General features: G+C 32.8%; 8 protein-coding genes across 9 annotated transcripts in view; 3 read left to right on the top strand and 5 right to left on the bottom strand.

The window, feature by feature from the left end:
- Positions 1 to 323, bottom strand: part of LOC106356703 (late embryogenesis abundant protein M17-like) — a 1,016-nt gene extending 693 nt beyond the window's left edge. The window contains exons 1-2 of the mRNA XM_013796435.3: positions 158 to 323; positions 1 to 21 (exon numbers count right to left, since the gene is read on the bottom strand). The exon at positions 1 to 21 is cut by the window's left edge and continues 693 nt beyond it. Coding sequence (XP_013651889.1) covers positions 1 to 21; positions 158 to 251 — 115 coding nt within the window. The 5' untranslated portion in view covers positions 252 to 323. The remainder of the gene's footprint in view (positions 22 to 157) is intronic.
- Positions 324 to 16,104: 15,781 nt separating this feature from the next.
- LOC106356702 (protein ORGAN SIZE RELATED 1-like) lies at positions 16,105 to 16,748 on the top strand. Its single transcript, XM_013796434.3, has one exon. It carries the CDS (start codon positions 16,272 to 16,274, stop codon positions 16,545 to 16,547), a length of 276 nt encoding a protein of 91 aa, XP_013651888.1. The 5' UTR covers positions 16,105 to 16,271; the 3' UTR covers positions 16,548 to 16,748.
- Positions 16,749 to 27,159: 10,411 nt separating this feature from the next.
- On the bottom strand, positions 27,160 to 37,973 carry LOC106352787 (ferredoxin-dependent glutamate synthase 2, chloroplastic). Of its 2 annotated transcripts, none has more exons than XM_013792415.3 (33): positions 37,456 to 37,973; positions 36,933 to 37,245; positions 36,370 to 36,812; positions 36,156 to 36,287; positions 35,822 to 35,920; positions 35,676 to 35,746; positions 35,253 to 35,349; positions 34,723 to 34,815; positions 34,509 to 34,654; positions 34,064 to 34,223; positions 33,813 to 33,923; positions 33,508 to 33,723; positions 32,952 to 33,109; positions 32,572 to 32,701; positions 32,353 to 32,411; positions 32,113 to 32,218; positions 31,574 to 31,670; positions 31,179 to 31,294; positions 30,897 to 31,094; positions 30,692 to 30,802; positions 30,320 to 30,559; positions 30,145 to 30,243; positions 29,720 to 29,815; positions 29,411 to 29,608; positions 29,247 to 29,321; positions 29,044 to 29,169; positions 28,847 to 28,945; positions 28,512 to 28,654; positions 28,327 to 28,420; positions 28,011 to 28,249; positions 27,836 to 27,914; positions 27,674 to 27,757; positions 27,160 to 27,574 (listed from the first exon to the last, which is right to left on the bottom strand). In XM_013792415.3, the coding sequence occupies exons 1-33, from the start codon at positions 37,699 to 37,701 to the stop codon at positions 27,398 to 27,400; spliced, it is 4,851 nt and encodes a 1,616-aa protein (XP_013647869.2). In that variant the 5' UTR covers positions 37,702 to 37,973; the 3' UTR covers positions 27,160 to 27,397. The 2 variants fall into 2 exon arrangements, with proteins under 2 accessions (XP_013647869.2, XP_022554851.2); XM_022699130.2 differs by lacking the exon at positions 37,456 to 37,973 and having other exon boundaries at positions 36,370 to 36,631; positions 36,697 to 36,812; positions 36,933 to 37,228.
- A 645-nt stretch (positions 37,974 to 38,618) lies between these two features.
- LOC106356701 (phosphatidylinositol 4-phosphate 5-kinase 5) lies at positions 38,619 to 42,570 on the bottom strand. The gene is made up of 7 exons (XM_013796432.3): positions 41,387 to 42,570; positions 41,103 to 41,270; positions 40,862 to 41,027; positions 40,659 to 40,775; positions 40,377 to 40,570; positions 40,093 to 40,296; positions 38,619 to 39,716 (listed from the first exon to the last, which is right to left on the bottom strand). Exons 1-7 carry the CDS (start codon positions 42,565 to 42,567, stop codon positions 39,425 to 39,427), a joined length of 2,322 nt encoding a protein of 773 aa, XP_013651886.1. The 5' UTR covers positions 42,568 to 42,570; the 3' UTR covers positions 38,619 to 39,424.
- A 772-nt stretch (positions 42,571 to 43,342) lies between these two features.
- BNAC03G23200D lies at positions 43,343 to 54,500 on the bottom strand. The gene is made up of 9 exons (XM_048756741.1): positions 54,241 to 54,500; positions 54,018 to 54,153; positions 53,789 to 53,898; positions 47,283 to 47,423; positions 47,007 to 47,121; positions 44,559 to 44,786; positions 44,291 to 44,429; positions 44,133 to 44,205; positions 43,343 to 43,714 (listed from the first exon to the last, which is right to left on the bottom strand). The coding sequence occupies exons 6-9, from the start codon at positions 44,578 to 44,580 to the stop codon at positions 43,463 to 43,465; spliced, it is 486 nt and encodes a 161-aa protein (XP_048612698.1). The 5' UTR covers positions 44,581 to 44,786; positions 47,007 to 47,121; positions 47,283 to 47,423; positions 53,789 to 53,898; positions 54,018 to 54,153; positions 54,241 to 54,500; the 3' UTR covers positions 43,343 to 43,462.
- Positions 48,546 to 53,337, top strand: LOC125586898. The gene is made up of 6 exons (XM_048756742.1): positions 48,546 to 48,931; positions 49,012 to 49,955; positions 50,054 to 50,651; positions 50,685 to 51,385; positions 51,492 to 52,568; positions 52,652 to 53,337. Exons 1-6 carry the CDS (start codon positions 48,546 to 48,548, stop codon positions 53,224 to 53,226), a joined length of 4,281 nt encoding a protein of 1,426 aa, XP_048612699.1. The 3' UTR covers positions 53,227 to 53,337.
- Positions 54,501 to 56,673: 2,173 nt separating the features above from the next.
- Positions 56,674 to 60,174, top strand: LOC106352785 (amino acid transporter AVT1A). The gene is made up of 11 exons (XM_013792412.3): positions 56,674 to 57,108; positions 57,206 to 57,453; positions 57,847 to 58,061; positions 58,430 to 58,453; positions 58,534 to 58,714; positions 58,795 to 59,014; positions 59,090 to 59,225; positions 59,338 to 59,503; positions 59,608 to 59,651; positions 59,785 to 59,847; positions 59,959 to 60,174. Exons 1-11 carry the CDS (start codon positions 56,936 to 56,938, stop codon positions 60,049 to 60,051), a joined length of 1,563 nt encoding a protein of 520 aa, XP_013647866.1. The 5' UTR covers positions 56,674 to 56,935; the 3' UTR covers positions 60,052 to 60,174.
- A 3,594-nt stretch (positions 60,175 to 63,768) lies between these two features.
- Positions 63,769 to 64,717, bottom strand: LOC106356700 (sigma factor binding protein 2, chloroplastic-like). Its single transcript, XM_013796431.3, has one exon. It carries the CDS (start codon positions 64,370 to 64,372, stop codon positions 63,947 to 63,949), a length of 426 nt encoding a protein of 141 aa, XP_013651885.2. The 5' UTR covers positions 64,373 to 64,717; the 3' UTR covers positions 63,769 to 63,946.
- Positions 64,718 to 71,338: the final 6,621 nt, after the last annotated feature.

Here is a 71,338-nt window from a genome sequence, read left to right as displayed (position 1 = left end):
TTGGCTTTACTTCATCATTGGCTACACGTGTGTGATATATATGTTATTTACGTCAGGCCATGTATTAAACATTCGATCATCTTTAGACCAAAAAAAACATTCGATCATCACTTATGTGAAATTATAAAAGGAATATTATAAATATAGAGTTCTATACCATGTGTAGCGGAATCGTTGGATGTCTCGGCAAAGACACCGAGAGAGAAGGAGAGAAGCAAAGCCAAGAGAGTGAGAGACTTGAGGCTTCCCATGTTTTGTTTTCGTTACTTTAGCTTGTTCGGTTTGTTGTGAGGGAAGATGTTTTCTGGTAGTGAAGAGTGTCTAACCATAGCACATCTATTTATTGTTGGGCGGCAAAACATGGCGACAAGAGACCGGTCAATTATGTCGAGTTAGGGAAGATAATGACATATTTTATGGAGGAAAACAATGTAATTTTTTGGTATAAATAATAAGCTACATTCGTTCTGATTGATTCCCTTCGGTTAATATTTGGTCATATCTTCTGCTTCAGTACACGAGCATAGAGTCAATTTAGTCGAAACATTGTTTTCATTTTTTGATTCGTTCATCCTTTATTCCTTTACCATATGATGTAAAAAAGGTTTCAATTGAATAATTTAACATTCAGTTTTAAAAAATAGTCTCAGCAGACGTAACCATATTTCAAAATCATCTACAGCTAGTAATTAGACATGTGTGGGGAAGAATCGTAGAAACTGATTGACAAATTGTAAGAAGTTTTTGATGCGTTTTCTACGGTTAATTTATTCGCCTAATTGTATTTTAGCTTTATATGATGGCTCTAGCGATGTTTTTTTTTTTTTTTGTATTTTCCATCAACTTGATATTCAGAACACAACACCGTGGCTCTAAATAAAATATTAAAGATCAGTCATTGTTTTGTAAATAATAAATCAGACTTTGCGGATAAATTGATATGTAAATTTTTCTTTATCTTACAACTAATACATAAACTAATATTAAAAATCTACTAAAGAACTGTCTGTGTTTTCCGAAACGACTTCCAAAAGAAAGATTTCAAGATTTAAGAGATTACACAATAAGATATTAATACTAACAAACCACGTGCTAGTGGTCGGATGGTAGCATGGCGTTTCAGCGTCGCTAAATGAGCTGAGTTCGAATCCGACTACATTCAGATATCCCTAACACGCGGTCACCGGTGATTTAACATTCTCTCGTCAGAGAACGGTATACTAACATGGTATCTGCACATATAAATCGTGCCACGCATACAGTGGAAAAAATCTACAGTACGTGCAAATGTAATTATCATCTATCTCTTGGTCACTAAACTGTACACACCAGTTATCAATTATACAATGAATTTTTTTGATATTTACGAGGAGTTTCCTGGTCTCCACTTTGTGGGTCCAGACTAGCCTTTGGCGACCGCTTTGGATTATGCCACGTGTTGGTCTCCTTGATCGGGCCGAAGAACCCATGTGAAAACCTCGGTGACCAATGTGAATCGAACCCGGAGCCGTACTTGCAGCCGCAAACCGGATATTTTCTTCTCAAGTAGCAGTTCTTTAGCTAGATACAGGATATGTTACACTTGTAAAAGTAAACACTTATATACATATATATTGTATTTTTAATATAAATAAAAGATATTAAATATTCACTCTCCACAGTAACTTCTCAAATGTATTTCATAATATACTTTAATACTATAAATCAGTAATAATTAAGTCACATAAATTAATACGTATATTTAATAATTTTTATAGTAAAATATGCAAGAACTAAAATATTTTAATTGTTAAACAACATTAAATCGAATATGATCACACTTAATGACCAAAATGAGGATAAAAGGCAATCATGGATTTGTTTCTCCTTTAATTGAAATAAGGTTAATCCAATCAGTTAGATTAAAATCTGAGTAAAACCTATTGAACCAGAATCTAATTAAAAGTATACTAGATGATTATATGTGCGCATGCGCGGGTGAGTTTTTATAATAATATTTGTTTATTAAATAGTTTTAACATTTTGTAACACTATAATCTTTATCTATTATAAAATAACGAATATACATGTTGGTCTCTTAAATATATCATCGTTGTTGAATAGTTAACATATTACATTTCATTTTAACTATTTTTAAAACTTCATATGCACAAAAGAAAATTAAGTTTTGAGGCTGACCAAATCACTAAAACCAAATAGGCAACATCGATTGTATAATGATGAAGGGGGATTAGGTTTTCTGCTCTCGATTTGTCACTCTCTATAAGTGAGTTCATTTTCTACCTCTATAAAAATGTGCTTTTATTCTCGTCTTTGTTTTATTGATATGAGTTAAGTTTCTTTTTTTAACTTCTTCTATGAATTCAGTGAATTAAATTAGTGTCAATTTTTTAAAAAAAGACATCTGTAAAAATTAGTTTCACTCCAGATACATATCTAAGAATCAAAATTTTGAAAAAAATCACCGGCAAACTATATTAACAGATTAGTGTTCAAATCCAATATATCAAGCTGTTATAGAATATATAAGTGCAGACTTGAAATATAAATGTCTGTCTAGTATATATTCACCAGCTCGGTCTAAATATCATCTAATCCTAGAACAGCAAAACAAATTACTTATTTCACCAGTTCAGGTAATATTTGAATCCAAACGGGTAATATCGAACCCGAATGGATATCCGAAGATAACCAAACATAAGTATACTTAGCCCTATATTTCTATTTTACTTCTCTCATTTTATTCAAAATATTTATATTAATGATGCTTATTGGTAGAAATTAGACAATATACATACAATTATGGACACAATTATTTGCTGCTCACTTAAAATATATATCAAGCTCTTGGTTCTTGTATTAACAAAAGTTGCATCTAAAATTTCAAAACAACAACTAAATTAGTGTCTTTTTATTTTTAAAGTTTTATCTCATAACCTATTAATAGTTTAATTTTTTTTAAAATTAGAAAACCAGTTAAAATATATTTTAAATACAAAAAAACTTAAACAATGATTCATTTATTTATTTTTTCTTCACAATTTAAATATCCAAACTCGGTCCAAAATATCCAAACCCGAACATAAAATACCCGAACCCGTCTCGAAGTGTAGAAATATCCGAACGAGTTTTATATTTTTATATTGAAATACCTGATACGAACCCGAACGTGTATCCGAATGTCTACCCCTATGATATGTGATCATCATTTGTATCTTGCTTGAACAAAAAAAAAAGTTAAACCGATGATCACAAAATTTTCAATGTATGACTTTTACCATTTTTAGTAATTTATAGTCGTTTTTAAAAATTCAAAATATAACATATAAGAAAAAATCTAATTTTTTTTGTTATATGCTTAATATGATTGTTTAATTTCTTTTAATAGTATAAAATTAAAAAAAAAAGGTTAGAAAAATTGTTATCAAATATGTATTATTCATAATCATTAATTGTCATATATATGTTAGCCATATTAGGTAATTTCGTAGCTTTTATTTTAGGAAAGAAAAAATATTCTTTTGTACACTATTAATTAATTTGATAGTTAGTTTAATAAAAATCATAGTATATGTTTATATGGACCAACTTATTTTTCTAACAATTTTAAGAATCATTTTCGTGATGACACGTGCCTACGAAAATATGTTGTAATGTTCTAGGATATAATATACAGGGGATTATAAAACTATGTAGCTATCAAATACCCGCCCTTGCTTCTGGCCAAAAACCCATAATATAAGTTGAACGTTGAACGTAGAAAGCCATTACATGCATCAAAACTCAAAAAGGCATGACAGGTAAACTATTCTATGTGGTTCCATGTGTAAAAATGCCATGCTCTATGCATGACATGTGGTGTTTACACGTATCAAGATAGTTGTTACAAAGTCTAACTGTTGGACTTGAAACCCCACCGTTCGAAAGGATAATGTCCACCTATACATTCCAAAGCAGTGATAGAATCCCAATTCGAACTCTTCCTCTGTTGGTAAAATCATTAGAGTTTGCTATAAATGAAGAAAAATTAAGTGTGAAACGGGATAAAATGAATCATTTTAGTGCAATGTGGTTAAATAACTCGTGATCATTTAGAATTCAGATATTTACTCTATGATTTCAATCGTAGTTAGCTTAGCTATTAGTTTAACTCGTAAACTAGTTTAAACTTGGAAGCCACCGTTTATATATAAAAACTGACTGGGCTTTCGCCCGATCCAAGTGCAATTCAAGTATTTGTTTAGAATTCAGCATATGAAAACCAAAACCAGCCAATCAATTGACTAATAAAGACACGTCAATCCCTTATATATTAAAAGAGAAGCATTGTAATAAATGCATTTACATCACAATAGACACGTGACATTCTCACAATGATTTGATAATAAGTATGTTAACGCGTTCACACTATATTCCTAAATGTGTTCACACTATGTATTTTGCGTTTTTTTAATATAAAATTCACATACATGGTTCCAATAAAACTCTGGATTTTTCGGTTCGAATAAAAATAGATAAACTATATATATATTATTTTTATTGTTTATGGATAAAGTTGAGCAAAATATTCATAAATTTTGATTCGATTCGTTATCCATTTTGATTTGAACCAAAAAATCTGGATATCCGTAACTCTACGAAACAAATCAAATACAAAAATACAATATCCAAAAAAGAAACAAATCACAAATACCAATATTTTTAGGAACATATATCTAATTCGATCTGTTATATGCATATAAATACATATATGTAAAGAATTATATATATATATATATATATATATGTGTGTTATATATATTATGCTTTATATTTGTTTTACAATATTTTTATGAATTAAATTTATTATATTAGGTACTCGAATTTAAAAATTTACATAATGTTTTATTTTTGTAATAAAATGTTATTATTAAAATTTTCAATTATTTTTAAAATTTTATTTTATTTACGGATCAAATTGGATATTCTTTAAAATTCTAAAACATTTCAGATATCTGAGTCACCGAATATCTAGGTGGCTAAAGATCGAATCGACACGAATGCTTCCAAATACCCAGATATTCGATTTGTACTCACCCCTATTTACGCATACTATTTTATTTTCTTTATATGAAAAAATGACTAATGTCATGGTCTTTTTAAAAAAATTAATTTTAATTTTATCTTTCATGTATTATTTTGAACAAAAATGTTATTTAATATTAATTAACAATATCTTTATATATTTGTCAACTATTTTTATATACTTTTCACATACACATACATGTGCACCTTGATGTGAGCACCTTGTAACTAAGTATTCACCACAACTGAACTATCTAATTTTTTTGAAAGTTGAAATATTTTTTCTTAATGCTTCTTTCACTACCGACCAAATTGTAGTGAAATGATTTGTCTTAATAATTTTCTTGTCTTTTTCTTTAACTATTATCTGTTTAGAAACTCTAATATGAAACTATTGGTTCGACATGACGACTATCTAAAATTCATAACATGAAAATAAAAAAATAATATTAATTTTTGGTTTTTACCCAAAAAACAAAAAAATCAAACATTTTAACCGAATAAACGAAAATAAATATTAATTTAAAATAATAGTTATATTTTAGAAGATTAAAAACCAAAAAAAAAAACTTAAAACCAAACCAATATCCAGATTAAACAGATTTAAAGTCTTTTTATTAAAAACAACAAAACTAATAATCACATTCCGCGCAAAGCGCGGATTATTACCTAGTATTCGATTATAAGCGTTACTATGTTATAGATAGTTAGCTAAATGATCCATCAGGTCCCAAGAGATGTAAACAAAGAAGAGCTGGAACTTAACGTATTTGTGCCTTAATTATTTATTTTCAGATAACCAAATCGTTTTGGCCTAGTGGTAAAGAGGTTCCAGCAAAAACTTTTGTCATCGGCTTGATTCGTTTTGGCCACCTAACTGTGCCATTTAGATGGATTAGTTGAGTACCTGGATGTAAGGCCTCGTGAAATTAGTTTTTGGACCTAAAACGCATTTGATACCCCTACGGTTATAAAAAGTATATTTATTTTCAGATTCAGATGATCATTAATGTCATTCCAATATTAACCTTATAGCCATCTAAATTTAGAAATATATAAAGTAACTAATTTAATTTTGATATGCGAGTTTGTCTTCCTGTTCCATACTAAAAATTTCTTCCAGAAAGTTTTTTCTGGAAGCATATGATTATTCATTCATTTTTTTCACGTTTATGTATTGAGAAATATCCACAAAGGTATTTAGGGAATCAGTATTTTCATTTGATTTGATACATGTAGTATTTCTATTCAAGATAGAGAGGATTCTATCCGTTGGAAAATGCCACCAAGTAAGAAGGAAGTTGTGGTTTCATCTTACACCAACAAAAGAAAAATTGTGGTTTCATCGTCACAGGCTGAAAAGTGTTCGTTTGAGAATGTATTGAGAGGGTAGAAGAAAATTGATTGGTTCTTGTTGATGCTTCATCTTCAAAGAATCAAAGTCTCAAGAGAGAGTCTCTTTTACCCTACACTTATTCAGATGGATGTCTAAGTGATAGGTAGTTGTACTTGTACGAAAAATGTGGAAATTTAAATTACTGATGTGATTTTCTCTATATCTCTTTAAAACTTGAATTTAGGAATAATATGGATCTTCTGCCTACCCAAGAAGTTTTGTTTTTGTATAATAATGTTTTGTTTGTCAATATAAAGGCTCGTCACTGAGTTCAAGAGTTTATTGTCGTTTGTCAATATAAAGACTTGTCACTGATAAGATCGTCATGATATTGTTAATGTGTTATTAAAGACTATCACTGGTATTTTCATTGTGGAAAAGACCATTAGCTTTCTTTTTGTACTTCATGTATGGAGTTTTTTTCTATGATATAATGGTCTCAAACCGATATTAATAAAATAAAGTGTTAAAAAAGGAGTCTTATTTTGGGTAGCATTTGTATAGGGTTTTATACAGTAATAGTATATTTTGGTCATAACTTTTGGAGATCTAACGATACTAAAAGGGAGATATGCTCAAAGGAGAGGCTTGCCACCTCAGATCAAAAAATCAGCCAATCATATTGTGACATGTCATAAACAATAGCCGCATCATTTCTCAAAAAAAAATCTCAACATAACTCCGACGGTCACCTTTTCGTTTCCTCTATTTTTCGTTTAGGTCATCATCATACATCAGTTTCAACTCTCCGGTGTCTCCACATCCGATGAGATAACTCCTGCATTCAACAAGGCAATCACTCCATGTCCACCAACTCTTCAGCTTCTCTTGCAACTCTCTATATATAAGAATATAGGATGCTCAACACAAACAATTGATCCAATGAAAAACTGAAAAATAATCAATTCAATCACAGGTTTATCTTCCCGTGATGCTAAGAACAGTGTTTCGCGTTTATTCTTCAGTTTCCATTTCTTTTTGATCATGTGCGTAGCAATACTCAACTTTATAACAAGATTTCAAACTCGAAAGCACTCATCTTTCCATGGAGGTTCAAGCCGAAACGCAACCTAGCTCATCCATTAGGTACTCTTCCTCTGAATCTTCTTCTTTTGTACATCCAACTTCGTTAATACTTCATGGGTTCGATCTGCCAAGTGTTTGGGATTAAGTTTGATCGATTTAGGACATAGGAACACTAATTTATTGGCTCTTATGATTCGACTGCTTCCTGAAGTAATGAAATTTAAAAAAATGGTGATTGTGTAGATTTTGATTTCCAAATTCACAGAGAATTAAACCTATACAGAGAGGAACTTAATCCCACCTGTTTCATATGGCATTGGTCTTTATCAACAAAGCCGTGATTACGCAGTATCCACACTCGACAACTCTTCTAACCCTTTCATGTATTTGATGATCATTAACTATTAAAATTATCTCCTTTCGTCAAACTAAATTTACTCACTTCCCCCCGAAATACTGATTATGAATTGGTCCTGCTTTCGTTTTTCTTTGGACTGTGTTAGCAACTGGCTAATTCATTGCTTATAGACAAATGGGATACACTAGATCCAAATGAATCGATTTGGCTAGTGCCAAAAGGCTTCTCCCGGTTTCCAACTTCTACAATGCTAACGTTGCATTTGCTCTTGCAAGATTGTAAAAAGTCAATATTTCTCTTTATATTGCCATTAAGAGACTCACCTCTTCTCGCTGTTTTGATTGCCAGTTATCTCTGTTTGGTAAAGGCAATCCAGCAATTCAGGTATATAATATGTTTGGAAGTAGGGTTGATCTATCTATTTTAAAATTTTATCATGTTTAAAGCGCTGAATATCTTGATCAAATTTCAGGTAGCTCTAATTGTAACTACTGGCAGCTGCTGGTTGTGTAACTGCAGCTTTTGAAAAAAATTCTTTTGATCTTTTTGGGTATGGTTTTGGCTTCAACATCTGTCCTTTTCCAGGTTGGTTTCATCTTTCTTTATACTTCTCTTGCATCTATCTTCCCAGTAAACCATATGATAAATGAAAAAAAAATGTTTAGCAGATTATGTACTTTGTGATGGTTGAGAAGTCTGGTGCAGAAGACGACTTTCCTTGGTCGACATAATGGTGTATAACAGCTGCCTTTCCCTACCATTTTTGCACCATTGTGAACTCAACAACCATCTTTAGTTTTTTGCTTTGATCTGACATCTTGACCGGATGAGATTATGGAACACGTGCTGGGATCGAGCTATGTGTCTGCAGAGATTCTTGCAATAGTTCCAGATCCAGGTGCAATGGTTGCAACAAGACCCGTGAAGGAGCAGTATTAGCACTCATCATGATCGGCCGGAGTAGCTTCTTCTTTTGTTACTTGGGACCTGGGAATCTGGTGAGGGCTGCTGTTGAAACTATTGGCTTCCGCTGCGTGTATATTTATAATTTTCTTGACTCTGTGAGTGCTCTCCGTTTAAGCAATTTTTAGAAAGACAACAGTAGGTACACTTGAACTATTCTTAAAAAAATGCTTCATCATCCCTTCTCATTAGCATTTTTCCCTTAAAAACTCAGATTTGGATACATTTTCTTGAACACCCCTTTCTTTTTGTAATAACTATGTATAAAGAAGTTACCCAAAGATGATTAATTACAGTTACACTAATCTCTGCTTTGTCTCAGCTCTGTTTTTCCTTCTCCAAACAAGCTTTTCTTTTCATGTTCTTCCTACTTTTCTTTTTTTCTTTATAGGTTATAACTTTTACATATGTCTTATATACAGAGGAAGATGAGAATCTGAAATAATTACAACTACAATTGACTAGCACGATTACACGAATTTGATTTTATTTGAATGTAGCTCTCACATATTTGATAGTCATCATGACATATTCTGATATGAGCAGGATAATAGGCAATTTTACTGTTGCAGAGATGGTCAAAACTTAAACTATATCTTAAATCACCATGAAAAATTAAACGTAAAATCATCTGTTTTAGCGGCACTGTCTCTTATAAGAAAATAGGTAATTCTGCAAATACTATTCTAATATCAAATCATAGCATGGTTATTACAATGCCGTTTTAAAAGTTAATTATTATAAATCTTAGCTTCAAACTTCTTTTTGTACAGTTAGAGAAGGAAGATAAAATATGAGTCTGTGAATATGGAACTTGAAATCTCCATTAAATTCTCCAACCCCTATGACCATGGCACACCCATTACAATGACTGAAAAAATAGATCTTATTGTAGGATCTACTGTAGATCTATTGTGTATATATTATCAATTGAAAGATCATCTACATTCACATGGTGACAATACACTTTATATATTAAATCAATGTGATGTACACGATTAACATACATAATTCCCATAGATTACAATAACATGACATTCTTTTCAATTGAAAAAGAGTTAGAGCATCTCTAAAAAGTATATTTCATCACCATAAGAAATTGTTGTAAAATGATTAAACACTAGAACACTCTGAGAAACCCAGACTGTGTATACATTATCGCCGACCAAGTGCCCATGCACTTCTAAACATATTTCCCACTCTTTTGTCGACAACTTGAAATCCTTCCTAGTTTCTGCTCACTCATAAACATCAATTATTATCCACTCAGTTCAGTATTCGTCTTACTTCAAATCTATACATCTTCGAATCAAACATACATATATTACATCATGCTCACCTTAAAAAATGGATATACACAAAATCGCTGTCTCAGTCTCACTCTTAGCCACATTGACAACATTAACCCGAAACTGGCATTGTGTTCGTCATCACAAATAAAAATCTTGAATAATGTAACCAATATATCAAAATTTACATCTACCACTTTCTTTTTAACGCTAAAACTATCTCCCCCAACATTTGTTAGAAAAACTTGATCCATACCAAGTCATATATAACCGAAATGTCTACATTTTTATAGTTCTTATACTAAATAAGATCAAATGTCAATGATTGCCAATGGCTAGAAAAAAAAACTATTTCCCTCATCATTACTGTGTCCGTTGTGTGATTTTTGGTTTTATGATTTGTCAACATATTCTATACTAACCGGAACTTGGTCTTACAAAGACTAAAGATAATTTCCCCATTAATTTCCCAAAATGAAACAGGAAATAAACCATTTTGTTCAAACTTATAAAATATTTATAATCTTTATAAGTTGAAAAAATCATATAAAATAAAATTTTAAAATATAAAAATTTAAAATACATAATCCGCGCGAAGCGCGGAAAAATACTCTAGTATATGTAATATGTGAAAATTTGCAAATAAAATGCTCCCATTGCACTCAATATAAGTCGGTCCTGATGGTTGATGAGTACGAATCATTAAAGTACATGCTATATGTAATCCTTGATTATCCATAGATCTTGTAGTTTATTATATATCATCAAATGAGACTTCAATCATCGGCACTATAACTTTATACTTTAAAAAAAAAAATTCCGAAGTAATTTTGGCAACTTTTTTAGTGTTCAACATTTCCTATTTATTTGAGGAACAACACAAATTATCGAGGATGAAATAGTGTAACTAAGAAAGCCATTAGACTCTTTTACTAGTAGTTCAGGACTAAGATTAGATGAAGGATCAATTTGAGCCTCGATTGGAAACAAAATATGGGCACATTTTGTTTGGTAAATAGTTAAGGTGAGAAGTCAAAGTTGTTTTATGGTAGCAAAGAGGTTTCTTACGAGGCATGATTACAAATGACTCGTACGTCACTTAACGAATAGAAAACTTTGTACAAATGTAGATTTAATTTATTTAGGTATACTGTTTGTAAATTATTTGTACTGCCTTAAGACTATAATATGATATGGTCAAATATATTTCCGAATGTACAATCCGTTGTTAAAAAGGACAAAAGGATTGTGGAAATGATTAAACATTATGTCTATGTTTAATGTATCTCACGATCAAGGAACTAGAGCGGTTGGCAAAACAGACGGAGACGAGAAAAGATTAATTAGCTCGCCTCGAGTTCGCCCTAACACCTAGTCCTCCGTTTGTGGCCGCCGCTGATCCACTCCGGTGGCTCCTACAGCACTGGAGTCGGGTCTCTTGCATTTTAATTTCTTTAGATCTGTTTGTTTGCTCTTGTCTTATATGTAGTTTCCGTTCGATCTAGGAAGGGCTAGGAATCCGCCGTGAAGGTGAACAGAGGAGTGTGGAGAGTGATTTTTAAGCCAGAGGTTATGGGTTTTCAGATCTTACGGTCAATATGCTTCGTAGTTTTCCTCTCTCTTTAGATTGGGGTTTTTTCAGATCTGTCTTTCTATACTTTTGGTCCTGTTCTTCAGTCGTGGTCATGAATCTCTCAGCTCTGGATGTTCTCCTTTGTGGCGCTCTTAGCTTTGGGTTAATGATAGTTAATCGTCTTGTGTGGCTGGGGTTGTGGCTTGTCTTCCTTTGAAGTTTAGTGGTGTGGAAGTGCCTTCTCAACGGGTTAGGATATGGGGAGGCTATATGTTCCGGACTTGGTGTCTTTAAGCCGATCTTCTTTCTTTGGTCGTAGCTTTTGATCAGGTGTGCTCCAGCTTCTCTTCGTTCTCGTGAGTTGTTGGTAATCTGTGTTTTTCACGGTCTCTTTTGTTGGGTTCGTCTATTGGATGGTACGTTGGCATCTACTTGCTTCCTCTGTATGGTGTGAGGTATCAAGACGAAGCAATGGGTTCGATCTTCCGCTCTTCTCTCTTGCGAGGATGTGACCACTCGCGTGCAAGAGCTGCTGATCCTTTTAGACGTTTTCCCCGCTTGGAGTTTCAAGGTTCAACCTTGTGTCTTTCCTCTCTTGGGTTGCGTGTGGTCTTATTGCAGACGTGTTAGTGGTTGTTATTGGCTCCGTTTGCGCTTCAGTTTTTGATTGTTTCCGCCGGTGTTTTTTCTCGTGAGGTTGTGGTTGTGACCTGTGATGGATTGTGGTCTTCTCAAGTCTTTGTTTCTGAGTTCAACTCATGCGTCTTCAGGTTCTTGGTTATGATTGGCGACCTGGTGTTGCTATGGATTTCGGTTTGAGTTCCTTTGATCATTAAGTATTTCAAGTCATTATCATTTGCTTGTGGTAGTCTCTAAAGTAATAGTTCTATTTATGTTTTTAAATTTGGGTCTCTAGGATGTTCGATCTGTGAACTCTCCGGCTTTGGTCTTCGAAAGAGTTGCGACTTGTCGACTTTTGGCTTGTAATGATGGTACTTCCGTTTAAGTTAAATGAAATTCAAAGATGACAAAAAAATGTTTCTCACGATTGACTTATTGTTTTTGTTGTAACAAAAAACTGCGAAAGGGAATATAACTTTTCTGGGTCGATCAACGAAGCTGTAAAGCCTGCAAAGTTGGGAACAAGGTGACCATAAAAGGAAGCTACTTGAAATAGAAAAGAAGTTGAAAACAACCTGTCGTCAAATCCCACACGGTCGTGGTCGAGTGGTATGTTGATTCCGGAAAAGTGTTGAGCGTTTCGAGTTCGAAACCTACTTTTCGTATTTGTCACACACATGGAAATAAGGTTTTCACCGACTTCTAAAATTAGTTGGGTGTTCGAATCATATCACCTAAGTTATCAAAAAAAAATAGTGGTCAAATGATAATAACAAAGAAAGTAAATGCCAAATCCCCAAGGAAAACATTTAAAATAGTGCAGTTAGGTGCAATGCATTCTTCAAATTCAAAATGTATATTAGAAATGGAATTTTCAATTTTTTTACCTGCATGATCCAACTTGCTTTATATTTGAAAACACATCATTGTGTTGTTCTCATGACGTTTTCGGCTATCGTTCAGATCAAATATCCCGTACTTACAAAAAGAAATTGTGTTAACTATGTTTATGCTCGTTCTTTTTCATTTGGGCTAATGGTTATATACTCATATGTCCACTTTCAAAGTCCCACCATGGAAAGCAGTCAAGCTGAGAATTACATAAAAGATATGAAACTAGTAGACCATCAACTTTTGTCATGTTTGTGTTTCTATGTGATAGTAAAACACATAGGGACGCATAAACTATTTGCTAGTGTAGTATATAATATATTATCTTGTAAACTTTAGTATAATACTATATGATGTTATATTATGTATGTGATAGATTGATAGGATTTTCAATGAAACCACCCCCCCCCCCCCCCCCCCCCCAAATTAAGTTTCTTTGGGATAGAAATCCTAAATTAAAAATTCAATAACAAAACCCCCAACCTAACTTATCTTAAAAACCGAAAACCCCTAAATAATATCTGAAAAAACTGATCCAAATGTCCAAATAAGTATATAATATATGTATTTGTACATAAATATGTAACTTCTGATATTCAATTTCATATTTATTATGATGTGATATCTAAAATTAAGTGTTTTAAATTTCCAATAAATATCTTAAATACCTAATTCTATATAAATAAGTATATATTTTATGTTTTGTTTTTAAAATTTAGATTTTATTTCTGTTTATCTAAATCTGAACGATATATGATAACTTTATGGGTTTTAGGCTGTGATACAAAGTCGATCCAAAATCGATGTGTTTATCCGAACCTGACTCATACATACAAATTTACTTGAATGGAATCTAGGGTATAATATACAAATTAGAACTGAAATCCGAAATACCCGATCTGAATCTCAACGGATACCTGAATTTCCAGGTCCAATTGTGGTTGGAGAAATGAGAATATGAAGTTTGTATTGTTTTACTAAATACAGAGATATTATTGTACTGTTATACGTAGTAGGCATGGGCGTTCGGTTTCGGTCCGGGTGATTCGGATTTTCTGATTTTCGGTGTTATGCTCATAAGTACCATTTGGTTTTTACTAATTATCGGATCGGGTTCGGTTTAGTTTTTTCTGGGTTCGGTTCAGATCGGATTTAACCAATGTTTAAAATCGTACAAAAATATTTTTTAAAAAACCTCGAAAATTGACCAAAAAATTTTCAAAATATATAAATTATTTACAAATCTAATTAAAAATTAGTTAAACTATCTACATTAACTAAAAAATATTCAAAATAACAAATAAAACAAACTACAAAAATATTTTGAATACTCTAAAATATCTAAATCACCTTAATATATATAAAAACATTAACATATTTAACTAATTTCAGATATCTTCGGATCATAATTCGGATTTCGGTTCGGTTTGAGTTATAACCAAAATTCAAAGTAGTAAGCTCATTAGTCCCATTCGAATATTTTTGTTAAACAGTTCGGATTCGGTTTCGGTTTTTCTGGTTCGGGTTAAGATCGGTACTTCGGGTTGAGTTAAAAACGTTCAGGCCTAATATGTAGTTTGTGATTTTCTCAAGAAGGAGAATTAAGACAAAGAACCTCCTTGGGAACTACGAAAACTATGTACAGAAAAGTGCATCAGCCTCCGGTCACCGTCAACTTACCTATAATATCTACCTAAAGCTTTTGGGGATGTTCATGCATCTACCTATTCTCGTTGCCTCGTTAAAATATTTGCTTAGCTTTTATTCTTCTAGAAATTTCGATGCAAAGAATAGCCATGTCACTAAATTAAATATTTTTTTGTTGGGTCAAAATAGAAAAGAATTTTATCCGTTACAGAATGCTTATTTCAATTAACACATACAAGCAAACATATTGTAATATTTAGCAAACAATTTACTTTTGTTTTTAACAACATCATACGATTTACTTATACCACAATTATGGTTGAAGCAACAAACGAGGCAGGAGAGTGAAATTGGTTGATTACTTGAATCAGGACATATCAGTGATACCACAGCTGTGGCATGAAACCGGTACTTTGGAATTACTCTTTTTGCACATTTCTTGACATGCATTTATATCCCCCCTAATGCAAAATAATAAATTTCGTAACTAATTAGTCTGACTTTTTCTGTGGGTTATAAGTATAACCTATAAAATATTTATTAGTATACTGCATATTGGAACTTGGTCATCGGAAATCCCTTTTTATTTAATTGGACAGGATCAATTTATTAACGCTAGAAAATGGCTATTACAGTGTATCTATTCTATTAAAACAGCAACGTAGCATATCGATATAGGTATGGTCCAACTATTTTAATATAATTATTAAAAAATTATTAATCATTTAACAGAAATATGACTAAAAACATAAATAAAAAAATTAAATTTCTAAAAAAAATTGTAAAACAAAAAATATACATGTTCTTTTAACACTCTTTTAAGGATAGATCAAAATCTAGTTACATATACATAAAATCAACGATAAAAGTTAAAAGCGTAATATTGCAACACGTCAAAAACAAATCACAACTCCCTCTATTGCAATCTATAAATTATTTTAATTAAAAATAAACATATCATTTTTTATATTTTATTAAAAAACAGCACTTTGTCTTTCGTATTTGATTAAAGAACAAAAAGAGTCAATAATAATCATGTTTCAAGTTTTTACTTTAATTTTTTAAAAAATAAATATTAATTAGTTAATTAATTTTTAAAGCAGATTTTGAAAACAAATTACATTAGGAAAATAAAAAATCTTCAAAATCTTAATATTGAAATAGAGAAAATAATAATATGTATCAACAAATCATGTATACCAAAACTGTTTGATATACTCATAAAATAAAATTAAAAAAATTAGTAGCAATGTGTTACTACTAAATATGGAAAAATATTTACATTTTTGGGGGTAAAATAAACCGGATATACATACGTATACACACATATTATAAACAGATATTCCAACTTTGCCAATTGCCCACTATATAATTAGAGGCAGGCACAAAGGCAAAAGGATCAAAGTCATTAAAAAATTGCTTTGATAAACATACTAATGGATAATGAGGGTACATAATCACCGGCTGAGATTCGAAGTCACACCCAAGCCAACAATGAGTTTGCCCGGAATTTCTTTTATCACGGCGAGATCCGTCGCAGTTATTCTCTTTCTCTGTCTGTTCCTTCTGATTTTGCCACCGTTCCTACCGCCGCTTCCACCGCCTCCATCGACGCTCCTCCTTCTCCCTCTTCTGCTCATGATTCTCCTCATTTTCTTGGCTTTTTCTCCTTCTAATGAGCCTAGCCTCACCGTGGAAGTAGAACCTCTCGACCCCTGATGAGTGATGTTCGCCGACTTCAGCACCGACCGTACATTTATATATGCATTAAACAATTATGTATAAGTGTGTCTATATATGCATGTGTAAGAAGCAGATTAAGAGCTTTTAGTTTCGTGCAAGTAAGATCATCTCATGTGACTGATAGATCTCCGAGTTTATTTTGAATGATTTCGTATAAATTTAGTTACCTTTCTTTGATTTTTTTCTTTCCTTCTTTTGTTTTATTTTTTATTACTTCTTATAAGCGCGACAACACGACTTGTATAAGATTTTTTTTTAAATTAAATAGAAGCCATTTGAAGTTTTTTTGCTTTCCAAATAGAAACTTCAAATTTAATTCTTAAATATTTTTTCGTTTATCGTTTTAATCCTTAAAAGATTTGTATCTCATAAATATTTTAATTTTTTTTTAAAAATTTAATTTTTACGCATAAAATTAAATAAAATTTTAAAATAAGATTTAAACTAGACAACAACAATATAAAAAAGAAACCTAGCACAAAGACTTTTAAAAATTACATGAAAACATAACTATTTCACAAATTTAAATATCAACAACACTAATAGTCACGTAAATTTGGTCCGGAACCTCCAAAATCTCCAAAATATTGTCCAAACAAATTTTATGTAACCGAAGATAGTTGTTGTTGTTTTTAATGTATTTTCGCACAGTTCTTTCTTGTTTAGATCGAATGTATTCACGAATATTGATATCATCGATAGAAGTTAAGTATCTTAGCAATATTTTCTTTTCCTCTTTTACTTTCTTTTTCAGATCTAATGTATTTACAAGTTTTAATATCACCTGATTTCAACAATTTTTAGCTCTTAATCTATAAATTTAAAATAAAAAGAGTCATTTTAACTTCGAAATGCACTAGATGATCGTATATGCTTTACAAAAATAATTTTATGAAATCTTATGGTATTTTTCTTGAAGTTTAACATTAATTATATTATTTCTATTTAAAGTTTTATATTTTAATACAATATTTTACTAATTAATATTGTTGTAATAATTTATATATGTGTTACTAAAAGTTTTATGAATTTAAATTAGTTATGACAAATATAAGGACCATAATATAAAATACAAATAATTTTGAAGTTAAGTTTGAAGTTTTGCTTTTGGAGAACAACATCTTTAAACTTTAAATATAGTGTTTTAGAAACTTCAAAATAGAGTGTTTTTTGGAGATGCTCTTATAGTATGTATGTAATTTTTCTTCTTAACCTATACTGAAGATTTTCTCCGCAAATTAAAATATTGACATTTTAGACGACATAACGGTATATTTTAAATCAAAAATTAACCAAACCAAAATTGGTGAATCATTGCCGTTAAAAGTACCATTTTAGTTATAAAAATATTTTTATTGTATTTTTCTGTTTTGTTTGTTGCTCAAAATAAAATAAAATAAAACTAGGTGGTGAATACGAACTGAAATTGAACTTAAGAGTATAGAATAGTATGATGAATGAAGAAGAAAAGGTAAATACGATTATTCAATTTTTAAACAAATTTAGTTTGAAATTTAAAATAAAAGAATGTTAGAGAAAAAAACTACTCGGTAAGAAAATTTAAAATATAAAATGAAATGAAGTTGAAACTGTTTTAAAAACCATAAGATGCCTAAGAAAGAACCCAAGAGGTTAAATGCTAGACTTGATATTGGATCTGAACCAATGTATGATAATACTAAGACCATCTCCATTATACTCTATTTTTTCCTCCGAATAGAGTAACTCTATAATAGAGTTGAATGTTGCTCTAATGGTACTCTATTTTAGAGTGAAAAATAGAATGATGAACAAAAAAATAAAAAATTACACTATGTATAGAGTAAAAAATAAGTTTACACTATTATAGAGTAAAAAATAAAATACCATTAGAACATTTTTACTCTAAACTCTATTTTAAAAGGGAAAATAGAGTGGAATTGGAGATGCTAATACTGATGAAAATATAGGTAGTCCAGATCAATGCAACACCGCAATTTGGTACCAAAAACATTCATAATGAAAACTATTTATTATTATTATTATACTTGTTTATTATTGATACATTTACCATCTCTATCTGCTTGTTTATCTAATAATTTTTGTTTGTAAAACAATATTCCTTCAATTTTTTAATATAAGTCGTTTTAAAAAATTTGTTATGTTCCAAATTATATGCCGTTTTTCGGTTTTTTTTATGTAAAATTTATTAACACTTAATGTTATATGACTAATGATAATATATCTTTCTATTTTATTATTGGTTGATTTGTGGTTAGATAAATAATTAATGATGTTTTTATTTAAAAATATAAAAAATTAATGATTTTTTAATCTATGTGCATAATGTTAAAACGACTTATATTAAAAGACGGATGGAGTAATTATTTTTACGTGGGTTTAGTGTGGAGTGGAGCCCACATATGTTAATCACAATTATCACGCACTGGAAAACTAGGGAATCGTCCTTTGATGTCCGGGAGACAGAGTCAAACGACGGATGTGCCATCTATTCATTAGTCCTTGACACACAATTAGATTCTTAGAATATGGTCAAAATTGATTTCGGATTTTAATTTGTAACACGCAAGCTCTTCCTCTTGTTTTAACAAATTGGTTTATTTAGTTGATCAGACTATCTCCAATAGTCCCTCATTCTGAGGGACATCAGAAAATGGGGAAAATATTTTCCAATAGTAAATTATTTTGTGTTTAGCCTTTTAATTTATAAATTAGTCTTTAAATTTTTATATAATTTTGTTTTATATCTTAAAAACTCAAGATTTGTTTTATAGTTTAAAAAAATTATTAATACTTTCATAATATAATTATAAGTTTAAATAAACACTTGTATCTTTTTTAGAATTTGTAGTAAAATTTGTAGTAAAGATTTTGGGTAAAATTTGTAAGTTATATAAAATAATAACCATTATTTAGAATTAGTAATAAATAGTAAAAACATAATATATTTGAAATTTTTTTAGGAGAAAAAAGAAGAGAACCATTGGAGTAAAATGTAAACTTATTTTGAATTTATCTCATTTTGAGGAAAAAATGAAGGTAACCATTAGAGATGACATTAGTGCTTTGATTTCTTTCATGAAAAATGTCTCTTTCTTTTTTCATTTTCTCACAAATAATATTTGTATTTACAATGCAAATGTTTAAACCAAATTACAGATTTAGCTCTACTAGTTTAGCTTATTACTTTTGACAGATAACATATGGTAAAATCTTATTTGAGTGATAGTTTTGATTGTGTTAGAAGAGGATGGGAGAATTCAAACCTTTTTTTTTTTTAATATTACGAGGTTTTGGATCAAAACCCGTAAATCCTCTAAAATTGAATACCATAAGTTTTAATTTTATCTCAAATTTTATACAATTTTCAAATTTATTTTTATAACATAATTATAAGTTTAAATAACCCTTTTTTAAATTTATTTTTATAACATAATTATAAGTTTAAATAACCCTTTTTTATCTTTTTTTAGAATTTGTAGTAAAGATTTGGGGTAAAATTTGTAAGTTATATAAAATAATAACCATTATTTAGAATTAATAATAAATAGTAAAAACATAAAAAAAATGAAATTATACTTTTTGAGGATAAAAATGAGGACAACCGTTAGAGAAAAATGTAAATTTATTTTGAATTTATCTCATTTTGAGAAAAAAAAAATGATGGTAACAATTAGAGATGACATTAATGCTTCGATTTCTTTCATGACAAATGTCTCGTTTCTTTTTTCATTTTCTCACAAATAATATTTATATTTACAATGCAAATGTTTAAACCAAATTACAGATTTAACTCTACTAGTTTAGCTTATTACTTTTGACATATAACATACGGTAAAATCTTATTTGAATGATAGTTTTGACTGTGTCAGAAGAGGACGGGAGAATTCAAACCTTTTTTTTAATATTACAAGGTTCTGGATCAAAATCCGTAATTCCTCTAAAATCGAATACCTTAAATTTTAATTTTATCTCAAATTTTATACTATTTTCAAATTTATTTATAAATAATAATCATTTTCATAAATATTTTAAATTTATTATAGAGAATTTTTTTTATAAATAATTTATATTTTCAAATTATCCACCTCCTAAATACTAAACTCTAAACAATAATCACAAAACCTAAACCCTAAACAATAATCACTAAACCTAAAAAATTAGTTAAGGGGGTGATTGGTAGTGTATTTAGAAGCTGTGGACATCTTTTTTAATTTCTAGAGCCATCTTTTAAAGCAATCATGCTTTTATTTTAGAAGTTGTAGACAGACTTTTAATTTCTGCATCCATTTTTAAAAGCAATCGTGCTTTTATTTTTAAAATTGAATCCAAATCCAAAACATTAAAATAGAAAATATGTTAGCTTTAGAAAACACTTTCTCTAGAGCTTTTTATTTAGTGCTCTGAAAAAAATTCTACAGCAAAATAAATTAAAGTCAAAGCTAAAAATTTAAAGCCTAAATCTTAGAGCAAAAAATAGAAAGTTACAGCTTCAACCAATCACACCCTAAATGTATTTTTGAAAATAGTATCTAACTTAGTGTATTTTAAAAAATTTCTTAAAAATGATATCAGAGAAACTATATTTTTATAATTTTTGAAAAATTATAAAACAATAATTGGTCAAGTAGTATACTGCTTTAGATAATATTTTCTTTGAAGATCAATGTTCTAAAAATTGTTTCATAAGAAATATTCTATGTATTTTATTAAACATTAGTGGTAAATTATAAATTTATAACACTAATTGTGTTTATTAAATTTTGGATTAATATAATAAAAATTGGTATACCAAAAATATTATATTTATAATCAAATTTAATATTTTTAGTATATGCAGAAACACCAAAATATACATCTTCTTAAATAGAGTAAATAATGCTATTGATATATTAAATTTAAAAATAGTTTAGGATAAGACATTAGGAACGAGACGATACAAATCCTTACACATATTATTTTTTTTTTAAATGATTAAACAAACATCTATAACCATATACAAAAAAAAATGTTATTTAGAAAAGAAAATTAAATGTTATACATTGGTAAGAATGGATGAATGCATCTATGAGAAAAGCGATGGACAACAAATAAACGAGCCAAGCTAACAATGTTATTTTTTGCCGGCTAAAATATATGTATTTATCAGGGATAACAAAGCGTTTTAAAAAGTTATGATAACAATAAAACAAGTTCAGTTAAGTTTGAGTTGTGATTAAATTCCTAGCTAGAACATCAACACAAGTGTTAATTGAACGGATCATATGAAAAAGAAAATACTAGATTGCCATTTCGTAATAATTTTAATGATTGAGTTGTTTTCTTAGTGTTGAATAGGCCACTAACTATTTTATTATTTTCTTCAAAACCTTTATTTGTAACCCAAAGATAAACATAACTGCATTATCCACATCAAAAACAAACATTTTGATTGTTCCAAATAATGTAGTCTTTCTATTTAAAAGCATTACTAGACTATTATCCGCGCTAAACGCGGGTTTATTTTTATTTGATTTTAAAAAATATTTAACCTTAATATTTTATAAACATGTATTTGTTTATTGTTTTCTTCACCAAAGTCTCACATTATCCGTATAACAAATTTGGTTATATAATCTAATATCGTGATAAAATATTGATGTTTTTAGAAAAAATCTTAATTTTTGGAAATTTTGTTACTAAATTTTCTAAAAAATTCGAGTTTTTAAATATTCTACTTTTATTATTATTTGATTTATTGTTTAGATTTTGCATAAGGAAGTTTTGAATTTTTTTGAAAAAGGATAAGTAAGTTTTGATTTATTAAATATATTGCCGGATTTGGAAGTCAGATTTGTTTAAATATATGTGATAAATATTTTAAACTTCTTCATAATTTGATTTATTGTTTAGATTTTGTATAATTTTTTATTTATTAAATATGTTCAATATCACTCTCATGAGAAGTTGATTGTATCTAAAGTAACATTCTTTGGTTAGTATATGTTTACTGTCATTGCCATCACGAGAATGGTTCCGTTTGAACCATCACCTATTTTTGATTTTGAATTATAGTGCTGATTTAGTATCAGTTTAGACCAACATTAAACAGTTAATGGGTTATGCACCATTGTGCAAGAAACATGGTAGAGAAATGATAATTTGCTTCCGGTATGTATTCTCTCAACAAAAGTCACGTATGTTTAGAATTTAACGTTTCTGTTTATCCTACACATATGTATTGTTGTACCAAAGAATAATATAAGGCGTCCAAAACTTAAATGTCTAATGAAATTTGAATAGGTCCAAAATTTAAATGACAACTATTTTATGTAGATAAAAAGTAGGACTCTAAATTAATAGATTAGATATCACATTTTAACCATTCATTTAGTACACAAACTACAATATTAAAGTATGGTACTATTTTCTTGAATTTTATTGAGAATTTGCATCCATTTGTTGAACCTTTAAGACCCTTTTTTATATAAATTTCAAAATTATCTTGTTTTTATTGGTTCATGTTTTGTTCAAACCAAAGCGCCAAACTGAGAAACATAAGTAATCATCAAACAATATTATTCGATTAAAAAGTAGCTTCATAAATTAGTTCAATGCTAAAATTTTAGAAGAAAATAGTTTTTTTTTCTCAAAAAACTTTAAATCATATATATGTAAATAAAAGAGAGTAAAATATATATTACCGAGTGTTGGAGAAAACTGATATTATGCCTAAGACAGAGAAAATATACTTTTTAACCTATGAATAAACATAACTATGAAAAATATAAAACGATGTACTATAATTCTATAAACTACTTTTCCACTCAAATATTTAATAAATTTTGACGTAAAAAGCCTCAGCTTGTTGGTAATTAGGTTAATACTTGATTTGTGTATCAAGATATGTCAATCTAAAGATATCTGATATAATTCAAACGAATTGTAACATGTATCATCAAAACCCTAATTCAAAATGTTATACAATAAATGTAATTTTAATGTTTAGTGAATATCGGCATTCGAATACCTAAAACTTTTGCATTATAATTATTTTAATTAAATTTTTTTTTTGTCCGATCCAATCTGAATTATTATTGATTGTTACCGTTTTACTGATTATGTCAGCGCCGTTTTAAATCGAATCTCAATTTAAAATTTTCTTTTATTGAAAAGTTAGATTCATAAATTGTTGGTTTTCGATTGTAACCGTTTAAATGCTTTGTCGGCGCCGCTCTAAATCAAATCCCAATTTAAAACTTCTTTATTGACATGGTAGGTTCGTTAAATGTGATTTTCGATCTCATTTCCACAATTTTTGGTTGTCGTATCCAAAATATATAATGACAAAATTTTAAACATTAATAAATATAATCAACATTCGTTGTAGAACGGATTAAGAATATATATTTACGGATATAAAGCAATATGTCGACAAGAAAATAGGAAAATTATTTTAAGAAAATAGAATATAATTATAATTTCTGAAACACAACCTTGTAGAGAAACTGTAAGTAAATTAACACTCTTCCAATTTTGTTTTTGATACATTTTTGAAACACTCTCTCAGTTTTATTATATAAAATTTGCTAGCTAATATTGCAGAGTTTAAACATATAAAATTATGTTTTATTATTCTAAAACTAGAAAACACCATTTGATATTTAATGAAATAATGAAATAATAAAAATACTATAGAATACAAATAGTCACCACAAATAAATATTTATAGAATAATATAATCTTAAAATAAGATCTGTATAATAAAGGAAATACATCTTATTCAAAATAAAGTTTTTTGAATTAAGGAAATAACTTCCTACAGAATGTGTATACTTTGAATGGAACTTTATTAAAATGCCAATTTACTAAACAAAATTTATTAACAATAGGAAAATTGTTTGATTCCCTTTCATTTTTACTAAAATGTGTCAAATTTTAAACGACATTTATATAAATATGGAGATAATTTTTTCTTTAAAAAGAAGAGAATATTGTGTTTTAACAAAATCAAGAAAACATCACGTTATTTACACAAACAATATTTTCACGTGTATATGGAATGTTTACAAGATATCAATTTAAAAGATAATGATATAAAAATCTATTTACAAGTCACTGATAAACCAAATCTAGTAATTTAATGGTAATTTTGGGTGATACTTCGTGTCAAAGATCCCATAAGTGAAATTTAGAACAAAATCAAGTTGGTTGAAATTTTGATGAAAAATAAGTAAATGAAAAAGAAAGAATAAGGATAGTTTTGTCATTGGGTGGATACTGAATTGGCAAATGGTGATACTCACTGCATGAGCTTCACCTGTAAGCCGTAACGTCTTTCTCTCTCACACACATAAAAAGAAAAACGTACAAAACATTTTTTTTTTCTTAACATAACATTATATACACACACATCTATGTGCAGGAACATTGAAGAAAACTTGAAAGCCTTTGAAAGAACTAGAGAAGTTTCACGTTTTTATACAAGAAGGATCATCGCAATGTTTATGCTCGCAGTGGTGATAGTGATTTTGGTGGTGCTTCCGGCCGTTCTTCCGCCGCTTCCACCGCCGCCAATGTTTCTGATGGGAATTCCGGTGGTGCTGATGCTTATGCTTATCTACTTAGCCATCTCTTATCCTCCTCTTGGTTCCTCTACCTGTGCTTCTTCTTCCTATGACACTAACTCTACTGATGTAAAGTGAATGTGAGACAATGTGTATCCTATCCATATGACAAAGATAACATAAAATGCGTCATTAACTAATAAATTATTTCTTGCTCGACTCGTTCTCTATAGAAAACTAAGACTGAATACACGACGTAAAATCAGTTTCAAAAAAAAAACATACACCGGCGTACGAGTTCTTATTTTGTCAAATAATTTGGTATAACGAATGCCAAACATCGAAGGAGCAATATTTAATTTAATTATACGCTCCATTACCGAAAGCGTTCAATTTCGAGAATTCATGGAAACTGTCTTTAATTTAAGTTTCTCTTGTTTTCTCCATGGTCTTTAGTTAATTTTTTATTCTCTTTGTCTTGAGACATGTGAACTCAACTTCAATGTAACAATACTCTATGTTAGGAAGTTTAGTGGGTCCTTTGAATTGAACTTCAGTCTACTAACCCTTTTAGTATCATTATTCATTATTAGTTGTTGAATGCAGACTGAATACCTAAATGCTTTTTGATGAATTTGGTTTGCTTCAGGCTTGTTTTCTTTTATTTGTTGTTTTCAAATTTTAGAACAAAACTGTTTAGTTCATATTTTGAAATCTCTCACATGATTGATTGCATGATTGATTGAATGTAGTTAGCACAACTAGCAAAACGCCAAACTGTTGATGTCACATGATTGATTAACGTTTGAGACTATATTACATATTATGGTTTCGCGCCCGAATGAATTACGAACCTTAGGCAAAACTTCCTGTCTACAAAAGAATCAGTTCACGCTAACAGCTGCTTCTAACTTTGAGCTTCGCTTCTTTGACATCTTGTTCTCATCCGCATAGACCGTTTCTCGTTTCATCAGTGGTTGTGATAGTTCTCAGTTTCGTTTTTGGTGGCAATGCCAGTGGTAGTGTTGAGGTGGACGAGCAGTGGATCTATTATATTGTCAATATCAAGAAAACATACTATAGATTGAAGTCACAAGCATGGACTCGCCTAGACTCCGGCCCTGTCCACACGTCTCAAAGTTTGTTGATTGTTACGTTTGTAAACGTACGTTTATTCTTGGGACTAATTATAAGTTGCAATATTTGATACAATGTGTGGTTGATAAATGTTTCTTATCTTTTAAAATTTTCTTTAATTATCTACGAATAATTAATAATTAAAACGGAAAGAGAAAATACAATGTATCGTTAAGGAGGAGAGGACGTAACGATTTCACTCGTACATGCAATGAACTTACACTCACTTCCCACATTTCGTTTCCTTTAAACTCTTTCTTGTTTTGGTAAAATTAGTAATCTGACATGTACTGTCTTTTGGTAAGGGATGCAATGAACGTGTCTTTTGGTGCTTAAAGAACTTTCGCATTTTGAGCGTTAAAGAACTTTCTATAATTTAAAGATGGAACATTTTTTGGGACACGATCAAAATTGGCCGTTAGGACATGCACGTTCACGCGTGTCAGCTATCTCTGTTACGCTTACCACGTGAGAGCTGATAACAACAGGGAATAAACATCAAACTGAACTGAGTTTTTGTCAACCAACACACACGTACCTTTCTCGTGACGCCTATTACCTCTAATTGGTAGGAATAACAAAAGTATCGGTTTACGAAATTGTAGCATCAAATTCTGAACGTTCAATGTACATTACTAGGAAATCTGAAGACATTTTATTGGTACAAGTCAAAAACACAGAAGCTGTTCGTTTCGCTATCACATGACTGATTACATCAGCTTGTTGCAAGATGATAATTTTAAAATTGGGATTTAGCGATTAATTTTTTTAACTTTTCACGTTTATGATTGATCTCAAAATGTTACATAAACACATTGAATTGCAGATCTCAACGATGCAATCGAACATAGCCATTATGTATAATCTTTATAATACTGGTTATCTCGAAAACAAATGCATAAAAAAAGTACAAACATGCTGGATTTCCTTTTATTATCATCATCGACCGGTTGAAGTAAACCCAAAGATAACCGAATCCAGACCGAATTAGAAAAGAAGAAAACAAACCATGTCAAAATCAAATGGAGGACTTGTAATGTAATCTCAGAAACTGAGAGACTCATCTGCATCAGGACTTTGACTGTACAAAGAAGAAACTACAATCAATTCTGAATCGTTTTTACTTCTTATCACTTCGGGAAACTACACTGCAAATGTGTTTGACACTTGTTCTTCCTCTCCTGTGGTTGTTTTCAGGTGGTGGTCGGAGTTAGCTTCTGGTGTATCTTCTTCACTTGGTGGTACAAGTTGCCAGAACATTCCAAGATACTTGTCCCATTCCTCCACAATCGCTGCTCCTTTACTGCTTCCTGTTTTCTCCTGTTTTTTTATTTTACATAGAAACGGTTCGAAGATTGAAACCCAAATCATCTGATTAGAGAAGGTACGAAGAGAAAGCAAAGATAGAGAGTTAGTTACCACATGAGCTTGGATCAGGCTCTTAAGTTGTGTTTGTCCCACTGGTGAAGTCACTCTTTGGATCTTCACTATCTCTTTGTTGACCTGTTTCAATGTTTCACAAAACGTTTAAAAGAAAATACCTTTCGGGATAAACTCAGAGGAGTTTAGTGATATTAAGACCTTAGGGAGGAGAGTGTCGTCCTCGTCAAGAATGTACGCCAATCCACCTGTCATCCCGGCAGCTACATTTCTACCGACTCTGCAATTTCGGACAAGAAACATTCGGCGGTTAACACACTCTTACGTTCCCCGTTTTGGTTTCGTGGTCGAGGTTGAGGACAGTGTTTTTACTTACTTGCCAAGTACAACTACACAACCACCAGTCATATATTCACAGCAGTGATCTCCTGTGCCTTCAACGACAGCTTGAGCTAGAGAGTTTCTAACCGCAAATCTCTCTCCTGCTTTGCCTCTTACAAATAGTAAACCACCTGTTGCACCATACAGGCAAGTGTTTCCTACAATAGTTGCATCTTCAGGAAGAAAACCAGTCGATTCCACTGGTAATATCACAACTTCACCTCCGGCCATTCCCTTGAGGCAAAAGAGTGTTATTAAGAGACTATTTATCGAAGATATTGTAGAAAGAGAACATTGATTTTGAGGCACACCTTTCCCACGTAGTCATTGGCTTCACCCACAAGACGTATATTCATTCCAGGACTTAGAAAACATGCAAAAGATTGGCCAGCACTTCCATTGAACCTGTAGGGGTACGTAACGTAGTGGATCATGGAAGTTGGTTCTCATTATATATACTCAAAGTTTGTTTTGTGTTTACTGAATCCCAGCTTACGTTAGGTTCAGTTGTCCAGCAAAACCAGTGTCTCCGTATTTCTTCGCAATTACTCCCGCAATCCGACCGCAAACAGAACGGTCCACATTGTATATGCTCATGGTTTTGTGAACCATTGTTTCGTTCTCAATTGCATCCATTATCTGGGAAACAACCAAAATGTAAGTATCAAGTCCTCTTGCATATGTAAAGAGACAGTCTTCTCTCCATTGCCATAACTACAACGAACCTCTTCTAAAGTAAAAGGGTTTTGCCACTCATTAACAACTAAAGATTGTAAGCTACATTATTTAACGTTCAATTAAAGAGTCAATAAGAAAGACAATACAAGTTACCTCCGGATCCTGAAGTAGAGTATCATCAAGGACTGGACCATTTGAGTGAACCTCCTGCTTCCTAATGGAAGTACTGCTACGTTTTGGTAGCCCAACGGACTGCAAATTTTAAGAAGAAATGAGCTAAGCACATCGATAAAACTTGTGCGTAGGCACGAAAACCATAAAATCAATAAACATAGTTACGGACTACTTACAGATAAGAGATAACTGAGGTCAAGATGGGTTTTCACGAGCGAGATGTCCCTTGGCTTCAGCAAATCTGTCCGCCCAATTATGTCATCCAATTTTTCATATCCCAACTGAGCTAATATGCCCCTCACCTACAGAAATTAAAATGAAATATTAGACATTAAAGTTGGTGATAGTTTTGTATCAGTGAAATTTTCTTGAAGATTACCTCCTCTGCAATATACAGGAAGAAATTGACAAGATCACCAGGAAGACCAGGGAAACGTGCACGCAGCTCCTCTCTCTGTAACCAAATTTAGGGATATATTAGCGTGAATTGGTTATGAATTCGAAATAGAAACATGAACAAGTAAGAAAGGAGTTCCAATTTACCTGACTGGCAACACCAACAGGGCAGTTATTAGTGTGGCAAATGCGAGCCATTATACATCCTGTGGCAATCATTGCCAGAGTACCAAACCCATACTCATCAGCACCCATAGCTGCAGCAATCAACACATCAACACCACTCTTGAATCCTCCATCAACCCTGATTATAACTCTTTCCCTGAGTCCATTCCCAATGAGTGTCTGCAAAAGATTGAATGTTAGCTTTCAAGACGCATCTTAGACATTCAAGAATTAATAAGAGATGGAAAACTGAAGCTAGTAAAGGCTACCAGTGCAAACTAAAGTATATACCTGCTGGGTTTCAGCTAGTCCAAGTTCCCATGGACCACCAGCATGCTTTATGGAACTTATAGGGCTGGCTCCAGTTCCACCATCATACCCTGATATCTGTAATCAAAGAAGCATCATAAATTTCAAAATTCCGTAATTGCACAACTATGTTTCTGCAAGTCAAAGACACATTTGAACATATACATATAATTTGAAAAATGGAACAAAGATGGTCACTAGGAAAAGTATAGGAGTGGCATGCCACAAGTGGTCTTTGAAGCCAAGTTTATACTGATTATATATATATCGTCTTAGCATGTCCCCAGACAGTACATTTTAAAAGCAGACTGTTAGCATAATTACATGTCGTTTGAGCTAATATGTTGATTAAAGAATTACACAATTCTAATTTCAGATCTCTCGCAAACTCTGAAAGAAGTGCATACCTGTATGATATCCGCATTAGCCTTCGCTACTCCTGAGGCAACTGTTCCTATTCCCGCTTCTGATACAAGCTTGACTGACACTTTTGCCTTGGGATTGACCTGATTATTAATTTTTGTTACGAGGGAACCCTTGATTCTCGAAGTTCGCCAAATATTTACACTGGAATAAAGGTACCTGATGAAGATCAAAGATTAACTGTGCCAGATCCTCTATGGAATAAATATCATGATGTGGAGGTGGAGAAATAAGCGGAACTCCTGGTTTAGAATTTCTAAGTCTAGCAATATATGGGCTAACTTTTTTCCCAGGAAGCTGGCCACCTTCACCTGGCTTCGCTCCCTGAGCAACTTTGATTTCCAACTGGTCTGCGTTAACCAAAAACGTCGGAGTGACGCCAAAACGCCCTGAAGCAACCTATGAGACGACACAAGGTCATTTTGGTATTTGAAAAAAATGAAGGGAATCAAGGTCCCGGAATAACTTCCTGAGAGTTACCAGACTGTACACATGAATAATGACCTCTAGTCAAGTTGACTTTTCCAGTACCTGCTTAATAGCGCTTGTAGCCGTATCCCCATTTCGGAGACCTTTAAGATGTGGCAGCGTTGAAGAGTACCCATCAACAACATCTATTAGCGGCTTCCAGCGGATCGGATCCTAGCAAGATAGACAGTGAAGTTTTAGCAACTAATGTGGTAAACTTGGCGTTTTGAAGTAAGAAAAAAGGCCTAACTAGATAATAAAGACCTACCTCGCCTCCTTCCCCTGAATTAGACTTTCCCCCCAATCTGTTCATTGCAATAGCAATTGTTTCATGAGTTTCTCTCGAGATTGCTCCAAGAGACATTCCACCTGTACAAAACCTCTCTACAATAGAGGAAGCAGGCTCAACCCTCCCAACAGGGATAGGTTTACGGTCACTTTTGAACTCAAGAAGATCGCGGAAAACCTACAGCAAAAGAATAAATAAAAATAATGTTCACTTGTTCCAAAAAACAGGATTAAGTATGAAGGTGACAGTATTAGGACTCACTGTAATAGGACGGTTGGCTAAATGCTGCTGATAAACTGCATAGGCTGTTTCACTCTTTTCACGGACGGCTTTATGAAGTAACTTAGACATCTCTGGATTGTTTCCATGATATTCGCCTTTCAAATAACCAAATATACCAAATCAAGAATATTACTAGAAAGCTCGTGCATAAAGAATGGCAGCAACTAGTCTACTAAAGAGACAGTAAAATAGTGTACAGAAAGGTGTCTGCATATAAGCATATTCGACCTTATTATGTAAGAATATATACAATTTAAAATCTCTAATTAACTTGATAACGTTTTACGAATAAACAGACGCAGTAGTATGTATGTGCTTTTGCATAGACATCAAAAAGATTATCACCAAATAACGGTTTCAATCCAGAAAAGTACCTCCAGGCCTAAATTGAATGAAACCAAAGTTTTCTAGACGTTTGGCTGTATCCTCAGAAAATGCCCTCACCCAAAAAGTTAACGTCTCTCTAGCCAGCTGCAGACAGAGGAAGGCTTAAGTATGAGTGACCCTGAAATCCCTTTGAAACAGAAACTATCTTACATTGAAAGATATGAGAAGCATTCAACAATAGAGGAGATCTCAGGCTTTTATCAGAACTTTTATCTATTGTATGTTTCTCCACAATAGAGAAACATACAGCTAATGCCGTAAGAGTTTCCCATAGTATATATCTCCATTCTAGCTCCAATAATTTTATATTTATCAGTGACACTTTAGCTATTTTCATCTTGTCACGGAAGCAAACTAAATCAATCATCTAGAAAAGAAAAATACAATTCTAAACATAAAACCAAAAAGCACACATGTTTTGACTCCGTGAGAAAATATTAGTACACGCTCCTTTAGGTTTGGAAGTATAAATAATAATAATAATAGCATCTAAACTGAGATCCAAAATGTTTGGGAGCATTCTGACCTCATCCAAAGTCAACCCACCAATGCGTGATGCACTACCACGGAATGAAAATTCAACAACCTCCTTCCCCAATCCATAAATCTCAAATATTTGTGCTCCACAATAACTGAAAACAGAGAGCTCAGGCATTATGTTACAAAGAAAAAAGAGAGAGAGAGAGAGAGCTCAGGCATTGAAATGGAAATAATCAGATACAATTATAGGATCAATAAACAAAAATAGATAGTTGAGAAACTGAACCTAGAGAATAACGAGATGCCCATCTTAGAAAGAACCTTAAGAAGACCAGTGTTAACAGCCTGCAGTAGCAATTCAAAGAATCTTAGGATGCCTTCCTTCCATTACTTATAAAGACAATGGCAGTGATATAACAGGAAAATATATGCATGAAGCAAGGGTTCGAATGGCTTATCAAAATTTGTCAATGATCAAGAGTTCATAATCATTAACATGCCTAACCTTGCGATAATTCTTTTGAGCCTGTTCCATAGTTACAGTGGGCATTTTTCCATTTCTCATCATGTTCACGGTCTTGTTGCTTAGCCGCCACTGTCTACATGTTTCCAGTGCTAGGTGCGGGCATATAGCACTGAAATATGGTTATAGACATAGAGCAACGTGACATCAAACAGTTGAGGAAAGCACTCTCGAATCATTACTCAACTCAAAATTAAGAATAAGAGCGTATTATAAACTAGAGATAAACATGAGCATACTATAACGCAATTGAATAAAAAACGAGAGAGAATAAATTCATCAGAATTCCACATGATTTGCTGTCATAGGAAAAGAAACAGCCTAACAGGATGAAGAATTCAATGAAAAGGAAAAGTAGAAACCTTGCTCCATATCCAATCAAACAGGCAAAGTGATGCGTACTAAAGCACTGAGCTGTATCTGCAATAATTGAAGCTGACATCCGAAGACCATTCTCGATCAGATGTTGATGAACAGCACCTACTGCCAACAACATTGGAATTGCAGGATGAGTTGGTTCCTGAAAAAGGGACAGGTTGTAGGATTAGGAGTAGAAACTAAAAGTGTATTTAAGAAATAGATAAAGATAACTAGAAAAGAAAACAGCACCCAAGTTCGGCAATTCATTAACACACAATGCTAGATTGTAGCAATTCATTAACACACAACCAGTAACAATGGAACTTTTACGTTCACATTTGAACTTAACAAACAAGTAAAATAAATCTGCAAACTGACTTTCTTTCCCTAAACATTCCCAACTTTCGAAAGAGCATAGACAACAATTTCGCTAGTCCAAAAAGAGAGCCTAGGGAATAGTTGTTAGTAAAACAAAATAAACAAATCCAAAGGTGATAACCATATATCATAAGATCTAAAATCACAATTGACCGTATACACTTGGAAATATGTATGTACCGGATTATCAGATCTGTCTGAGAGAACAAGCACTTGGGAACCATTACGAACAGCTTCATCTGCAGCTTCGCAGAGTTTTAGAAGAGCCTTCTTCAAAGATCCGTCAATTCCTCTGTGGATGTCAAAAAATGTGGGCAAGACTTCAGATTTCAAATGTGGATCGCTGAGCAGACCTTCAAGCTCCCGTTCATTTAGCACCGGACCAGACAAAACAACCTACTCGTGAAATCACAAGTCTGAATGAATATAAAATCGCGCAAAAGCCTGTTTCTAAGCCAACACAAAATCCAAATTTAAACTCTTACCTGTGAAACATTCTGAGGCCCAACCTCCAATATATTCCCACGCTTTCCAATATTAACTTCAAGTGACATGACCAAACCTTCTCGAAGGGGGTCAATAGCTGGATTCGTAACCTGTAAGCAGACCATGCCAAGAACCACAAAAGAAACCATTTCAAGGACAATTCAATGATTTACTACGACAAAGCACGCAATTAAACTAGATCAGAAGAAACAAATAATTCAAATTGTGCCCTTTCGAAAGGAGGACAAACCTGAGCAAACCGCTGCTTGAAATAATCATAAAGCATATGTGGCTTCTGAGACAAGACTGCCACTGGAGTATCATCCCCCATGCAAAAAGTCGGTTCTTTTCCCTGTGCAGCCATTGACTCAATTACCATTTGAACATCTTCGCTCGAGTAGCCAAACGCCCTAGTCCATCAAAGTCAAAATAGCCAAAATTAACGTCTTGATCAGGGAAAAGGCAACTAGTAGCTACAAAATGCAACTTATAAAATACTAATGGTGAAATCAATTGATGAACTTTCTACAATTCTACTTTGAACAAAAATCAACCTTTTCACCCACACAGCAGATATATGCCACGTATACAAAAAGACAATAAGAGTTATAAAAAGTTAAGTACTTTGACTTCAGATCAATCGCCATATGATGCGCACATGATGGAAGCATAACAGAAGAAACAGAAAGGCTTACTGTTGGCGTCTTAAGATCTCTTCAGTCTCCATGCTTGCTGATGAAAGAAAATTAGAAGGCTTCATGGTTCGCAGGTTTTCACTTACCCATTTTCCATATGGGTTATACGAGGCAACCCGCTTCTTCACTTCAGTGTTCTCATATACCTGGAAAAAATCACATTTTAACAATGGGAGCATCCGAAAGATCGACAGTAATCAGGTGCACCACCAACCTGTCCACTTTCCAAGTCGACAGATATCATCATGCCAGGTCCTAGACGACCCTTCATGGTGACTTTTGATTCATCCATTGGAAGAACACCGACCTGTATAAAGGCATGACTTAGTAACTTTCTAAAGCCAACATATAAACACAATATGATACCAGAGCCCCTGTGTATCTTAACCAATTATCTATTTTGATTTGCAAGCCGTAACCAATCATATATCTTAATTTGCAAGCCTTAACTCAGTTTCTAAAGAAAACACTTCGTTTGCTTGACTGGATTTAAACTACTCCTAGATTTCACACTAAGTGATCATGAAGAAACTATTTTATACTGATCACCTATTTAAAGAAACAGTTCGCAAAGCTATGTCAAGAAAGGAAAACGAAGATACTTCCAAAGTGATTAAATGAACTGGTTTTCTGACCTGTCAGGACCAAAGCTTTAAGATTCAGGCATAAGCCCAGTCATCTGCTGGCAATCATTAACCTTGCTTAGATAAAGAACAAGTACATAGAGTAAAAGACAAAACGCACCTCTGAGGCTACATAGACAACATTATCACTTGTCCGCCAATATCTAGCAGGCCGAAGACCATTGCGGTCAAGGCAGGCTCCAACCGTCTTTCCATCACTGAACCAAACAACTCAAGGTTTACGAAGATTGAAATGTGAAGGCATAAAAAGGAAATGCGACAGACTTGCTAGCTCAACTACTACCACTTTGAATGACAAATTATCACCAGGGTCATTTGTCCGCCAATTGTCCCCAATGGTGGACATTTTGAAAAGAGTAGCAGAAAATATCTGAGTGGTCAAAGTCTTTCAAGCCTCTGAGAACAGTTATGAGTACTCAGTTTTCTTAATTAAATAAGCTTCGGAGGAATAAGGGCGAACTGAAAACTCAATCTTACTCACATGACTAACTTTTCATGGCTAAGAATTCGTCAAGCAAATTACCTGAACAATATCAATGCAGGTCCATCCCATGGCTCCATCTGTCCCTTGTAGTAATCATAGAAGTCTACAGCCTACAGTCGGAAAGCTGATAAGAGAAGCACTTGCAAGTATCCACAAAGATCAAAAAAGCAAACACGAAGAAATACCTCAGGGTATTTAATCATTAAGGTCGGGTGATTTTTATATGCCTCTGGCACAAGAATCATTAGAGATTCCTCTGGAGTCCGGCCACTTCTTATCAAAAGCTGCACAACCTCACTAATATAAATACATTGAACTCTTGTGGCAATAAGAACAAGTTTATTACCATGCTATACTCAACAGTAGAGAAGTTTTATGTAAGCAGAATATCACTATTGCTTTTATGTTTTAGCTCCTAAAGCAAGAGTTTCTTACTATGCTTCTTCTTAATCCAAAAGTAGATACCAAAAAAAAAGAATAAGAACGGGAAAACAAGTTAGGTAGTTAGATGACTCTTACTTCCGCTGCACTATCAAGGTTAGAGGAGTCCGAAGCCTTTGAATTGCTGATTGGGCGAATATCATCTTCACGTCCATGCCAGACGGGTGATTTTAGAGATGCTTCTCGAGATGTCATCCAGTTTAGGTTCCCCTGCAAAACTTGTTCGGTTTCAGTGAGAGGTCCTAGCTTAGTCTTGATATAACAAATCTATCAACAAGAGGAGACGCATAACCTGTATGGTATTGATCTCCCCATTGTGTCCAAGAAACCTCATTGGTTGAGCAAGAGGCCATCGGGGACTAGTATTTGTGCTAAATCTTCGATGATAGATGGCAAAAGCAGATTTATAAAGATCATTTTGAAGGTCGGGGTAAAATAACCCAAGAACTTCTGAACGAAGCATCCCCTTGTAAACAATGGTCTGGTTAGACAAGGAGCTGAAGTAAAGCTCAGATGCCCAACTTTCAGAAGCAACTGCTCTTTCGATCAGCTTCCTGCAAATGTAAAGCTCTCTTTCAACGTCGTCTACTTTATCTTCTTTGACAATTCTAACAAAGACCTGCTGCGTATTTGGCATTGTCTTTCTGGCATAATGACCGACGATGGATGGTTCAACAGGAACATCCCTCCATCCAAGCACCTCCAGGCCCTCTTTCTCAAAAATACTTGTAACCACTGAAGAGATATTCCAAACATAATTTAGCGAGGAAGATATTACATGTTATAAATAGGAAAATAATTATAATTTGGAGCTGCAATTCACAATCAATCTGTATAAAACTATTCTAGATTCACCTTTCTTGGCTTCTCTCCTAGCGTTTTCATCTCTAGGCAGGAACAGCATTCCAACACCGGTATGCAGCTTATCAAAAGAAGCCAATCCTTTCTTCTCAGCCCAATCGTTAAACAAATCCCAAGGGATTGAAGTCATCAAACCAGAACCATCACCAGAAGCATTATCAGCACCACAACCACCCCTGTGTTCCATACAACCAAGCGCTATCAGAGCATCCTTAACAATCTTATGCGTAGCCTCGTTCTCCAAGTGTGCAATGAACCCAACTCCACATTCTCCCCTTTCCGAAACTATATCTTCCAAGTAGGCCACCTGCAACGATCCAATTCAAAAAATTTAACCAAATGAACTCAAAATTGCATAAGTCAAAGCCAAAACCTATAACAGTATCGACGTCTAAAACCCTATCGCGGACTCTGATTCCCGCGATGTCTAATGCTACAGGATCAGTTCAAGGCATAATATATGAACAAGATGAAAATGCATATCCTCCACAACTTTAACAAGGATCGGATAGATCACCTTAGGCTTCGGATCAGAACCAGAAGCCGACGCATCGAAATTGAGGATCGCTTTTGCCGATAGCGGAGACCTCAGCGAGGACTTTAGCAGTGGAGTGGAGCCGCGAAACACGGAGAGTCCGTTACGCCGTTTGGTTCCGACGAAGTCAACCGAGAAGAGAGTCTTAGTAGAGCTCAACTTCGCGGAGGAGAGAAGACGGGAGACTGAGGATGAAGCTCCGGCGGCGCCGGGAGATTGCAGCGCCATGGGATGATCGATCGGAGTTCGAACTTTTACTCTCTCTCTGCGACTGTTGCCGTTATATTCAAATGTCAAAATAGAAGGAGAGGCTGATTCGCTGCGAAGGGGTGTACGGTGCACCGGAATCGCAGAGAAGATTTAGCCGTTGGTGTTGTTCAGATTATGGCACGAGGTAAGGGAAAGAGGTTGAGTGATCAGATCAGTGAGCGCACGGAGGACTCAAATCAAATCGCCGTCGTTTTTTTTTTTGCCGTTGCTGTTGTTGCAAAAGGTGGTGATGGAAAGCTGAATTTATTAGCTTTTATGTTTTCAAACGTTATTTTCAAGATCTAGCGGTGCGTTTGGTGACGCATGTGTGTTTTAGAGGTACAAGAACAATTGAATTGAATGACTACAAAACTATATAATTAACATAATAACATGTCTAAACAACATTGATATTTTTCTAAATATAATTAATTCTAACTACAAAAATATATAATTAACATAATAACATGCATTAAGTAATATGTATTATATAGTTATATCTTTAAATTATGTTGGATTTTAATATTGAATTGTTAGGCTTCCAAAGTTCTGTTTATAATTTTGAAAATTATGATATTAACCAGATAAAATATACGTTAATTAATACATGTCGTCATATTGCTATAACTACTAGTACTTTAATGTTATTTAAATACGTAATAATCTATAGTTAGTGTGGATGTCGATCATTTTTCTAAAGTAAATGGGAATACGTAATCATCGCTTATAAAACTATATTAGTGGATGTAATTAACTTGGCTTGAACAGTCGCATATTTAATTCTATACTGTACTCTGAGCCTCTGTGGGGGGCAAATCTCATAACAAAACAAAAGATTATTTCTCAATTCTTACCCACCAAACAGCAAGTGTTACTAACTTAGAACAATTAATGGAATATTACTCTATTTCTTTATTGAAGAAAATAAAAGAAAGCATCATCACCTACGTAACTACATTGCCCAAAGTTGTGTATATTTATAAAAATCTGCCTGCTGTCTTGTTCAGCAACCTCTTTCCAGACCAAGAAAGTTTCAATTTTATCAACAATCTTTTTAATTTATAGCCAAAATGATGACCAATCAGGTTTAGTTTTAGTCTTTTGAATTGAATCTTTTGATTGGTGCATCAAAGATACTTTCTTGCAATTTATATAAATACTTAAATAGAAGCAGTCACAATTGCAGTTCTAAATCAATGTATACCACCAGCTCATGTTCTGTTAACATGACTGTATACATATTATTATTTTCCTCTTAACTAAAGCAAGTTTATCTTAAAAAGCAATGTGATTATTGAAACCGTTCAGAATATATCAGCTTTTAACAACAAATAAAATTTTAGTTGAAAACTTGAAATTTTACTACTATAACTACATCTGATGGACCGGACCACACTTAATACTGCGAATCTCACATTATTTCAACCACCATCTTCGCTCAAACCAATATCTACAAGAATTATGCATTTCATAAGATGAAAGGCTACACAACATTATACAAGAAAGAAAGAAAAAAGTATATTCATTTCTATGGTTTTCAACTGATTACAAAGTTTAATACAAATATCTTGAAGATATATAATTGAAACAAACAAAATGGGAGTTTCATACTTGCAAGTTGCGGAGCCCTTGCCGAAGTATGTAAATTATATATGTAGCCCTATTTCCTGGGATACAAGAAACCTAAAAAGCAAAGAGACAATCAATTATCATCTGTGAACGCCTTGAAGATAAAGTCACGGAAACGCCTCGAGTATTGTTTTGGATCAACTGCAGATATAGAGGAAGGATCATATTGTATGCTTTTGTAAGCATGTTCTAGCTTTTTGCTGATATCATAATCTTGAAGAATGTCAATGATACCAAATATCAGCACCACTTCATAGAACTCTCCCGTTGGCTCTCCCACAAGCTCAAGCTCGCTATCACTGCTTTTCCTCACCGTTCTCTCTGCACGTGCTGGCATGTTGGTTCCCAGTCTGATACTAGCCCACCTGCAACAACATAACCATAACCAAACCCATGGTTATGTGAACCTTTGGGAAAACAGATCTTAAGTTTCTGACGAGAAAACATGATTTTTTTTTTTTTTTGGTGAAAAACAAAATTTTATATTTTAGTGAAAAATGGGATGGCCATTTAAGTTTTTAGAGAGAAAACAAATTTTATATTTCTGACAGAAAAAAGAAATTTTATGTTTTTGGCGGAATCCGCCCGTTTCCAACCAATATTAATTTATTTAGTCAAATAGGGTTTTGGGTTTCAAATTTTGGAAGGGTTTAGTATATCAACCATTATTATCATTCCTAGTGTTTCTTTTGTAACTTATTATCATTCTAGTGTTGGTATTGTTCTCTTGTGTTATGTTACCTTGAGGGATCTGAAAGTAGTTGGTCAACCTCTGCTCTAGAGAGACGATGGCATGCTTCTTCATCAGATTCACCAATAGGTGTTTTAGCTCCAGAAGGAATCAGATCTCCAGCTACTGAAGATTCTCTGAAGTGAATACCAACTAGTAGACTATAGTCCATGATCCTCTCTTGTTCTAAGAACTCACAGTCTTTATCTATTTGCCTGTAGTTTTAACAATGAGACATGAGAAATGAAACAAGCACAAACTAACCAATCAAGAGTAGAGTAGAATGGTTTTCCACCTGGTGAATTCTTGGTACCATGCTTTCTGCAATCTGAAAATGAAACTCAGGTCACGGTCTTTTAAGATGGTGTTTGAATCGATTTCTGATTCGGGTTTGTCAGTGGTTCGGCCAAGAGAAGATCCTTTCAGATCAAAGATTCTGTGAACAGAGTACTTAGAACAAAACAGATTACCCATTATGACAAACCTCACCTGTTCCAGACCAAGAGAGAGAGAGAGATATGAGATCAAACCAGCCCTTTCTAAGGCCATGTCACATTAAGAGATGTTTTGTATCTACCTTCTTTTGTGTTGGTCCATTCAATCTCACACAGTGTAGACCAAAGAATCTGATTACTAAAGAGTTCTCAAAAGCTCTAACATGGTTGTAATATGCTGCAAGCATCCTCAGAAGCACCTAGATCAAGACGTTTTAAGTATATGCAATTTAAATATTTGGTAACACCAATAACAACAATATATGGTAACTTGAACAAATCTTACTTTTGTTTCAGACTTCTTCATTGTTTTTATCATGTAACGATCATCATTTGTTAAGTAAAAAAAGCTCCCACTTTTACCAGGGGATGATAATTCTCTGAGGGCATCATCCCCACAGATGGATAACATATAATCAGCTGGATCTACTTTGAATAGCTTCCTCAAGCTCCTGGAGAATTGAATCATAAGCAAAACATGTTAAGTGTAAGAAAGACATAATTACTAGGAATGTGAAAACACTAACCTGAAAACTAGTGGGCAATAATCTTTCCATTTGAACTCAGTAGATTGATGTGGAGGTGTGTACTTAGTTCCTTCACGTGGAAACCTCCTCCATATCTTATCTTTTGGATCAAAAGCTGAAGGTTTCAGATCAAGAGATGCCGCTGGAGCTTGTCTTCCAACAGAATGTCTGTGGAGACAAAACCACTAAACATGACACCAGAAACAATGGCGTGGCTCCACGTGCATATATATATACCAACAAAGATCAGATTGTATATAAATCATAGTCTCTCTCATATTTACCTGATCCCTAGCTGTAGATTAAGCATAAGGTCGTAATTGCGATGACCTTTAGAAATAGTCTCCCCTTGCTTCCTCCCTGCCTTTGGTAGTTTCATAGGCACAGGGCTAGACTTAAGGCTCCGAATGCCTTCAGCCTCCAATCTCATCAACTCTGCATCCAACTCCTTCCTCAAATCTGTGCCTTCTTCACCGGTTTCATTCCCCCACATATTCATCTTCTCAAACGCTCTATCTACACCCACACTCACCCTCCCATCAACAGACACCCTCCTAGGCTTCTCTATACGTTTGGAAGAGTTCCAAACAGATAGTTTCTTCTGTGAAGGAAGCATAGGAACCCTCTCTCCACTGCATATAGTGTACTCACTCAAATTATCAAACAAATCTTTAGGATCCCATTCAAGATTCCCTTCATTTCCTGATGGATAATAAGTACCATTCATCTCCTCTGGATCCTTAGACCAGTTACCAACATAGAAACTCCCATCATCCCATTTATAAGTCCCATTCCCTCTAGGGAACCCTTCATCCCAACACCCATCATATCTATTACCATTTGTCCACACAAAGCTCCCTTTGCCATAGATAGTACCATTCTTCCATTCACCAGTGTAATGACACCCATCACTCCATTGATACCTTCCATGACCTTCTTGCAGACCTCTCCTCCATTCACCATCATAGGCATCTCCATTTGCAAAACTCTTGACACCATGTCCATGCTTCAGGTTCATCACCCACTGGCCTTTATAAGCATCTCCACTTGGACCAGTGTATGTGCCGGTACCATCCATGTACCCACTTTTAAACTCTCCTTCGTACGTAGCACCAGATGGCCACCCGAACTTTCCATTCCCCATGGTTTTACCGTTGTACCAGTCACCAATGTACATGCAGCCATCTGTCCATAGGTATTTTCCATGGCCGTGAGGAAAGCTATCGTACCATTGCCCTGTGTAGTAGTCTCCATTGGGCAGTACTCTCTCGGCGTGGTAAAATTCCTCTAAGCTGCTCCTGTTTGTGCTGGTCTCATCATCGTTCTCATCAGTTGAAGTATCGTTATCCGTGTGTGGAGATACCGATACTGTTCCAAAAACGCTGTTTGCGCGCTTTTTGGCTTGTTGCGTCTTTCGCACGGTCACCTCCCATGCTTTTAGAACATAGCTTTGTTCCTTGCTCATTTTTTTAAACTAAGAAAATATATATCTAAGAAAAACTGTAACATGTGCGTTCTTGTCTAGATAACAATGCCAAAGATGTACACATGCCCAAGAAATCAACAAACATATGTCTCACTTGTGATTTTCTTTTCTGCCTCTTATAATCTCAATGTAATAATTGAATCAGAGGCAAAGATCTTGCTTACTTTTTCCTTCAGATTGCAGCATTATTAGATTGAATATTTCTCTGAACCATGTTGCAAAACCAAACAAAGACTCATGGCCAAAGAAAGAGTACTTAAATGGGAGACAAAATGTCTCCGAGATTTCATCTTTTCTAATCAGTTTTTCAAACTAATTTTACCATTACTCAAAGAATGACTCGTTCATGTCCTCAAACTAATGAAAGGCCTTGAAGTTTAGAGAAACAAGCAAGACCCTCAAAGTTTCTATATTTAGCATCTCCTTGCTTCCCTCTCACGCAAAGGTACATTGTTTCTTAATTCTTATAATAATAAAATAAATAATATTTTACAAGTGGACTAACTTAGACGAAGAGGCCAAGGGAACATTTCAATGTTTTTTTTTTTCACCCTGTCTTCTATTCCTCGGGCGAATAACACATTGCAGACTTATTAGGCAAGAGTGTTAGGTTTTCTATTCGAGAATTATTGTTCTTTAATTTATTGATTGTTTATTTTGGTTTGGTTCTCCAAACCACCTTTTTTTGTTGGACAACTTTTTCCAAAACCACTTCAAATTTGAACAATAAAATGGTCCTGTAATATCAAAGAAGTAAGAGATAAAACAAACTTCTCCAAATTTAACTCAAAGTCATTGACGCATTCACTCATAAACGTTACCCAATACAAATTTAGAAAAAAATGTAAAGCTAGAAAAGATCAAACAAATAGAGTCATATCTTGTTGAGCTTGGCGAGGAGGAAGACGGTAGCGGAAGTGACGGCGGGGATGAGCAAGTCGTTGGGGAAAGACGTCGGAGCTATACGGTTCTTGAGGAATACGGTCAAGGCAGGAACTCCAAAGATGAAGAGTAGAAACTCTTTTACTCCTCCGACCCCGGTGAACCCAGCTCCGATCAAAACCTCCTGAAGAAGCTTCTGAAACTCGTCTTTTGATATCTTCTTCCCCTCACCGAGATTGTGTCTCTGGCGTGGTTCAAGTATAAAATGTCCTTATTATAATAATTTTTAAAATATATATATATACTAATAATTATTTATCCGTTTTTTACCTTTTTAAAATATTGATTATTTTGTAATCTCTTTAAAATATTATAACGTCCATATGTGTAATACATAAGATAACATGTTTAAATACATTTACAAAATCTATTAAGTATTTTGTTAGATATAATATGAATTATATTATATGCCTGTAATATTTGCAAATCTAATGTTTTAACTTTGGTTTGCTTTGTTTTTATCAGATTATGATGCAATCCATCGTGTCCTTACTTCGAATATGAACCCAAGTTTTGTTACAAATGAAAAAAAAAGAAAACCATGCCACCACTAATTTGAGTTAATAAAGCTGTTTAACAAAACAGAAACTGGAAGAATTTACCTCATAAGCTTCTTGTAATTTATCAACACTTGGCACCTTAAGTTGGGTACCACCGAGTCTTCTATTAATTTCTCTATCAACACCAAATAAAATAAGTTAGGTGTAATCACATCTCATGTACCAGTCATAGCATAGTGTATAAGAAGGGTTTAAATTACTCGACAGCTTCATCCACAATACGGTAGAAGTCGCCAAAAGACCATTCTTGATCGTCATCTTGTTCTTCAAGGCGTTTGCGGTAGCAATTATCTGCCATAGTTTCCAAGTCTTTCCTATTTAACTCACCGTTCCCTTTTGCTGCGCTCCATGATCAAGTGTCACCAAAAAAGAAAACAAAAATATTAATATTAAAATACGATAAACTTTCATTAATGGAATGTATATATCGTTATAAATGAACATTAAAAAGACATGTCACGGACGAACCGGTATTGAGGGCTTGACCCATGATAACTTCTTCTCTTCTTTGATTTTTTCGTGATAACTTCTTCTTCTTTTTTGAAAAAAGGCATATAACTTCTTCTTCTTTCTTATTGTAACATATTTAAAGGATAGTATTAAGAAGCAAATGATGGAGGCGTGACTTGTGAGGTGCGCTCAGTATCTTGGCATTCCTGATCGGTAAGCCACGTATCGGAAGCGTGACAGATGATCCTAAGGATCGGGAGAAAAAGTGAGATAATTTATTTTGCTTATATAAAATATATCGCTACTTTATACTTCTTTTTGTTCTCAGTTCAATATCTCAAAAGTTGCTGTATATATACAACCCTGGATTTTGATAAAATAACATGTGTTCCCGATATGATTTTTGAGTGAAAATTTGATAATTTATTTCTTAACCAACTTTTGTTTTCTCCTAAAATTGTCATGCAAGATTATAAGGAAGGCAATGCATCACGCTTTGTCTCTGGGTTACAATAGTGTGAACTTCGAAGGACTCCAAGCAACTGGTGGCAGCTATTGTAGAAGGATCCTGCTACTCGGAGATTCATGGAATTGTAGCTGATATCACCATTTTCGCAAGCTCAATGGAGTTTGTATATTTTAGGTTTTGCAATCGCAACTCTGTTTCTTTTGAGGTTGGTTTAGCTAAACAGGGACCAGGACCGGCTTAGATAGGGGGCGAGCGGTGCGACCTCCCCGGATCCAATTCGTTGTCCCCCTATTTTTTAATATATAAGGACCCGATTTTTTTAAAAAATACATGTATCTAATATATTAAAACAGAAGTACAAAAAGATAATACCCCTTAGTTTTCCACAAATATTACATACCTATGCCACTGGATTTTTTGTAATTCTCCTTTTATCAGATCTTTTAAGCAATTAACGATTCATGGCCCAATCCAATGTCCAATACGATTTTGTTACTCTTATTGCCAACCCAATTTAGTTATATCTCCCCTACAATTTTAAACGATTGTTCTGAGAATATTTTATCCCAATTCAATAACAAATCGGAAGATTTAATCCTTCCATAATCAAAACAAACTTTTCTAAATAACGATTTCTACATGCCCAATATCATAACAAAATATCTCTTTTCCAAAACAAAACAACATTATTATTTTTTCCTATTCCTACGCTGACTTTTGATTAATGCACGGTTTCAATTAACTAATACAATCTATATTTTCTGATTTAAAATCTTGCAAAACAAGCTATTCCTTATCGTTAGAATGGATATTCTCTTTTAAATATGATTTCATAAATAAGGTAATATAATCAACAGATTTTGCGTGAAGCTCACAACAAAGTAAATCTTTTTATATTTTTGTCAATTTAACCAAATCTTTCAAATCACAACTATATATATCCACTCCTTTTAACGTCAAAAACGTATCAAAGAAAACCAAATAGTAAACATGTCAATCGTTATGGCTTTTGTTCCTTTCACAAAATTGAGACCTTTCAAAAACAATTGGAGAGTTCAGGTCAAATGTTTGCATTCATTTAAGCAACACACACCTTTCGGAGGTGATAGCTTTGAGATGATTTTAGCAGATCAATGGGTAACTTTATATTTTAAACTTTCGTGTCTTTATAAATTATTTATTATAGTTTGAATCTAATCTTTATAAATCTAATCTTTATAAATCATTTTCTGGCATGGCCACAACATCTTCCACCATGTCATCTGGATCTGTAAGTTTATTAGTATTAAAAAACGTGAGCCTTACATTTGGTCTTCTTTTTTGTCTGTTTTAACTTGAAATTTTATATTTGGTCTTACTTTGTGTCTGTTATAACTTGGATTTTTATAATACAATCTTACTGATTAATTTGATCTAATTTTAGGTTCTGATGTTGGATCAGAAGTCATCAGAAGATTGTCCCACTCCCATCACAAAGCGCAAAGTAGATCATTCTGATCTAACAGACATATCATCTTCTTCCAAAAAGCTGTGCACCAAAATGATCAAACAAGAGAAGGAAAAGAAGGAATAATCTCAAGAGAATGTGTCCACTTCGCCATCAACCACCCCTCCCCCCCTCTATGTTTAATAATGTTTTTTACTTTAATTATTTCTGAACTTTATGATTTATGCATTGCTTTTTATTGGTTTTTCTTATTGGATTGGTTTTCTATATTTAATAATATTGAGATTTCCTATATGATTCCATAAATTAGATTGTATAATTAGATCAGACTCTATACAATTTGATCTGACTTTTCCATTCCATTAGTTCAACATCTAAACAATGGACAACCAGTCTTCAAAATTCAATTAAATAATCAATAGATTAACCTAACTAACCACCTAACTAACCATTCGATTCTCCTAACTAAACCAAATTTTGTCTGGTTTACCTATTCTTACCATCCTACAAACTATCAAAGAAGTATAAGATGAGTTTATACTTGACATACCTGTTCAATATCATAGTAGTTGCCTGCTATAAGACAGTTTTGATTCATATAACACTTTGATGCTTCCTTATTCTTCACAGGCCTTTGTAATCTCCATTTACAAGATTGCTACGACCTTTAAAAACAATTTAAAGTTATATAAAGTAGAGTACCAAAATCAGAAGTATATCACTGAAAAAAAGATATCAAGAATCCTAATTGTTATCAACAGTTTTCCTAAATTAAAGCCAACCATATATTATGAATCTAGAATTAGAAAAAGTAATTGAAGAATACCTCTTAAATAAATTTATCATACACGGCCAATCTCCTCTTTCAGCTACTCTCTCATCCTCTTACTGAAACGAGGAAACTTTCTTGGTCTCGATTTTCTGAAGATGAAACGGAAAAAACTGGAACCAATCACTGGAGTCGAACCTGCAACAGAAAAAACGACAACCTCATTAGTTAAACCTCAAAGGCACAGTTCTTCAAGTACTATAGCCTTTAAAGAAATTCCTTTATGCTCTATATATTATAGACTCTTTGAAAACTTTGAAAACCGGCAAGTACCAAGCAATACAACCCCATATGACCAGATAAGCATGCTTTCACCGCAGACACCAAGAAATATACGAAGGTGCGTCCTTGGTAAGTGTTTCATGTCCAACCATGCTTATCACCACAAATCGCTTAACCTTGAAATCCTTTATAATGAGTTTAATTTTGATATGTTTCCAAGGTCTCGACCAAATTAGATCACAAGTTCCAGACACCCCAGAGCTGAGATCTTGCTTCACATCATTAACAAGTTTGCATACTCCTGTTTTTACTTAAAACAAGCCGTGTATCTTTTAATTACTTATACTCATTACAACCATATTACTAATTTTAAACCAGGGGATCTAGAAAAGACAAGCTTCAGCTCTATTAAACCTGGGATTCAAAAGAAAGGAGCTTCAACTTCAAGAAGGTCAACACGTAATGTACTGAAAGACATTACGAATATCTCACATTTAAGGAAAAAAAATGAAAAGTTACCATCACCTAAAAGCAATGCCTCGGCTCATAACATATACGAAGATGATGCTGTAGTTGGAAATGATTTATTTGGAGGTTTGATGTACTGTAATTGCCTACACTTTAGTTTTACACTTTGAATTTATATTAATATTATCTATTCATATGCAGGAATAGAAGATACTGATGAATTACAAGTATTTGACTGTAGTTCTCAAGATAATACTGATACAGAAACAGAGGAATCTGACATAGATGATCCTACGGATGTGGATGTAGAGCTTCTGGTAAACGTTGTAACTAAAAAAACTGGAGATTCACAACGCCATGATGTTACAGGCACCACATTGGTAAACTACACAGCGAAGAAAAAACAAGATTTAAAAGAAAATGGTAACGAATCTGATTGCAGTTTCAATTTAGATATGACATTCTACCTTTTTGCTATAAACATCAGAAGTTTTAATGTATTTTTTTCTTTCTGCAGAATATTTAGATGACGGTGATCCTGACTACAAATGTTCACACTGTGGAGCTATAATGTGGTATGGAGAACGGCTAAACAAGCGTAGAAATGCAAAGAATCCTACTTTTTCTTTATGTTGCATGCAAGGTCAAGTTCAGTTGCCTCTATTGAAGGAGCCACCAACTATTCTAAAAAAGCTTTTGGAAGGGGATGATCCACGAAGCAGGCATTTCCAAAAACATATACGACCTTACAATATGGTTTTTTCTTTCACTTCACTTGGTGGAAAAGTTCAGAGGACTTTAAAGAAGGGTAAAGGACCTGATATGTTTCAACTACAAGGAGAAAACTATCACTTAATTGGGAATTTAACTCCACCTGAAGGAAGTGAAGCGAAATTCGGACAGCTATACATAGTTGACACAGAGAATGAAGTTGAAAACAGAGCAAAATGTTTAAGGTATTACAATGTTTATTTGACTAGCTCTCACTCTCATCAAGATGTTATAACTAACATAGTTTGTACTTATATTTTTACAGCTCTGGAAAACAGAAAATTCAGGTCAAGAAAAAGGATAATCTCAGGAAAGATATTATTGATGCTTTGATGAGGATGTTGAATGAGGTCAATCCATATGTAAAAAAGTTTAGATCAGCAAGAGATCGCTTCAACACAGATCCTGAAGATTCATTTCATATGAGGATTGTTAGTGAGAGGTTAAAGGACGGAAGGACATATAACACACCCTCTGCCTCAGAGGTTGCTGCCCTTATTCCTGGAGATTTTAGTCTTGATATGGACAGAAGGGATATTGTTCTACAACAAAAATCAGGGAAACTGTTGAGAATTAACGAGATTCATGCTTCTTATCTTGCACTTCAGTATCCTCTTTTGTTTACGTATGGAGAAGATGGATTCAGACTCGGTATTAAGAAAGGGGCAACGAAGATTACAAAAAAACAGAAGAAGCCTAATATCAGTATGAGGCAATTCTTTGCTTTTCGCTTGCATGAACGTAAGAATGAGTCTCATTGTCTCCTACATTCTAGAAGGCTATTTCAACAATTTGTGGTGGATGCCTTCACAACAATTGAGTCTAATCGTCTGCGATATTTGAAGCTAAATCAAACTTCCTTGCGATCTGATAGTTATGATTCCATAAAAGAGTCGGAGAATGCAGGCAAAGTGGATATGAATGAGCAAGGATCTGAGTTTACTTTACCAGCTTCTTTCGTGGGGAGTCCTAGATATATGAAGAACAATTACTTGGATGCTATGACAATATGCAAGCATTTCGGATTCCCAGACCTTTTCATCACTTTCACGTGTAATCCCAAATGGCCAGAGATCACCAGATATGTGAAAGCGAGGAAGCTAAAGGCAGAAGATAGATCAGACATTATTTGTAGAATTTTCAAGATCAAACTTGATTCATTGATGGATGCTTTAACCAAGAAGAATATTTTGGGAGAGACCCGCGCATGTAAGTTAAAGTCTGCTGTGAAATTTTGTTTTAATGTTGTTACACAGTTTATGTTTGATCTCATTGACGTCTAAAATGTTTGTTTTTGCGTGAAACAGCTATGTACACAATTGAGTTCCAGAAGCGTGGTTTACCGCATGCTCACATTCTCCTATTCATGAAGAAAATCAGGCAGCCTACAACAGAGGACATTGACAACATAATATCTGCTGAGATTCCTAATAAAAAGGAAGAACCAGAACTTTTTGAGATCATTAAGGATATGATGATTCATGGACCATGTGGAGCAGCTAATATGAATTCACCATGCATGGAGAATGGCCGTTGCTCTAAGTCATATCCTAAATCATTTTCTGAGACGACCAATATTAATAAAGAAGGATTTCCGGTTTACAGAAGGCGTCAACATTCAGAAAATTATGTTCTGAAGAATGGAGTGCGATGTGACAATCGATATGTTATTCCTTACAGCCGGCAATTATCTCTCCTTTATAGAGCTCACATTAACGTTGAGTGGTGCAACCAAGTTGGGTCTATAAAGTATTTATTCAAATACATAAATAAAGGACAGGATCGTTGCACAGTTTCTGTTGAACCCCCAGACCACATTGTTGCAAGTGAGTTAGGAGATGTCGATCTTACTAAGGAAAAACTTGAGAAGAAAAGGAATGAACTCAAGGAATTCTTCGATTGCAGGTATGTTTGTTTAATGTTCGTGCTATAAGTAAGCTGCAAATTAAATGGACTTAATAAACAACTTTTTCGTTTTTGCAGATACGTTTCGACATGTGAAGGAACTTGGAGAGTGTTCAAATTCCCTATTCACTATCGATCTGTTGCTGTAGAGAAGCTTAGTTTTCATCTACCCGGAAAGCAAGTTGTTACATTCAAAGAGAAAGATAAATTGAAAACAGTGGTCACCCGGAAGCTCATTGAAAATACAATGTTCTTAGCTTGGTTTGAGTTGTGTAAGATTGACTCCCTTGCCAGAACATTGACCTACGCTCAGATTCCAAACTTCTTCACTTATGATAAAAGGTCAAAGACGTTCAAAAGACGGAAAAGGGGTTTTGCTCTAGGGAGGATTAATTATGCTCCTCGGTCCCAGGAAAATGCTTATTTCTTGCGTGTATTATTGAACATTGTCAGAGGACCCACCAGTTATGATGACATTAAAACCTATGAAGGTGTTCTACATCCGAGCTACAAAGCAGCATGTTATGCTCGTGGGTTATTAGATGATGATCAAGAATACATTGATGACATACTAAGAAGAAGTTATGAAAGCACAGCAAGTGAGCTACGAAATTTTTTTGTTATGATGCTTATGAGTAACACTTTATCTGAGCCGGAGACTGTATGGGAACACACTTGGGAGATTTTGTCTGAAGATATAGAGCACTGCAGGAGAAGAAATTTCAATAGACCAGGTCAACATTTATTTTTTGCATAGTAAACTTCTATAATGCTACATGATAGTCCTGCAAGCAACTAATAATTTTATTTGTTTGCCTGTCCTTTTTATTTTAATTTTAGGTCTATTACTGAGCGATGACGACAAAAAGAAGTATGCTTTACTAGAGATTGAAAAAATTTTGAGACGTAATGGTACTTCTCTGTCAAGATTTGAATCTATGCCTAGACTACCAAGGACAAGTAGTGACGATTCAAATGTCTTGGTGTTAGACGAGCGTAGCTATTATCGTACCTCTTTGTTGGAAACTCTTGACAGAGATATTCCAAAGATGACTTGCGAGCAAAAATTCATATATGACCAGATTCTTTCAGCTGTTAATAAAGGAGATGGTGGAATGTTTTTTGTTAGCGGTTTTGGTGGAACTGGGAAAACTTTCCTCTGGAAATTGCTATCTGCAGCCATTAGATCTCGAGGAGATATTGTTCTAAATGTGGCTTCAAGTGGCATCGCATCATTGTTGTTGCAAGGCGGTCGGACAGCTCATTCAAGATTCGGTATTCCTCTAAATCCAGACGAGTTTTCCTCATGTACTATGAAGCATGGAACTGACCAATCTAATTTAGTGAAAGCATCATCACTTATTATCTGGGATGAAGCGCCTATGATGAGCAAGCATTGTTTTGAAGCGTTGGACAGAAGTTTATCTGATATTGTGGGAAAGCACGACACACAACCATTTGGGGGAAAAGTTGTTGTTTTCGGAGGCGATTTTAGGCAGGTCTTGCCTGTTATAAATGGAGCTGGTAGAGCTGAAATTGTTATGGCCACACTTAACTCTTCATATCTATGGGATAACTGCAAAGTGCTTAATTTGACTAAGAATATGAGATTGCTCTCTGGTGGTTTATCACTTGAAGACTCAAAGGATCTAAAAGAATTTTCAGAGTGGATTTTGAAAGTTGGAGATGGTAAACTTTCTGAGCCTAATGATGGGGAAGCAGAGGTTGAAATACCCACTGAATTTCTTATTACCAAGTCAGATGATCCTATAGAAGCAATCAGCAAAGCTATTTATGGTGATTCAGCAACATTGCATGAAAAAAAAGAGGCCAAGTTTTTCCAAGAGAGAGCTATTCTTTGTCCAACCAATGAGGATGTGAATATAGTTAATGATTATATGTTGGATAAGCTAAATGGTAAATTTCTATTCTTCACCTATTGTTTCTGCGTCCACTATATTTGTAAGTCTAATTCTCTTAAAATATGTTAACTATTTCAGGCGAGGAAAAAATTTATAACAGTGCTGATAGTATTGATCCTTCAGATACAACCTCGGTAAACAATGAAGCACTTAGTTCTGATTTTCTGAACACTATTAAGGTTTCTGGTTTACCAAACCATAGTCTTAGACTGAAGGTTGGTTGTCCTGTTATGGTTCTGAGAAACATAGCTCCTACAGACGGCTTAATGAATGGGACCAGATTGCAGATCACACATCTAATGGATTTTATGGTTCGAGCTAGGATTATAACAGGAGAAAGGGTTGGGGAAATAGTTGATATTCCTAGATTGCTGATAACCCCTTCTGACACCAGATTGCCGTTTAAAATGCGGAGAAGACAACTGCCTCTTGCTGTGGCTTTTGCCATAACAATCAACAAAAGCCAAGGGCAATCACTATCTCAAGTAGGTCTGTATCTACCAAGACCTGTCTTTTCACATGGTCAGCTATATGTGGCTGTTTCTAGAGTCACTTCAAAAAAAGGATTAAAAATTTTGATTGTGGACAAAGATGGAAAAACTCAGAAAAAAACTATGAATGTAGTTTTTAAAGAAGTTTTCGACAACCTTTAGCTGTTGGGGGTGATAAGGTATGTGATCCTAATCGATTAGATGTAGTTATACGTTTTATGTTTGTATGTGTTCTTTATAAAGTTCAGATTCCTATGCGTCTGTTCTTATATATCTACTAAAGAAAAATAATTAAAATTAATTTTAACTGGTGTTATGTCCACTTTTGCTCTTTCCAGGTTTGTGTTGGTGGAAGAGTGGTTGCTGGTTCAGAGAGATTGTTTTAATAGATGCAAACTGCATTTTATTATTTGTTAAATCAAACTTTCATTTCAATAACATTGTAAAACTTCAGTTTTTGACCTGCATGTCAATTCTCTTTGTTCATTTCAATCTATTATGTTTTTTAATTTTCTGAAATACAATTCTATCTTTAAGATAAACCTATAGAAGCAATGAGTCCGACAAGTAAAAACCAAACATCAACTAAATCATAACTCAGACAAGCTAAAACCAAACATCAATAGTTAAGGCAGGGTTCAATCCTAACCAATACTTATTCTACATGCTCATACATTCCTTTAATCCTATAAATTAGCTATGATAGATAATCGTAATCACTAACCGTATTTTCAGTCTGCGTCTAGGTTGTCGTCTTCCATTGTATCAGATTTATGCCAGTTTATAAATCTGAATCCGGGCTCTGTCTATCCGCTCCAAGGGTCTATATTTTATCTACATGCAGGTATTTGAAAAAAATAAAGCAAAGAATGTATATTAGAAGAAACTAATTGTATTTACCATATCACAGGAAGCATAAAGTAAATAAGATAGAAACAAAATGAAGAACAAACCCTGTAGGACTCTTTTTAGCACGAGAAGATGTCTGAAAATACATGATTGTTTTCTATCAGTCTCGATCTTGACAAAAAGATTTGATTTCTCCCAATTCAAAACTTAGATGGCCGATCTACTCATGGAGACAATGATCTATTGACATAAGAAAGAAACGATCAAAGTGTTTAGGTCTTCGAAAAAGTAATCGTTTAAACTGAAAATAAAAATTGGAAGTCTAACCTTTGACATACATCGCTTGATTTAGCAGATACTTGATCGAATGAAGTTGATAAACATAAAATTGTACTTTCAATGGATTTGATTCTTCGATCCCTTTTTCTACAGATGAACATCGAAGCATCGATTGGAGAGAGAGAGAGAGAGAGAGAGAGAGAGAGAGAGAGAGAGAGAGAGAGAGAGAGAGAGAGAGAGAGAGAGAGAGAGAGAGAGAGAGAGAGAGAGAGAGAGAGAGAGAGAGAGAGAGAGAGAGAGAGAGAGAGAGAGAGAGAGAGAGAGAGAGAGAGAGAGAAGAGACGATAGAAATTCTTTTTTGCATATGTTTTTTGATACACACACCAACTAATAGTGTTTTCCCGGAATAAGGAATAAGCAGTTACAAATTGGGCTTCATAAACATTTTTTATTTTGGGCCATAATGTTAATGTATATATTAGATAATGCATTGAAAAATCAAATCATATATCCCAATGTTAATATAATCAGATATTTAGAAGATATTTTTATTTTAAAAATTTTCTTACACAAGTTATATTTGATGTCATCAATTAATACAGTATTTTAAGTAACAAATTATGTTCACACTATATATAAATACATAGTTAGATTTCATAAAATATTACCATCTAATTGATGCCATAGACAATATGAAAAATATATATCACAATACAATTAAAAACGCTGGTCAGAATAATAAACTAAAGTTTCAAATACTTAACCATATTTTTTTGTGTTTGTTAGATATTTTTAACTATAGGCAAAAAAAAATATTATTGTTGACTTTACAAAATATAAAAAACAGAATAAAAAATTTGACTAAATAAACACAATAAAAAATAACACAATCTCATAGTTTATATACGAAAATTCATCACATTAAACAATAATACACACTAATGTCAAACTTGAACAACATATGAATCTATAACATAAACAGTGACAAAAAAATAATAAGTATAAACAATTAAATTTTTCTCATTTTCAAAACTTAAAAACATATGATTATAAAGAACGAACACCCGCGCGGGCGCGCGGGTCAAAAGCTAGTTTTAATATTAAAAATAAGAAAAAGAACCCACATTTTTTATATGAATTTTTTTTTTATTTCCATAGAGTTATTTTAAAAAATACTTCTACTATTTTGAAAAAAACATATATCTATTAGATTTAAAAAAAAAAAATTGTTTGGAAATTAAATTTTGTTTTGCCCCGGGTCCATGACACCATTGAGCCGGCCCTGACAGATACTTGTTTCTCTTGTACCAGATTCTGATTAACTTCTCTACAAAAGCATAGGTTTGACAGGAAAAAAAAAAAAGAGATTATAAGGAAGATATTCTCATGTTTTGCCAAGTACCAAGGGCGCAGACTAAGAGGCATGCAGATCTTTCTTTAATAATTCCCTGTTTTCCTTCCAATAATTCTCTGTTTAAAGTTAATTGAAGAACGTTAACTCAAGATAAAAATACATTTGGGTCAAAAGGAAAATTTATTAAATGAAATGAACCATATGAAGCTTGGACACTTAGGTAGGAATAGGAATCACATGCATAGATAACGTATTTCTAATTTTTTCTGCCTGACAAGGATGACAAATTCCACCCCATTCCCTCGTCGACTTCGCGTCACTCAAATCTTCTTTTGTATTTTCTTGATTTGGACTCTTTGGAATGCTAAAGATTCAGATTCAGACCAACGAATGAGTTTTAAGGAAGGATTAAGCATAAGAATTCAGCGACATTTAATTGTTTTTTTTTTGACAAAATCATTAAGATTAACTGTTTTCACAATTTTAATTCGAATTTGTTAAAAATCAAGATAAATAAAGGAAGAATTAAGTCTCTCTATAGTCAATTAGAAGATTTTTTTTATATATTCGACAAGAGTAGGTTGAACATCTTTCCAAATATAATAATGCTTTGTATGTGTTTCACATATCTGTGTTTTGTATCCAATATAAGAAAAATGCTTTGATTAAGACGAACATGGAAGAAAATCATAAGATAAAGAGAAGAGATGACATTAAAAGAAAAGACAATGTTAAATAAACTTGGATTTTATTTGGTCAAAAAGATAAAAGAATTATAAGGACAAAAAGTTATATGTTTCCACATTAAGTAGATTTAAATCTATTTAAACTTTTCACTTTAAAATCTTTATCAAACATAAATAGTCCAAGATTTTAGTTATTGTAATCAAAATTTTCAATAATGATAGACTTCAAACTTTTGACTAATAATCATAAATACAATAGCTAATAACACTAAATTTCAAAATATTTTGACAAAATATTTAGAATACAATAAATAATGACATTGGATTTTAATAAAATAAAATAAATATTTGCCCAAAAAAATATTTTAATAAATATTAGTTTACTTGTATTAAACTATGCCGCCACGTCACCATTTCCCGTTATAATAGCCATGCAACTCGCAACACAGAGAGACAGAGAGTGACATCAATCAAATCACAAAAAGCTTCAAAAAGAAAACTAAAAAGGAAAAAAAAACGGACACGCTGTTTTATTCATCTTTCCACAGCTCTCTCTCCTCTCTGCAAACTTCTCGAACCCACCCTCTCTGTAATAACAACAGCACACAACAAAACCAATCAAGAAGATTGGTCTTGTTTCATTTTCTTTGGTTCTCTGAAACACTCGCTAGATCGATCACCACTGAAGGGTTAGTTTCAGAACATGGAGGTGAAGAAACCCGAGTTCACGTTCGAAGACGATGAAGATCTAGAAGACAGCAGTAAGTACGAGAACGACAGTGACACTGATCAAAGTGATGTGGGAGATCTTCCTGGTGACGACGACAACAACGATGACACTTTCATCTCCCAAGTTCAGTGGCCTCAGAGCTTTAGGTAATCTTCATCACCCTTTCCACACAAGAATCATTACCAAACCGATGACATTCTCGGTTGTTTTGTAATGAACAGAGAAGCTTTTTGTTTTAAACAGGGAAACGACAGATTCTTATACGATTGCTGCATCACCGATCTTCGGGTCTCTCAGGAGTAATCCTAGTTTCTATAGACAGAGCAGAAGTAATCTTGATGTTGAGTCAAAAGCTCCTTTGCTTCCTGAGAGAAATGAAGAATCCGACAAAACCTCAGTTACACAATCAGTTTGGTCTCATAAAGGCTCATTTGCTGAAGAGTTTCCCATTGGTGGCTATGGCTGCAGCGTCACTCAAACCATTTTCAATGGTAAACTATAAGAAATATGATTCTTCCACTAATCAAGAAACATGTGTAGCGAGTATCAATCACTAGGATTCTTGTCCTAGTCAAGAAACATTTGTAATGGTTATGACTATGATTCTTGACCTAATCAAGAAACAAGTATAACTGTTATAATTATGGTTTTTGCTCTAATCAAGAAACACATGTGTGACGATTATGACTATGTTTCTTGTCCTAGTCAAGAAACATGTGTAACGGTTATGACTATGGTTCTTGTCCTAATCAAGAAACATGTGTAACGGTTATGACTATGGTTCTGGACAAAATCAAGAAACATGTGTTACGGTTGTGACTATGATTCTTGACCTAATCAAGAACCATGTGTTAACTTTTTCTATAAACCATACTTTGTTACAGGAATTAATGTAATGGCTGGAGTTGGACTTCTCTCAACACCTTACACAGTGAAAGAAGCTGGATGGGCAAGTATGGTGATTCTTCTCATGTTTGCTGTTATATGTTGTTACACTGCTACTTTGATGAAAGATTGCTTCGAGAACAAACCTGGTATTATCACTTACCCTGACATTGGTGAAGCAGCTTTTGGGAAATATGGTCGTATTCTTATCTGTGTAAGTCACTTTGCTGACCTCATCTAGGTTGTTCTGTAGATTTGCATCCGAAAAATCAGACTTTCTTAGGCATCTCTAACACATATCTATACTTTTCTCTATAATAGCATTTAGAGGCAAAACTCCTCCAACTCATTTATGTTTTTTCTTCTAAAATAGAGATTGCTATTTATTTATTTTTATTTATAGAGAAAGAAATAATATTTCTCTATTTCTTATTCTCAATTTAGAGATTGCTATTTTAAAAAAAAATACACTAGAGCAAATTTTATCCTCTATTATATAGTTTTCTATTTTAGAAGAAAATAGCAAAATACATTGGAGATGGTCTTGTGGTTTATGCAATGGTTTGTGTCTTTTTCTTGCAGGTGCTTTTGTACACTGAACTATATGTAAGTGAAGAACAACCCTAAGGTTTTGTTTCTGTCTGTATAATGTGAAGTTACTAGAATCTTTGTCCATTTTTTTGTAGTCATATTGTGTTGAGTTCATCATATTGGAAGGGGATAACCTGACCGGTCTTTTCCCTGGTACATCCATCGATTGGCTCGGGATCAAAATCGACTCTATCCATTTATTTGGAATAATAACTGCTCTCATCATTCTCCCAACTGTTTGGTTGAAAGATCTTAGCATCATTTCCTACCTCTCAGGTACTAATCAACTTCTTTTTCTTGTTGCATACATGTATATCTTGTCAAGAATCTTGAATCAGCTTCTTGTGATTCCACAGCTGGTGGAGTTATTGCAACTGTTTTGATAGCAGTGAGCAGTTTTTTCCTTGGGACAACGGGCGGAATCGGGTTTAATCACACTGGTTATGCTGTGAAATGGAACGGGATACCGTTTGCTATTGGTATCTATGGATTTTGCTACTCAGGTCACTCTGTGTTCCCAAATATATACCAGTCCATGGCTGATAAAAGCAAGTTCAACAAGGCAGTGATCACATGGTAAGGCCATATACATTTTTAACTCTTGTAATGTATTGATCCAGTTCTCACTCAACGTATGTGGGTATTTTGCAGTTTCATTTTATGTGTTTTGATATATGGAGGAGTTGCAATAATGGGTTATCTCATGTTTGGTGAAGCAACCTCGTCTCAGATTACACTAAATATGCCAAAGGGCTCATTATTTTCTAAAGTGGCTCAATGGACAACGGTTAGAAAAGAAACTAGTGTTTTGTTTTCCTCTCCATCATCTTTTGAAGTTCAATCTAATAATTAAACTCCATCTTGGTTCTGTTTTGTCTTTATCTTTTTTTTTGTTTCAGGTTGTGAGTCCGTTCACAAAATACGCTCTCTTGATGAATCCACTAGCAAGGGGTATAGAAGAGCTGTTACCTGAAAGAATCTCAGAGAACATATGGTGCTTTCTTCTTCTAAGAACAGCACTAGTTGCTTCGTCTGTTTGTTCTGCTTTCCTTATCCCATTTTTTGGTAAGTAAGAAAGCTAAGCTAGAAATGTTGAGAACTTGCATGTCTTTAACTTGGTTTGATCCTTAATGATCTTCTGCAATTGGTTTATTATCTACACAACACAGGTCTCGTGATGGCTCTGATTGGATCTCTTCTCAGTATACTTGTGGTTAGTAGTATTCATCATCTCTCCTCTCCTTATTTGCTTAATATACTAAAAATATTGTTCTTATCAAGACCCAACACACGTTCTTGGATCAAAACTTATAAATCTTTTTTACATAAATTGTATTGTGCCTTAGGCAATAATAATGCCAGCTCTATGCTTCATGAGAATAATGGGTAACAAAGCTACAAGAACACAGGTATATATACATTGAGCTTTTGTATAATCTTCTATTCTCAACTTCTTGAAAGTAATTTTGGGATTCTTAGACTAAAACTGAATTATGTTGTGTTTTTGTTATGGGATACAGATGATTCTGAGTTCGGCAATAGTAGCGATTGGGTTGGTAAGTGGGATCTTGGGGACATACTCTTCGGTTGCAAAGATCATTAGGAACTATTAATGACTAAACCCCCCATAGTCTTTCCTTTCTTTGAGTTTAATGTTCATGTTGATGCATTAATAAAATCTTGATTAGTATTGGTTTTGACTTTAAAGTAATAAAGATAGTGAAAGGTTTGCTTTATCAAAGTTTGTCATGTTTTGCTTTTTTATTTTTGTGCATTTCCTTCATTTGAATAAGCATCTTTCTCCATTTTTGTAAGATTCCTTTTTGTCAAACAATACATGGTCGACAACGTTAACATTTAGATTTTAGAAAGAAGACCTTGGATATTGGGCCCTCGTTTGATATTAAGCCTCTAGGCCCTATACGTTTGCTACAGAAATATCGTATGACTACACATAAACTCGGCAGCACATAAACTAGGCAGCACGGAAGCGTCCGACGTCCACTTCCCGTTTCGAAACCGAATTCAAAATTAGAAGCTTGTAAAAGCTCCTGGAATCTCGCTTCTAATATGTCTCCAAAAATAACTATTTAAAAACACGTTGGAAACTTACGCTTCCGTTTAGAAATCACGGTTCCGTTTAGAAATACTCTGTGTCATTAATAAAATAAAAAAAATTATGTTTTATTTTATATAAAATTCAAAATTAATAGTATTAAAATATAAAGAATACAATATATGCAAATAACAAAACTAATATTATAAATTATCTTTGTGCATAATAATTTTTTATAAGAGATCTTGCACATATATTGAAATTTATTGTTACAAATATTTGTGAACTATTAAAAATAATTAATTTCTTAATATTTGTTTATAAAATTAATATATTAATATTCTTATAATTTATATATGAAATCAACCAAGTGATTTTTTATGTTCAATCATATATTTTTAGTCAAAAATTTTATAAAATCATTTTTATGTTTTATATATATATATATATGGATATATACTTACAACACGTATCTGCTTCCTAATTTTTTTAAAAAACTCTTACTTCTACGCTTTTTTACGATTCTGCTTCCATATACCCATTTCCGATTCCATGTAACATAGCACATAAATGAGTTTTATATTTTAAATACGAGAAAACGAGTCTTAGTATCATAATTTAGGAAGATATAAAAACACCAAAAAATTTGAAAAGGATTCATTAAGCCTTGAGATAATTTTTACTAACCTTAAATACAAATCTTTTGAAGAAAAAAAAAGGAATCTATCTAAATTTTTATTTTATTGATTAAATATAAATTTACAATATCTTTATAAATAATTAAAAATATAATTTATCCAACATATCTAATCTATTAAAAAGGGAGTACAAATTTAAATTACCCCTTAGTTTTGCAAGTTCTTTACACTAGAATGCCACTGAGATTATAAATAATCTTTCTCTATATTAATGTTGTCTTTTCCCATTAATAAATGCATTTTCCTAATTTTAATTCAACCAAAAAAATGGCAAAAATGAAAAAAAAAATGGTAATATTATGGCATCAATTAACTATAACCTCCCGTTTTCTTTTAATATAACCTATAAAAAATATTTTTGTTCTTCTTCACCTATAGCTAATCCACCTGTATACAACGCAATGGAGAATTACCATTAGTTTTTCTTTTAATAATATAGATAGATAAACATGAAAAATTAAAAAAATTAAAAAACAGGAGGTTTACGTTTTTGTTTTTATTTAACTAAAATTAAAACCAATTACTGAATTACTATATTCATAAGTTTGTATTAATTTTTTCACTATTGACTAACAATCAATTTACTATTTATTAAATTATCTACCTTTTATAAACAAACAAAATTATTTGTTTTGTTATTATTAGCCCCAAAAATCAATTTACTTATTTGTTATTATTAGCCCCAATTTGACTGTTTTACCTTTTTTTAACAAAAGGTAAATAAATTCAAAGTCAAAACATTAATATCTTTCTAAGTCTATCCATTTGTAATCAATGAGAAATATTTGATATCGCTATAAGATATAGAAACTGAATCACCTAATTTGTTTGAACAGAATAATTATTTATCCCTTGACTTTGCTCTTCAATTTACAATAATTATAGGAATTAAATGTAACCAAAAAAATTTGAATTTTTTTCCCAATTGCACCAAATAATTAGTTCACCAAATAGCTATATCAAATATTGTGAATCATTAGAATCCAAACCATTTGCCTAAATTTTTGCTAACCATAATATTTTATACACCCAATATATTGTGCAATTTAATTCACGTGGTTAGCAGATAATCACTTGCCCAAGGGTTTTAGTTATATATAGTGTTATTTCCAAACGTCTTTCAATATCACCTTCTATCATAAATACAAACCACCATGGCAACAAACAAAAGTTTTACATTGTTTCACAAGGTTAAACCTTACAAAAACGAATGGCGTGTGCAAGTTAAACTCATTCACTCGTCGAAACAAAACCCCCATACACCTGACCAGACACTTGAAATAGTCTTTATGAAATAGTAAGTTCTACAGCCGTTTAATTTTTGTATGTTTTTCATAATTATGATTTCTAATACGCTTTCAGATGTTTTCAGGATGGTAAAATACATGCATCATGAACAAAAACTCACATGTTTTGGACACAACGTAACCTTACTATTAGAGAGGGGCTGGGAAAAGTAAAGCCCAGTATTGACTTTATAATAATCAGTGATTAGATGATTAATGAATTTCATGGTTGTTTCGTGTATTGATTAACATTGACTTCATCGAAGAAGATAGAGAGATAGCAAAAGGATTCATCGACAAATAAAAAAAGAAAACAGAGATAGAAGTGGTTGTTATCACGTTGCCAAGACACGTTTTGTTATTAGCTTTCCTGGAAAAAAAATTAGTTATATATGTGCTTTGAACTAATGAGCCATTAACAATTATTGATTTTACAAAATTTGTTAAATGGAATGTACAGAAACTAAATCTCATTATTAGTGTCTTTATCAGATAAATTAAATTCAGTTTTTCGTTTTATTTTCTTTGCATTTTAAAATTTTATTGTTTATATGTTACAAATTTGAAATAAGTTGAACAATCCATTTATTTTCATAAAAAATTTTATAACTAATGTATCATTTTAATAGCATACTATTTCATCGTTGTATTTTTTTCGTACTTTTGATTTACAAAAATTATTTTCTGTATATATTATACATAAGTCTAATTAAATAAATGTTAGATTTATTTATATGAGACCCAATATTGATGATACAATTTACGGTAAAACAAGAAAGCAATTATTTTATGTAATTTTTAAAATTGTTATCTTTCACCATGTTATATTACAATAACTATGTAATAAGAATACAACATTTACTACAAACCCAAATAAATTACTGAAATAAATATTTGTGCGGTCGGTCGGAACAAGATCTAGTTTATTTTGGGATTTAACCAGTAGTGCATTAGACATACATATATCCACGTTCGACTATATTAAAACTACATATTATTCTATGAGAATTAAGAGTACAATAATTTATTATTTTTTATATAGTTCTATCATCCGAAGAAAAATCTTCCATATCCAAAAGATAAAAAAGATACATTATACATGTGTTTTGTCTCATTTCTGCTAATTTTCTACATCGAGATCGGACTTATTACAGAATTATTACCACCAAAAATGAAACTGTTAAGTGTCATATGTTTCAATAATGAAAATTTAATATGTTACTTTAGGTAATTATATACATAGATCGACCACCTAACAAATTTTGATGATAAATGCAAGATTTCTTCTTCTAAATGAACGCAAATATTTACTAATACAAAAATAAAACAATTCGCCACAAGAAAAAACAGAGTACATGTTTTTTTGTAAAAAAAAACAGAAATACATATGTCGGTATCCAGGAAACCCTAAGATGATTTCTTCTTCTGATCTGTGTTACATTTTTATTTAAAAAAACACATAAGATTTTCAGAGAGAACCAATGCTTTCTAATGCATTCACGTTGTAAAACCCAGACGAGAAAAACGCGGACAGACCTGCCGACATTTGAGGAGCATTAAACACTTCATCATCCATCGGTGAGTAATACTCACAAATCCCTTCATCCAACGGCTCAGGATTCATCTCCTCCTGGTGAGGATCTGCGGCGGCGAAAGTGGTGGGGCCCGGAGGTAGATCGGCGGCGTTTTGACCGGTCAGTTCTTGAACGAGCTCTCTGAACTTAGAAGCACACGTCTCCACTCTCATCGGGTTTGATATGTAACGGACTTTGATGGGTTTGTTATTGCTCGTGGTCGTCGCTGTCTTCCTCTTTTGCCTTGGTGGTTTCCTTGTCGGAGACGATGGTGACTTTCTCTGGTTTAAGCTTTTGAGCAGCGTTGATGATGACTCCATTTGCTTGATTCTTTGTAAAGAACACAAAAAGAAAAAGAATCCAGATGTGAGCTCTCTTGTTTCAGCCTAATTTTGAAGTTATATATATAAAACTAGTATAAGCTTTTTTAGGATGGATATTAATGGTAAGGAAACCAAACAAAAATTTATTGACAGTCTCATTGAGTCCTCGGCTGCTGTTAGCCGACGGCGCGTTTAACCTACGTGCGTGTATATTCACCGTTTCACACTTACTCCTTTCTCCTAAACAGTTGTTTCTACGTGAGGTAACAAAACAAGATTGATAAATGATAACCATACTTGGTTAAGTATATCAACAAAAAAAACAAATAAGTTAGTTTGGATATAGACGTACTTATAACAAAACTAGATTGATGTTCATGCATGTATTAATAGTTATTAGTAATTTACAATAAAATTGATAAGAAACAAAAAAAATATCAGTAAATTAAAATGTTTATTAATATTACATTTTTTAAACAATAAAATTATTACGAAAATAAGTTTCAGTCAAATGATTAGTTTGTTATGCGTATGTTTTCACAGAATACCCGCTTGGTGCATTGAAAGTTTGAAGCTTGTTTAATTTTTTACATACCAAAGAATCTACAAGTTCTACCAATGTTTCAGCAGGCAAATAATGTAATTATAATTAGTCCAATGATTTTTCTTAATACTAGTCTTTAGCGTGATTGTACGCGCCAGTCGCATGACAAAAGAAAATGTGAATAATGTTAAAGTGGAAGCCGCCATCCGCTTATTGGTCATCGAGGCATCTACAGAAGCGCAACGTCTATGGCTTTGATTGGTAACCATGCGGAATGACGGAATGGCATATGAAACGCGATTCTGCAAGTATTTTACCAATCAAAAAAATGTTGCGGAATTGAAAAAAACGCAAAAACGCAAATCTGCGTTTTTGCTGACAAAATTATAAAGAGAAAGTTTATTAAGTGGAAAAGTGAGTTTTAGTAGATTATGGTGGAAAAGTTTACAAAATTAACACTTTTATATTATTCAATTATATGTTAATACTATCTTAAAATTTAAAATACATACTAATAATTTTTTAATGATGAATAGTTATGTTGTAAATACAAATTTATTATAACTTTTATATTATAAAATATTAATCTATTGTTAAAACATATTGAAAGATAAACTAGATATTTATAATAAAAACTAAAATATTTTTAATACATTTTACTTGTTTTCAGATTTATAATCATTAGTTTAATTATTGCTATTTGTTTTTTTTGTTATAAAAATTAAATATCATATAAAATAGTTTAATCAATTTAATATATATTCCACAATTTCACAAATTTTAAAATTTTCCGCCGCTTAATTAATTTTTTCTGCAGCTTAACTATTATTTATGTGATTCCGCGATTAAGCGATGGTTACCAATCAGAGCCTATATCCGTGACATAGACACATAGACGCCATGGCGTTAGTTGACCCGACGATAGTGATGTCACCAAATTAATTACAACTGATCAGTGTTGGAATGGAATGGTGGTACAAAGACAGATCTCCCGCGCAGGCAATTCTCCCACATTTAAGTCACCATTCACTTTTTTATGTTCTTAAAAACAGTTCAAACGGGAGATCTGCATGCAGTTCAATAATTTTTGTCTTTTTGTAGAAAGAGCGGGAGATTTACATGCAGATCTCGTTCGTTAACATTTGGTGGTGTTGATATGTTTTTTTTTTTTTTTTTGGCCAATAAATAATTTTGTTACAAACACTTAACTTAAAATATATTTATATGATTTTATAAATAATGTACGATTATTATGATTAGTTCAAACTATATAGCTCACATTAATACTATTTTGTCATTTTTAAATTATAAACATGATGTTCAATCGCCGACAAACGTGATTTTCTAAAGAAGAAGATATAAATCTTTCTACATAAATATCGGCACGAATAAGTAATTAATAAATTTTTATGTTTTAAAATAGTTAATATATAGCTAAATGATTGAAATTTTGTAAATCTATTGAGAGAAGACAATTTTAAATGGACTCTTAACCGAGAATGAGTATTTATTGAATTGTACGATCAACTAATTTTTATGACCAATTACCGTTTTAAAGATTCTACACCCACTAGTAGAATGTTTTGCGGTGATAAGTTTAACCAAGAGTTTAATATTACCGTAACCTTCCGGTTCTCCAAATAAAAACTCGATCAATTAGAATGAAAATAGAAGAAGTACAAGTATCTTATGAAAAATTCTACAGGCATTTCGATCGATTTTACAACATTTGAGATATTTGTTTTGATATTTTGGTGTAGTTTTTATTGTTTCAATATATAATTTATAATTTTGAACTGCTTTTGTTATTCATAATTTATAATAAATTACTTTATTTGCTTACTCTATATTTCTTCTGCATGATCCACTTGTTATGCGCTTGTTCCGCTTGATCTGCATTTGTCCCGCTTGATCTGCATGATGTGTTTAATCTCCAACGCTTAAACTGATTTTACCATTTATACCCTGAAGATAGATCACACAAATATGGAAGAAAAAAAAACTTATTAACCTCTGCTAGAACCATAGGAGTCCGTTATGCTGATACTTAACCAATAACGATCATGACTTGACCAAAACTTGACCACAACAAGCCAAAATGACTAACCGACACGTTCGAATGATAGATAATTATGTACTTTTCTAATTTTCTTTTTATTAGTGTATATTGGTTTAGTATGTTTTGCACGTTTGAGATTAAAACAGTATTTGTTACGTTTGTCTAGTCTATTGTTTGTTATGTTACCAATTATATTTTTTTTAACGAATGTTACCAATTAGACTCGAACAAAAAAAATCACCAATTTACATTTTAAAATGAATACGTAATTCGTACTCTCCACTAGATTAGTATATTGTACTGATCCAATAGCATTTAATTTATTAACAATTATCTTTGGAGAAGAAAGAATGATAAGACCATCCGAACAAGATGGTGTAATGTCAGTGGAAGGAAAATAATGATAGTGTAGGATATTAGTGAAGATGTTGCATATCAGCATATGCCATTTAAAAAAATATATATACATAAGATGTACTTACGCCGAAAGTTTAGTAGAACTATAGATTTATAGAGATATATAAAACCAAAATGACAATAGCCTCGTCATAAGGTTCTGGTTTCATTAGAGTAACCTAAAGTAAAAAAGTGAAAAATAATCAAAAATGAAATGATGAAAAAAAAATAAAAATATTATTATTTATTACATTACCAAAATATGAAATAAAGCCGAATGTATATTTTTCAAGGAAATTCTGTTTTACCTCATTTTGTATTATTTCTTATGCTTATTTTTTATAGAGAGATATTTTTACAAATACTTTAAAGTATAAAGTTTTATTAAAAAGACAAAAGACTCTTCTATCCTTACTTTATAGATATATAAATATAAATACTTATATACATAAATAATAATAATAATGATAAATAAAGTTTTTGAATTATACGTTTTTAACTTTTTATAATTTTTTCGATTTTTCTTTTCAATTTGTTTTTTTTGTTTTTAACTTCGAATTTTTTTTTGAAACTATTTATAAAATTTAAGTATTTATTTATTTATTAAAATCCTAAATCATGTCCTCCAAAACTTCACTCATCAAATCTAAATCATAAGTCTAGATTAGTTAACCATAGGGATACAGTCATAACCTAACTTAATTGGTGAATTATTAGTGACCGGCTAATTGTTAGAGTGTAAAAAGTTATGTTAGAGTGATACGTCACAACCTAAGTATAGTGAAGGAACAAGTTTTTAACTATAGTCAGTTCAACTATTTGTGCTCTTTGCTTCAAGTTCGAATTCATTGTAAATAATACTAGATGAGTATTCCTAAGTCATAACTAGTAGACAGAGTAAATAAGTTTTGGAGTAAAAATTTGTGGTAGAGTGACTATACAGTCATAACCTGAGAGAGGTTTTTAACTATAGTCAGTTCAACCTTTTGTGCTCTTTGCTCCAAGTTCAAGTTCATCGTAGATAATACTAGATGAGTACCCGTTTGTGCTCTTTGCTCCAAGTTCAAGTTCAAGTTCATTGGGAAATAAACGGAGAATTAGTGAAGGGGGTCCAGGTGGACAAGTGGGGAGAAGGAGGAGGTTACCACTCTGGTGTCTGCTGTGTTGTTAGTAGGCCTGGGATTTATTATCCGAGATCCGGATTCGATCCGAGATCCGTTCCGGATCCGTTCCGAAAATAGGATATCCGGGGTGCCCGGATCCGAATCCGGATAGTATAATCTTGGATCCGTGCAAACCGAATCCGGATCCGGATATCTTAATTTTTAGGTCCGGATATCCGGATCCGGATCCGTATTTTTAAAATACATTAAATTTTTAAATTTTATTAATATTTATACATGAATTAATTTTATAATATTATATTTTAGTTTTTACAATATTATAAACATATATAAATATATTTATAAATATTTAATTTATGTATTATATATAAAAAAATAGTATTTTTTGTTAAAAAAATTATTTTTAATTATTTTGACGGATCCGGATCCGGATCCGGATATCCGCGGATAATAGAATATCGAGACGGATATCCGAAATCCGGATATCCGGATACCACGAATCCGGATCCGGATATTAAATCCATGGATCCGACGGATCCGGATCCGGATACCCTAAATTTCCCGGATATCCGGATCCGTCCCACGGCTAGTTGTTAGTCCCTACTTAAATGGTCTCTTAAAATTGGTCTACCATTAACGGGGCCCTCTAGTCTCCCCTCCCATTTACTCCTAATTATAAGCTCCTTTAACCATACTAGTACATTTTCTTCACACAAATGATGAGGCTCCAACGTGTAATCTAAGATGGACCCTAAGAAAATACTATATTGTGTCAGTTCAGTAATTAAGAGCTTCGATAAAATTTGGATTTTTAGTATCCAGATCTTTAAAAAAAAAAAATCATTCAAGTTTCATATGGAAAATAAAAGTTTCAGTTTCTGCATCGCCTACTAGACAGGAGGAAATAAATGACATTGCATGTGATCGATACATGTGTGTTATGAAATAAATTGCTATGTAAATTAACGTCATATGAATAAACGTTATGAAAATATCTAAAATACTATTTCCACAAAAGAAAATTCTCAAGTCTGGCAAAAAAAAAAACTATCACGTTCGTCATTAAGAAAAATAAATATATATATCACATTTACCGCCTTACAGCTATCAGTGTCATAATTCAAAACGCGACTCATATTTTCTTCATTTAATATTGGGCAAATGTCCAAAATATCACATTTCTAAGTTTATATCACAAAAATAGCAATCAAAAACTAAAATGACCAAAATAACACATTTCTAAGTTTATATCTTATCTCAAAACCTCATTTCTCAATTCTAAACCCTAAACCCTAAACCCTAAACCATAAACCCTAAACTCTAAACCCTAAACCCTAAACTCTAAACCCTAAACCCTAAATTCTAAACCCTAAACCCTAAACCCTAAATCCTAAACCCTAAACCCTAAATCCTAAACCCCACCCTTTAACTCTAAACCCTAAGTTTGTGACTTTTGATAAAACATTAAGTGCTATTTTTGTGACTTTTGACTTTGAGTGCTAGTTTGGGAACAAAAACTTAATTTAGTGCTATTTTTGTTTTTTTCTCTTTAATATTCCTGAAATTTAAAATCAAGAATTTGTCGGCGAAAGCTTTGCTTATGATCTCTAGCTAAGCTGGCCATTGAGTAATGACCGTACTATGGTGCGGGCGATGATATATTAATTTTGGCCTAACTACAGAAATTGAAATAATACCATAGCCGGATAAATTGTTGAATCAAAAGTTTGGAAACTACAAAAGTCAAAAAGCTTTCGCGGTTGAATCACAAGGAGAGCACGTGTGTTGACTTTAAAGTAAACGGATAGATGCAAACAACTTCTTCTGATAGGATCTACAAACTTGATACGTTCGCTGGAGTTATTGTCCACCAAAATGTCCATTACACATAACCCTCCAACCATTTTTTTATCGGTAAGATTGATATTTTTTTTGGTCATCTGGAACGATTGATATATCCTACCACCGTTTCAATATAAAAGTAGTTTTACTTTTAAAAAATAGTTTTGGAAAAATACCATTTAATATATAAATTTAATCAGTAATAAAAAAAGCATATATAAATGGATTGGTGGTCACACAGTATCCAATTAATGCAAAAGTTGTTTTGAATTGTGTAAATGTGAAATATATTTTTTGGCTAAAACCACCTACATATTGAACAGAGAGAGTACTATTTTATATGTTTTTGTATGTAGATTTTTTATAAAAGTAAATTAACTAGTTATAAATCTAAAAACAATACATCCAAAACAATATCTTACAAACTAGTAAATGCTTTCATATGTTTTTGTTTTGTTGATTGAATTTCTTAACTTAATAATAGAGAAGCCCACTGAACCAAATTCTAAAAACAAAACCTTCTTCATTAATGATTTTCTATAAGAGGTGTCCACTGGACCAATTTACAAAAGATGAATTGTCATGGGTTAGAATGCATTTTTTTTGTAGTTCAAAAAAAAGATTGCATTCTTTTATGTTTAGGTGTTGGTATATTTATTTACCAGCTTATCTTCGGGGTAATCCAAAACCAAAGCCTTTTTTTTTGCTACAACCAATATTCTATAAATCGGTAGGCGTGGTTACACATCTTAAGCGGATGTCTGGAACGATTTTTTTGAATGTATAGACCAAATTAAAAAAAAAAAACGTTCTAGAAAAATCGTTTCATTTATACCCAATTTACCGATTAGGCGGTGGTCAGACGTCTTAAGCGGATGTCTAAACCAATTTTTTTTAAAAAATCATTCTAGAAAAATCATTTCGTTTATATTCAATTTACCGTCTAGGTGGACATTTATACATTGTCTAAACCCTATTTTTAGAACACTGACTACAAC

Source organism: Brassica napus, chromosome C5 (genome assembly GCF_020379485.1).
Source record: "Brassica napus cultivar Da-Ae chromosome C5, Da-Ae, whole genome shotgun sequence".
In the NCBI taxonomy this organism is placed as follows: Eukaryota; Viridiplantae; Streptophyta; class Magnoliopsida; order Brassicales; family Brassicaceae; genus Brassica; species Brassica napus.
The sequence above is the reverse complement of the archived record's forward strand: the minus strand, read 5'-3'. Positions and strand labels throughout refer to the sequence as shown.

Coding starts and splice junctions, on each gene's coding strand:
- LOC106356702 (XM_013796434.3), top strand. CDS start 16,272: ATGAGGGTACATAATCACCGGCTGAGATTCGAAGTCACACCCAAGCCA.
- LOC106352787 (XM_013792415.3), bottom strand. CDS start 37,701: ATGGCGCTGCAATCTCCCGGCGCCGCCGGAGCTTCATCCTCAGTCTCC. Junction 34,224..34,508: donor GAGATCTTAAGACGCCAACA/GTAAGCCTTTCT, acceptor TTGATGGACTAG/GGCGTTTGGCTACTCGAGCG. Junction 28,946..29,043: donor ACCTCAGTTATCTCTTATCT/GTAAGTAGTCCG, acceptor TAAAATTTGCAG/TCCGTTGGGCTACCAAAACG.
- LOC106356701 (XM_013796432.3), bottom strand. CDS start 42,567: ATGAGCAAGGAACAAAGCTATGTTCTAAAAGCATGGGAGGTGACCGTG. Junction 41,271..41,386: donor AATCTACAGCTAGGGATCAG/GTAAATATGAGA, acceptor TTGTCTCCACAG/ACATTCTGTTGGAAGACAAG. Junction 40,297..40,376: donor TGGTACCAAGAATTCACCAG/GTGGAAAACCAT, acceptor TTAAAACTACAG/GCAAATAGATAAAGACTGTG.
- BNAC03G23200D (XM_048756741.1), bottom strand. CDS start 44,580: ATGGGTCAAGCCCTCAATACCG. Junction 44,430..44,558: donor GGGTCAAGCCCTCAATACCG/GTTCGTCCGTGA, acceptor CATGGAGCGCAG/CAAAAGGGAACGGTGAGTTA. Junction 43,715..44,132: donor AATTACAAGAAGCTTATGAG/GTAAATTCTTCC, acceptor GAACCACGCCAG/AGACACAATCTCGGTGAGGG.
- LOC125586898 (XM_048756742.1), top strand. CDS start 48,546: ATGTGGTATGGAGAACGGCTAAACAAGCGTAGAAATGCAAAGAATCCT. Junction 50,652..50,684: donor AAGGAATTCTTCGATTGCAG/GTATGTTTGTTT, acceptor GCTATAAGTAAG/CTGCAAATTAAATGGACTTA. Junction 51,386..51,491: donor AAGAAATTTCAATAGACCAG/GTCAACATTTAT, acceptor TTTTAATTTTAG/GTCTATTACTGAGCGATGAC.
- LOC106352785 (XM_013792412.3), top strand. CDS start 56,936: ATGGAGGTGAAGAAACCCGAGTTCACGTTCGAAGACGATGAAGATCTA. Junction 57,109..57,205: donor CAGTGGCCTCAGAGCTTTAG/GTAATCTTCATC, acceptor TGTTTTAAACAG/GGAAACGACAGATTCTTATA. Junction 57,454..57,846: donor CACTCAAACCATTTTCAATG/GTAAACTATAAG, acceptor ACTTTGTTACAG/GAATTAATGTAATGGCTGGA.
- LOC106356700 (XM_013796431.3), bottom strand. CDS start 64,372: ATGGAGTCATCATCAACGCTGCTCAAAAGCTTAAACCAGAGAAAGTCA.